Source organism: Lepisosteus oculatus, unplaced genomic scaffold, assembly GCF_040954835.1.
Source record: "Lepisosteus oculatus isolate fLepOcu1 unplaced genomic scaffold, fLepOcu1.hap2 HAP2_SCAFFOLD_63, whole genome shotgun sequence".
NCBI classification, from domain to species: domain Eukaryota; kingdom Metazoa; phylum Chordata; class Actinopteri; order Semionotiformes; family Lepisosteidae; genus Lepisosteus; species Lepisosteus oculatus.
In genome coordinates, this window is record NW_027168182.1 from 1205282 (window position 1) to 1270524 (window position 65243).

General features: G+C 45.0%; 12 non-coding genes across 12 annotated transcripts; 5 read left to right on the top strand and 7 right to left on the bottom strand.

Moving 5' to 3' along the window:
- The first annotated feature begins 453 nt into the window (after nt 1-453).
- trnas-cga (transfer RNA serine (anticodon CGA)) lies at nt 454-535 on the top strand. Its single transcript has one exon. It is a non-coding gene; the product is annotated as a tRNA-Ser (tRNA).
- Nucleotides 536-6749: 6214 nt separating this feature from the next.
- Nucleotides 6750-6891, bottom strand: LOC138232406 (U4 spliceosomal RNA). Its single transcript, XR_011187137.1, has one exon. It is a non-coding gene; the product is annotated as a U4 spliceosomal RNA (small nuclear RNA).
- A 3566-nt stretch (nt 6892-10457) lies between these two features.
- Nucleotides 10458-10530, top strand: trnar-ccu (transfer RNA arginine (anticodon CCU)). The gene has a single exon. It is a non-coding gene; the product is annotated as a tRNA-Arg (tRNA).
- A 5122-nt stretch (nt 10531-15652) lies between these two features.
- On the top strand, nt 15653-15725 carry trnar-ucg (transfer RNA arginine (anticodon UCG)). The gene has a single exon. It is a non-coding gene; the product is annotated as a tRNA-Arg (tRNA).
- Nucleotides 15726-17283: 1558 nt separating this feature from the next.
- Nucleotides 17284-17365, bottom strand: trnas-uga (transfer RNA serine (anticodon UGA)). The gene has a single exon. It is a non-coding gene; the product is annotated as a tRNA-Ser (tRNA).
- Nucleotides 17366-29050: 11685 nt separating this feature from the next.
- On the bottom strand, nt 29051-29123 carry trnar-ucg (transfer RNA arginine (anticodon UCG)). Its single transcript has one exon. It is a non-coding gene; the product is annotated as a tRNA-Arg (tRNA).
- A 5108-nt stretch (nt 29124-34231) lies between these two features.
- On the bottom strand, nt 34232-34304 carry trnar-ccu (transfer RNA arginine (anticodon CCU)). The gene has a single exon. It is a non-coding gene; the product is annotated as a tRNA-Arg (tRNA).
- Nucleotides 34305-36993: 2689 nt separating this feature from the next.
- On the bottom strand, nt 36994-37066 carry trnar-acg (transfer RNA arginine (anticodon ACG)). The gene has a single exon. It is a non-coding gene; the product is annotated as a tRNA-Arg (tRNA).
- A 1623-nt stretch (nt 37067-38689) lies between these two features.
- trnas-gcu (transfer RNA serine (anticodon GCU)) lies at nt 38690-38771 on the top strand. The gene has a single exon. It is a non-coding gene; the product is annotated as a tRNA-Ser (tRNA).
- Nucleotides 38772-47408: 8637 nt separating this feature from the next.
- LOC138232369 (U4 spliceosomal RNA) lies at nt 47409-47550 on the bottom strand. Its single transcript, XR_011187101.1, has one exon. It is a non-coding gene; the product is annotated as a U4 spliceosomal RNA (small nuclear RNA).
- Nucleotides 47551-48836: 1286 nt separating this feature from the next.
- Nucleotides 48837-48955, top strand: LOC138232469 (5S ribosomal RNA). Its single transcript, XR_011187197.1, has one exon. It is a non-coding gene; the product is annotated as a 5S ribosomal RNA (ribosomal RNA).
- Nucleotides 48956-49590: 635 nt separating this feature from the next.
- On the bottom strand, nt 49591-49754 carry LOC138232479 (U1 spliceosomal RNA). Its single transcript, XR_011187203.1, has one exon. It is a non-coding gene; the product is annotated as a U1 spliceosomal RNA (small nuclear RNA).
- Between the last annotated feature and the right edge of the window lie 15489 nt (nt 49755-65243).

The window sequence follows — 65243 nt, forward strand, 5'->3', positions numbered from 1 at the left end:
TATCTCACCTTGTGCTCATTTCCCTCTATTCCCCGTGTTGCAGTGGTGGGATGACGTAAATTACTGCTTCGACACGTAACGGCATTATAATCAAGTGCAAGAGCTGAGGGCTTTAGTTTTGTTTCGTTTTCCATGGCGTTCGTAAGCGCGCAAATCAAAGGCAATTCCTGCGTCTAACACGAATGTAAATGCTTTTGAAAGTGCAGTGTGGTGCATTTGTGGTTTGTTGATGTTTTTTCTGTCTGCCAAAGTTGCATTTTGACATCCGGACGGGGAGACTTTATCATTTGAACGTGAAGCCAGCCTTAAACCCTCTGAGGCGTGTCTGTCTGCCGGCACGTATTTTGTGAAAGGTATTTTTTTTTTAACGGAGAGCGACTTTGAAAACGTTTCCGCAGCCACCTCGCACTCCGTGTTAGATTATAGGAGGAATGCGGCAGCGGCGAGCTCGCTGTAGTCGTGGCCGAGTGGTTAAGGCGATGGACTCGAAATCCATTGGGGACTCCCCGCGCAGGTTCGAATCCTGCCGACTACGGCGTCTGCCGCACGTCGCTTTGTGCCTGCGCTGAAAAGGTGTAGTGCCGCTTCTCCTTTCCTCGTGCTATAAAAACGCTAAATCGCTTGTCCCCGCTGCCATGGAAATCAATTCTTCAGGTAACCACACACTTTGTGTTCGCACCTCTGGTGCTCTACTTATGCCTTTGAAAACCTAATGAATAAAGCTGAAAGAATCGACACAATATGTAGGTGCTCGTAAAGCACGCAGTAAAGAACTGTTAACAGCAAGGGTTTCAGTGGGTTAACTGAGGAGAAGGCGTGATCGCTAATTGTTGACTTTGTATTTGGTGTTAGAAACACTCTTACTGTGCATGACGTGCAACAAATGTAGCCACAGAAATTGCATCACGCTTTCATGTATGCTATTGCAGACACCAACGTTGCCTAGATAGAAAACCGAAATAGCCGTGGGTTTGCTTGCTGGTCTGAAGGATCTCTCTTCGAATCTCTATCATTTGTCAATGGAAGTAAAAGGCGCTGCAATCTCATACGTTCAGAATCAAACTCGCAGCTGTTGTTCGACTTTATTTCTTGACTAATTACAACTGAGTGTTGCATGAGCAGTTACGTAAACTTGTCTGGTATATTTGAACACAGATGCCGTTCTTCAATTAAAACTAACAGTACATTGTCAGGGACATTCAGTTCTATAAAAACAAGAGACAGACAAGAGAATATTTCTACCTTTCATGTGGAGTACGTGTTGACTTACTGATCGGAATAATTGAAAAGTTCGGGTCATAGCCGATGCAGTGCGTGCTAATTAGAACAACAGCAACGCTGAGCTCTCAGCACCGTACTGAGCCCAGGTGTTTTTCTAAAGCTGTCAGGTGCAGTTCATTTACAGTACGCCCCGTGTCTCAACGGTAGGACGGAGTCAAATACTGCCTCGACACGCAACAGCATTATAATAAACCGCAGGACTTGAGGGCTGTTCTCTTTGAATGTTCCAAGGCATTCGTAAGAGCGTAGGTCAAGGGCCATTCGTGCATCTCCTGTAACTCGAGTAAAAATGCTATTCAAAGTGCAGTGACTGAAATCGTCGTCCACATGTCTCCGTTGTTGATTTATTTCTGTCTAAGAAAGTTCTATTTTCATGTCCGAACGGGGAGACTTTATCATTCCAACTTGAAGCCACCCTTAAGTACTCTGAGGTGTGTGTCTGCTTACACGTATGGCGTAAAAGGTTTCTTAAACGGAGAGCGAACTTGAAAAAAGTTGCCGCCGCCGCCGCCTCGCACTCCCTGTTCGATTGTAGCAAGAAGCCAACAGCTGGCGTATTTACTGTAATCGTGGCCGAGTGGTTAAGGCAACAAATTTGAAATCTGTTTGGGTCTCCCTGCGCAGGTTCAAATTCTGCCGACTACGGTGCTCTCGTGCGTGCATGAAAAAGGACCAGCGCTGTTTTGTTTTCGCTGGGACCTTTAACACTCTAAATCGCCTAGACCCACTGCCTTGGAAATCGATTCTTCAGCACCCACGAGTGACGCTTTGCAGCTGGACGCAGATAACGATGCTTTTCTGCAACGAGCTTTCCAGCTGAATTTTCTCGGCAGCTCCATACTGAACCTGTTCTCCATTGCAACATAGCGGAGGCTCGTCACGTCTATAGCAAGGCTGTGTAGGACCGCATACGCCACAGTGACTTGTACACAGACCACATGAAAGGCAAGCAAAATACACTTTTAAAATTCCAAAGACTCACAAGGTCAGAGGAACAGCGATGACCTGAACAGATCTGTTACAGAAGTCTAGGTTGACCTTTTTAGAGCTGTAATTGCATTTTTGTTTAATAGAAGATCACATCTACTCGCATGTACCAGCACCTTACAGTTTATTGATGTTAATTCTATTTAAGTAATAAGATTGCTAACGATGTTTGACTTTAGCCGGTGTTTTTTAGAACAAATTGCTTACTCTTCTGTAAGGAATACGCAGTACGTGCCTTTGTCAGTCATTGCTCACCATACCTGTAACTTTCTTATCTAACTCACTTCCTCAAATGGTGAAGGTCCACAAACATAAATGAAAAAAAGCCTTGTTGTAGATGAGGTGCACAAAAAAGCAGCCCCTGATAGTGTATAACACATTTGTACTATTGCAGAGACACATGTAACATATATATATATTGTATATATATATGAAACAGAAATAGAAACAGAAACAGGAATCGCTTACTCACCTGGAGAATCTCTGTAGGAATATCTAGCATTTATCAATGGAAATAAAAGCTGCTTTAATACAGTGCATGTTCAAACTCAAACCCTCAGCTGCTGTTCTTGTTTGTTTTGGGACAAATTGCAACTGAGCATCGCATGAGCCGTTACGTACCCTTATCTGTTAGGGAATTTCAAGGGAGGAGTTAGGTCAGAATGGGTAGGCTGCAAAACAACAAGTAAAGATTTATTCCAAGATGAAACGTTGTGGCGATTTTCTTATCTTTTCAGCATGGACTAAACTTTTACGTGTTCCTTATATGCTATATATGTATATATTAGCACCAATGTCGTTCTTAAAAACTAACATGAAATTGTCAGGGACATTCAGCTATATACAAAGACGAGACAGACAAAGTAATAATTCTGTATTAACGTGGCCTACATATTGACGCAATGATCGAACTAACTGACATGTTCTGATTCAGATCTCCTGCAGTTCATGCCAATTAGAACAATAGCAATGCTGAGTCCTCCCCACCCTACTGAGCACAAATTCAGCTGCTCTCCAGTTCTGTTCTGCATGTTTTTTCATTGCAATTGAGCTTGGAGCTGGAGATGATCTCCATACAGTTCTGTGTTAACTAGCCCGCACTTGCGTGCTAATTTACGGGTTGTGGCAAATGCTTTTCTATAGTTCATATACATGACGGCAACCTGTTACCGAGGAACCTGAGAGGTTTAAAAGCCTCACGAGCCAGGCAGGACTCAGACCTACAATCTTCTGATCCAAAGTCAGGCGCGTTATCCATTACGCCACTGGCCCATAGAACATGCGCTTGCACTCCACCACAGAGAGCTCTACACTGCTACTAGTAGTACACTTCCCCATCTAAATTTTCACAGCAAGAAACTTGTGTTTCCTACTATTTTTATCAGGTTTAAAATGTCATCTCCTTAAAACAAAAAAAGTGTTGATGTGTCGTGCTGAAATTCCGATTGATTTTGAATTCAAAGAAAAAAGGTTTTCTTCCAAAACACCATGAAATTGTCACATCATGCAGACAATAGGTGTATTCCATGTTGAAAAGAGAAGAAAGAAAACCATGGAGCCTTTTACAGGTGTGAGGCTTCTTCAGGTGTGAGAAGACCTCACAGCTGAAACGCTGTGTTTCCGTTCTTCTCTTTTCAGCATGCAATAAACCTATTACTTGTTCCTTTGCAGCCGAGGCATGCTGACGTAGCTACCCAGCTGAACATCTTGCAGACTCTACAGTACTTCTCTCCTGTAGAAGTAAAGCAGGGCTTGCTGGGTGAGCTTTTGCTCCGGTAAATTAGGTCACGTGTCATGTTAAATCACTTCTTCTAAACACAACATTTGCTGGTGCTAGCTTTCCCCATGAAAAGAGACATTTCCCTTACAGTACATGACATATCGTTTTTATTCTATCAATAAATATAGAAATTAAACAAAAGAAAAAATGGTGTCGCCAAAGAATGCACAGCTCTGTCGCCTTGGGGAGGTGTCAAGGGCATTGAGCTCCTTGGACATGAAAAGTGCCCAATAAATGCCATTTCTCATCATTTCTCTTGGCGTCAGTTCTGCTATTAAATGGGAAAGAGGCAACGGGCTCAGAGATTATGTTAAGTGCACACCGAGCGCAGATGTGTCCAAGTGTCTGTAAAAGTGCGGTGCTCCCTAGTGGCTTAAAGTGCCTGCCTAGTAAGCAGGCGATCCTGGGTCTGAATACCAGCTGTGCCTCTCTCCGTGTCTTGTTGTGCCAAATGTATCATTTCAGACAAACATGTACAGCTTTGTTCAGTTTAATGCAAGAATTCATTTCCTTTCTGGAATAACTTGTTTTTGAAGAAATCCATACATTTTGTGAAAGATGAAATCCATTTCTTGGTTGTCAGTGAAAAATTATTGCTGGCTACGAGAAGCGCAAACGATTGTTTTCTTTGACCATAAACCTGCAAATGTAGGGAGCACAAAAGACCGTCAGACTCTGTGGTGCAATCGGTTAGTGCATTTGGCTGTTAACTGAACAGTTGGTGGTTCAAGCCCCTCCAGTATGCGTGTCTCAGTTTTTCCAATGTAAACATCATCACCATCGCTAAAGAAGATGGCGCAGAAGGCTCCACAGCCGAAACGTTGTGCTTCTTTTCTTCTCTTTTCAGCATGGAGTAAACCTTTGCTTTATCCTTTGCAGCCTAAGCATGCTGACGCAGCTACCTTTCTCTTAACGCGCCTCAATCATTATTCACCAAAACGATCAGCAGAATAAGTCGCCTTTGTGGTGATGTCACTCCTCTGCTTCACAAATGTCCTTAGTGACGGGCCATTTCTTTCTGCCATTTTTCCGGAGCGGTTATTGATTGCTCCATCATTTCCCTCTTACTTTCCATCACTAGATTGAAAAAAAAAACAGAAAGAGGCTGACAGGACGACAATCAAATTGCAAAAACTCATCAAAGCACTCGATAGAGTATTTGAATCCACAAGTAGCTACGAGCAACTTTGTCCTGGCTTGCATGAAAGTCGGAAAATGTCAAAAAGAAAAAGATGGTGGCTTTTTCATATTCGTTCTTTTATTTTTAGTTCGTTGCTTCTTCTGTCCATTGTCCTCCTGCCTGGCTCTTGACCTGTTTGAACGCACACAGTAGACTTTCATGCAGGGGATTTGTCCTGAGCCTCTGTGAAAGACCCACCCACCCCCATAAATAACTGCTCTAGAAACACATGAATGCAAAACTAAACCACAGCTTAAAGAGGAGCTTGTCATGACCGCCAGGCAGTTAAGACCAACTCTTAAGCGATCTAATCAGCACCAGCAGTGGGTGATTATTAACAAACGCCGCCGCACGAGTTAACCCACCTGCACACACTCCACCGTGCGGTACGCAGTGCTATTTTTACCATCTTTACCTGCTTCCCGCTGGTATTGAGTCTACTCCTTGAGAGCTCTACCTGGCGTTTTTTCCATTACCTCGTTTATTCTGGATATTGGACTCCCCTTCTGCCTTTTTGACTTTGGACCTCGCCTCTCACCTCGGACTGTTTGCCACCAGTGTTCTCCCTGGATTACGACTTACCTTACGCCTCTTGACAACGAAACAAAGCAAAGCAGAGCAAAACAAAACGAACAAACGAAAACCCTCACGTCCCGCACTTGCATATAACGCCGTTACGTGCCCAAGCGGTATTGTACGTCATCCTAGCACTGCACCCCGGGGCGTATGGTATATGGGAACGAGCACACACCACGAATCGTCTCGAATCACTCCCTACAGCTGTAAGGCACCTTGAAGCGTGCGCCCCCAACATTCTTCTTTGCGCATCTGTGAAAGGTAAACTCTTGAGCAAACTCTGAACCAGCTCTAAGGAAACTAATCCGATTAGACGTTACTTTGACTCATCCTTTAAGGGACCCTTGTTAATTGGAGAATCCAATGATTTCGAATGAATTCTGTATGCGTTAAAAGACAGCTATACACAGAAAACATGCAGGACACTTCTCATGATGTTTCCCGAGCCGAAACACAGTGCGTTTTTCCAAGCCATCTGACAAAGCCCGCCCACTGAAAACTGCAGCAGATCGTGTAAAGACGTTCAACTTTGTAACTACTGCACGCACGCACAGGAAGCAGAATAAATTCCTCTTTTCAAACTGTCAAAGGTTTGCTTTGCGAACACTGCAGGACATCGCACAATCGCTTTTGAACGGGGATAAACGATTTCTTATGGGGCGCAGTAAGTACAGACGTTTAAAAAGCTCCACTCATGCCGACGATGCAGCATGAAGAAGCGCAACCCAACGTTTGACAGACAAAAGCCGGGCGCCGCTACGAGCAATATGAAATCAAACTGACAGCACACGGCGTTTCGCGCTGACACAAAAGTAATCTCGACAGACGCTGTTCTCTGCATAACGCTGAAAGAGCTAAAGAGCGTTTCTGTTGAGACGTAACAAGCTCGTTTCTTTCTACCATGATGTCACCATGACAAAATCTGTCTTTAAACACCTTGCTCAGTTTCTGACGAGACTGTCAAAAATTGCTTTCGCCGATTCTATTGCAAACCGGTGGAAGCGGGGTATTGGGAAAAGTTTTCAACTAGCAATAATCGCGCCTCGGCTAAACCTCACAGGCTCCGATACTGCCACTGCGCAAAGCTGACGGTTGCCAGGCAACCGCGGGGATCCTATGGAAATCGTTATCAATCGTCTCATGGCATGTCGTTGCTGTAACGCTTCATATTTGTCGTCTTCTTCTTCTAGCTTGAGGTTTTGAAGAATTTCATGACAGACAAGGGCTCCGTCGGGAACAAAGGGCGTTGTGAGAAAACCGTTGCTTATTTTCAGCAGCAGAAATACAACCCTTTAAATACAAGATGAGAGAACAATGACGAAGGGCATGCCGGGAGGAACTCATGCACTACAGAGGAAAGGGGGCGGGCATGTACAGTTCACATTCAAGCCACAAGTACTCTTCTCGGATGTTGCACAAACAAATCCTACCGTCTTGAAAGCATTGCAGCATGTTTGTGTCCCACTTCCCGTGGCTGCAGGACGACTGACACGAACGGACAAAGACAATCTGTGGCGTTTAGCGTGACATAGTCTTGCAGGCATCGTGCTGTCTCACTGCAATACTATACCGCTGGAGGAAACAGTCCATCTGACCATGAAACTCATTTGAACGTCTAGCTACAGCAACTAACAATATCATGATTTATTCAGGATGTGTGGAATCAGCACGTCCCGGAGACAGCTTCCGAAATCGTGAGCATTCTCTGGTGTCGAACTGTGTGTCGAACTGGAGCCTCACTATTTGCATATGTGAGGCTCCAGTTATACATCGAGTGTTACATTAAATGACAAAAATGAAGAGAGTTAAAGCAGCTGGAGAGGTTTTCTTACAACTTTTGAGCTGACACAGTTTTGGAAAATGTTTCCTTCACGCTGCACTGTACCACATAGGCAGCCAAGAGTCTCCAAAACAAAACAGAATGGACAGATAGGAGAAAATTCCCAGTCGTCCTGAAGCTCCCAAAATCCAGCACTGAGCGTAAACAAAGTGTCTAAGTAGCATTGGAATGCTAACCCTAACCCTAGCTGGAGTTTGAGCAATCCAGCACTGAACGTAAAAAGATGAGTCAAAGTAAAGTCTAATCGGATTAGTTTCCTTAGAGCTGGTTCAAAGTTTGCTCAAGAGTTTACCTTTCACAGATGCGCAAAGAAGAATGTTGGGGGTGCACGCTTCAAGGCACCTTACAGCTGTAGGGAGTGATTCGAGACGATTCGTGGCGTGTGCTCTTTCCCATATACCGTACGCCCCGGGGTGCAGTGCTAGGATGACGTACAATACCGCTTGGGCACGTAACGGCGTTATATGCAAGTGCGGGACGTGAGGGTTTTCGTTTGTTCGTTTTGTTTTGCTCTGTTCTGCTTTGCTTTGTTTTGCTTTCCATCGCGTTGGTAAGAGCGTAAATAAAAAGGCGATTCCTGCGTCTACCACTAATGTAAGAGCTATTTCAAGTGCGGCGTGGTGCGGCTTTTCAAATGCTCAACAGGATGACTTCGCATGCACGCGTGCTTTCATGCAGTCGTGTGTGCAACCATGTCCTCTTACGTGCAAACGGGCGTGGTTTCATGTATGCAAAAAACTTTCCTGGGCTCTTCTGAAGCACATAAAATTATTTGGAGATATACCTTTGTCTTGTTTTCCTCTTAGGCTCTAGAATTGATAACTTTTTTTTCATTTTTGGCATTTTTCATCATTTTCCAGAAAGTGGTTGCAAGCCCGATATCATGCAAAGAAACTTCAGGATTCAGGGACCAGTCAATGGATTTTTTTCAAAGTTGGATTTTTGCACTCTGTGGACCAAGAGATGTTGTTCTATAATGTTTTTTTTTTCAAATTTAAAAATATCATTTTTTCATGGAGCTTTGAAGGGGATGGATTCACCCTCCTTTAGCCAGGAAAGAGCTCCAGGAGCCTGGGTAGGATTCTAGCTTTCTCCCCTTTCAGGCACCTGGCACAGAAGACATCATTTTTTTCCTTAAAATCTTTTTTTTTGTGTTTCTTGTTGTTCCAAACTTAATTTTAATCACTTTTAATTAGAGATTTTATTAAAAATAGTGCAAAAAATGACTAATTTCACAAAAAATAATGTAATATAAAACGGATGTTTTTAACTTTATTGTAGTGTTTTAGAAACTAATATGTCTTCAAAAATGGTTGTTTTTCACTCCTAGGAATGAAAGCTGTTGTTATATGATGTTTATTTTCAAATTTAGAAAAATCAAAGGATTCTAGCTTTCTCCCCTTGCAGGCTTCGGACACAGAGAACCTCATGGTTTTCCTAAAAATCATTTTTTTTATGTTCCCTGGTGTTCCAAACTTAGTTTTAATCAATTTTAATTTGTTATTATGTTAAAAACAGGGTAATAAATTTCTAATTGGACTATAAATAATGTCATATTGTGTGCTATAAAACTGATGTTTTCAACTCTATTCTAGAATCAACTAATAGAGAATTGAAATTATAAAAGGGCATAAGAAGACATTACCAACAACGACCACAAGATGGAGATATTGTCTAGAGATTACCAACAACGACCACAAGATGGAGATATTGTCCAAAGAGACAAGAAGGGCAAAGCCGCGATAAGGTAAAATCATTTTTGAAAGAGATTGCTGTCAGAATGCACATCCGTATCCCAGACAGAATCTCTAGTAAAATATGATCATTTGTGAAACAGGCAAATGAGTGTCTGCTACAATATGATTGCTACATATCTGCATTTGTTGGTTTTTAAGGAGTAAGAGTCCAGGGGGTTTAAACCTGCGATCCAGTGTGTTGAAGTATTTCACAAAACTACCCCTAGCACATCAGGAAATAAATCCTCATAATGATTATTGCCCTGGGCATGTACCAAAAAATTAGTGAGCATATATATATATATCACTGTGTTGAAGCTAGAGAGACAGAATACCTGCAAACACATCCTAAATACAGTGTTCCTGCACCTTTGATCTCATCCAGAATGTATCGTTTTTTGAAAGGGATTGCTGTCAGAATGCACAACTGAATCCCAAACAGAATCTCTAGTCAAATATGATCATTTGTGAAACAGGCAAATGAGACTCTCAGGTGCCCATTGCTCATTTTCAGAAACATTTATGCAATACTTTCACCATGCGTTGAGCAATAGGGATTAAAGATACCAGAGGTAAGGTTTAAAAGTGATTCTGAGGTGCAACACATCAGCGATACAGCTAGACATCTGAAATGCGGGGTTTGAGAGCCCTTCAGGGAACACCGTACCCTAAAGTCAGGGAGCTCAGAGGTGACTTGTTCGGCTTTCAAATCATCTCTCCGTGGAAGCGCTGAGATGCAGCTGTTTAAGGCTTAGAAGCAGCTGACTGTTTCACTACCTAGCTGATCACTGTCAGTCAGGGAGCTCAGAGGTGAAAAGCCTGTCTGAGAGACAATTCGCCATCGATCAGTTCAATATGTTCCGTACCAGCTCGGCGCACCTGAGATCATCCTGAGATAGCCGTGTAGCTCAGATGAGTGAGAGCGTGTGTGTGTGTACCACCGTGATTGGATGCCGGTCCTTCTCAGGTCACAGTAAACCTTCTGCTGCCTAACTTCCCTAATTTTGGGGATCCCTTTGAAAAAGCAAAGGAAAACAAAACTGGCTCTTCATCAGCGTGATCGACCTCATCTAGTGTGCCCCAGTGGCCTAATGGATAAGGCACTGGCCTCCTAAGCCAGGGATTGTGGGTTCAAGTCCCATCTGGGGTGCTCCTGTCCCATTTTGAGCATACAAATGTCCTTGCAATTTGCAAAGCTGCAACCCCACCTTACTCAGTGAGCGTCTCTGCTTTTCTCTCACATAGAGTTGGGAGAAAAACTTTTGTAAACAGCCCTTCGGAATGATGTGGATTTCTGCATGAATGGCTCCTAACATGTGATCTTATCTTTATCTAAGTCATAATAATTAATAAAGAGAGTCTGATTTAACAAACAACACACGCCCAACATTTGACATTGCTGTTTCTTTATTGACCAAATGGTTTAAACAATCAAGGTCATTGATGGAAAAAGTACGTGAACCCTTATATTAAGGAGCTAGTGGAACCTCCTTTATGACAAAAACCTCAACCCCCACTTTCTGTAGCGGCTGGTCAGACCTGAGCAGCGGTTAGGAGGTATTTTGGCCTATTCGTCTATGCAAAACTGTTTCAGTTCATGTATATTTTTGGGATGTCTTGCGCTGAACGGCCTGCTTCAGATCACGCCACAGCACTGCAATGGGATTGGGGTCAGGACTCTTACTTGGCCATCCCAAAATACGGAATTTCTTCTGTTTCAGCCACTCTGTTGTTGATGTACTCCTTTGTTTTTGTCATGTTGCATGACCCAGCGTCTTTCGAGTTTTAGATCACAGGCAGACACCCTGACATTCTGCTGTAGAATTTCCTGATACATCTTGGAATTCATCGGTCCCTCAATGATTGCAAGCCGTACAGCTTCCGCCATGCTTCCCAGGTGGGATGAGGTTTTGGAGTTGGTATGCAGTGTTTTGTTATCTCCAAACATAACGCTGTGCACATTTACCAACAAGTTCAACTTTTGTCACATCTGTCCACAGAACATTGTTCCAGGAGTTGCTGTGGGACATCCATGTGGTCTTTAGCAAACTTGAGAGGGGCAGTGGTGGTTTTTTTTGGGGGGAGAGCAGTGGTTTCCTCCGTGGTGACCTCGCATGATCACCACTCCTGTTCAGATTTCTTCTTATGGTGGACTCATGAACACAGACGTAAGACAAAGTCAACCACCTGTTCGCTAGATCCCATCCCCACTCAGCTAGTCAAAGATTCCCCTCAAAGGACTGGCAGGACCTATAATTAGTATGATGAATGCATCGCTTGCGTCAGGTGTTGTACCTGATCAATTTAAGGTAGCGGTTGTTAGACCGCTCCTTAAGAAGTCAAATTTGGATCCACAAGTTCTTAACAACTACAGGCCTGTCTCAAAGGTCCCATTTCAATCTAAAAGTCTTGAGAGAATAGTTGTTGCCCAACGTCAATCGTATCTGGATTCAAATAATATACTTGAGAAATTTCAGTCTGGTTTCTGAAACTGCATTAACAAGAGTCGTAAATGATATTCTCTTAGCTACTGATGCGGGGAATGCAACAGTGCTTGTGCTTCTAGATCTTAGAGCTGCCTTTGACACGGTTGACCTCTCTGTTTTGTTACACAGGCTTGAGTTTGAGGTTGGCTTATCTAGAACCGTCCTTCAGTGGTTTACATCACATTTTACTCATCGTTTTCATTATGTTCAAATATCTAATAATTGTACTGCTTCATCAATGTCACCAGTTCAATTTGGGGTACCAGAAGATCAGTGCTGGGACCAATATTGCTCTCTCTCTCTACATGCTGCTGCTAGGTAGGATAATATGAAAAAATAATATGAACTTTCATTCATATGCTGATGACACTCAAATAAACATTTTGTTTACACCAAACGACAACTCTTCTATTATCAGTTTAGTTAAATGCATTAAGGAAGGAAATACTTGGATGTGTGAAAACGTTTTGTTACTCAACTCTGAGAAAACTGAGGATCTGTTGATCGGAGGCAACAATACTGATAGGACTACTATAACTTCAGCACTTAACTCAGAGGATTTAAACATTTGCCTCATAAGAGACAGCACGTTACCTAGGCGGCATATTAGACACAAGGCTCTTAACAACTTGCATTGTTAAGTGCCTTGGGAAGCCCTTGTTGTGAAAGGCGCTATATAGAAATACATTGATTTGAACTGAATTGACAATGTAAAATGTTGTGTGTGTTGTTTGTTAAACAAGACTGTCTTTATTTATAAAAAAATAAAAGGAATTTGCTAGGAATGCAAACGTTAGGTTGCGCTTCTTCATGCTGCATCGTCGGCATGAGTGGAGCTTTTTAAACGTCTGTACTTACTGCGCCCCATAAGAAATCGTTTGTCCCCGTTCAAAAGCGATTGTGCGATGTCCTGCAGTGTTCGCAAAGCAAACCTTTGACAGTTTGAAAAGAGGAATTTATTCTGCTTCCTGTGCGTGCGTGCAGTAGTTACAAAGTTGAACGTCTTTACACGATCTGCTGCAGTTTTCAGTGGGCGGGCTTTGTCAGATGGCTTGGAAAAACGCACTGTGTTTCGGCTCGGGAAACATCATGAGAAGTGTCCTGCATGTTTTCTGTGTATAGCTGTCTTTTAACGCATACAGAATTCATTCGAAATCATTGGATTCTCCAATTAACAAGGGTCCCTTAAAGGATGAGTCAAAGTAACGTCTAATCAGATTAGTTTCCTTAGAGCTGGTTCAGAGTTTGCTCAAGAGTTTACCTTTCACAGATGCGCAAAGAAGAATGTTGGGGGCGCACGCTTCAAGGTGCCTTACAGCTGTAGGGAGTGATTCGAGACGATTCGTGGCGTGTGCTCGTTCCCATATACCATACGCCCCGGGGTGCAGTGCTAGGATGACGTACAATACCGCTTGGGCACGTAACGGCGTTATATGCAAGTGCGGGACGTGAGGGTTTTCGTTTGTTCATTTGGTTTTGCTCTGCTTTGCTTTGTTTCGTGGTCAAGAGGCGTAAGGTAAGTCGTAATCCAGGGAGAACACTGGTGGCAAACAGTCCGAGGTGAGAGGCGAGGTCCAAAGTCGAAAAGGCAGAAGGGGAGTCCAATATCCAGAATAAACGAGGTAATGGAAAAAACGCCAGGTAGAGCTCTCAAGGAGTAGACTCAATACCAGCGGGAAGCAGGTAAAGATGGTAAAAATAGCACTGCGTACCGCACGGTGGAGTGTGTGCAGGTGGGTTAACTCGTGCGGCGGCGTTTATTAATAATCACCCACTGCTGGTGCTGATTAGATCGCTTAAGAGTTGGTCTTAACTGCCTGGCGGTCATGACAAGCTCCTCTTTAAGCTGTGGTTTAGTTTTGCATTCATGTGTTTCTAGAGCAGTTATTTATGGGGGTGGGTGGGTCTTTCACAGAGGCTCAGGACAAATCCCCTGCATGAAAGTCTACTGTGTGCGTACAAACAGGTCAAGAGCCAGGCAGGAGGACAATGGACAGAAGAAGCAACGAACTAAAAATAAAAGAACGAATATGAAAAAGCCACCATCTTTTTCTTTTTGACATTTTCCGACTTTCATGCAAGCCAGGACAAAGTTGCTCGTAGCTACTTGTGGATTCAAATACTCTATCGAGTGCTTTGATGAGTTTTTGCAATTTGATTGTCGTCCTGTCAGCCTGTTTCTGTTTTTTTTTTCAACCTAGTGATGGAAAGTTAGAGGGAAATGATGGAGCAATCAATAACCGCTCCGGAAAAATGGCAGAAAGAAATGGCCCGTCACTAAGGACATTTGTGAAGCAGAGGAGTGACATCACCACAAAGGCGACTTATTCTGCTGATCGTTTTGGTGAATAATGATTGAGGCGCGTTAAGAGAAAGGTAGCTGCGTCAGCATGCTTAGGCTGCAAAGGATAAAGCAAAGGTTTACTCCATGCTGAAAAGAGAAGAAAAGAAGCACAACGTTTCGGCTGTGGAGCCTTCTGCGCCATCTTCTTTAGCGATGGTGATGATGTTTACATTGGAAAAACTGAGACATGCATACTGGAGGGGCTTGAACCACCAACTGTTCAGTTAACAGCCAAATGCACTAACCGATTGCATCACAGAGTCTGACGGTCTTTTGTGCTCCCTACATTTGCAGGTTTATGGTCAAAGAAAACAATCGTTTGCGCTTCTTGTAGCCAGCAATATTTTTTCACTGACAACCAAGAAATGGATTTCATCTTTCACAAAATGTATGGATTTCTTCAAAAACACGTTATTCCAGAAAGGAAATGAATTCTTGCATTAAACTGAACAAAGCTGTACATGTTTGTCTGAAATGATACATTTGGCACAACAAGACACGGAGAGAGGCACAGCTGGTATTCAGACCCAGGATCGCCTGCTTACTAGGCAGGCACTTTAAGCCACTAGGGAGCACCGCACTTTTACAGACACTTGGACACATCTGCGCTCGGTGTGCACTTAACATAATCTCTGAGCCTGTTGCCTCTTTCCCGTTTAATAGCAGAACTGACGCCAAGAGAAATGATGAGAAATGGCATTTAACGGGCACTTTTCATGTCCAAGGAGCTCAATGCCCTTGACACCTCCCCAAGGCGACAGAGCTGTGCATTCTTTGGCGACACCATTTTTTCTTTTGTTTAATTTCTATACTTATTGATAGAATAAAAACGATATGTCATGTACTGTAAGGGAAATGTCTCTTTTCATGGGGAAAGCTAGCACCAGCAAATGTTGTGTTTAGAAGAAGTGATTTAACATGACACGTGACCTAATTTACCGGAGCAAAAGCTCACCCAGCAAGCCCTGCTTTACTTCTACAGGAGAGAAGTACTGTAGAGTCTGCAAGATGTTCAGCTGGGTAGCTACGTCAGCATGCCTCGGCTGCAAAGGAACAAGTAATAGGTTTATTGCATGCTGAAAAGAGAAGAACGGAAACACAGCGTTTCGACTGTGAGGTCTTCTCACACCTGAAGAAGCCTCACACCTGTAAAAGGCTCCATGGTTTTCTTTCTTCTCTTTTCAACATGGAATACACCTATTGTCTGCAAGATGTGACAATTTCATGGTGTTTTGGAAGAAAACCTTTTTTCTTTGAATTCAAAATCAATCGGAATTTCAGCACGACACATCAACACTTTTTCTGTTTTAAGGAGATGATATTTTAAACCTGATAAAAATAGTAGGAAACACAAGTTTCTTGCTGTGAAAATTTAGATGGGGAAGTGTACTACTAGTAGCAGTGTAGAGCTCTCTGTGGTGGAGTGCAAGTGCGTGTTCTATGGGCCAGTGGCGTAATGGATAACGCGTCTGACTTCGGATCAGAAGATTGTAGGTTCGAGTCATGCCTGGCTCGTGAGGCTTTTAAACCTCTCAGGTTCCTCGGTAACAGGTTGCCGTCATGTATATGAACTATAGAAAAGCATTTGCCACAACCTGTAAATTAGCACGCAAGTGTGGGCTAGTGAACACAGAACTGTATGGAGATCATCTCCAGCTCCGAGCTCAATTGCAATGAAAAAACATGCAGAACAGAACTGGAGAGCAGCTGAATTTGTGCTCAGTAGGGTGGGGAGGACTCAGCATTGCTATTGTTCTAATTGGCATGAACTGCAGGGGATCTGAATCAGAACATGTCAGTTAGTTCGATCATTGCGTCAATATGTAGGCCACGTTAATACAGAATTATTACTTTGTCTGTCTCGTCTTTGTATATAGCTGAATGTCCCTGACAATTTCATGTTAGTTTTTAAGAACGACATTGGTGCTAATATATACATATATAGCATATAAGGAACACGTAAAAGTTGAGTCCATGCTGAAAAGATAAGAAAACCGCCACAACGTTTCATCTTGGAATAAATCTTTACTTGTTGTTTTGCAGCCTACCCATTCTGACCTAACTCCTCCCTTGAAATTCCCTAACAGATAAGGGTACGTAACGGCTCATGCGATGCTCAGTTGCAATTTGTCCCAAAACAAACAAGAACAGCAGCTGAGGGTTTGAGTTTGAACATGCACTGTATTAAAGCAGCTTTTATTTCCATTGATAAATGCTAGATATTCCTACAGAGATTCTCCAGGTGAGTAAGCGATTCCTGTTTCTGTTTCTATTTCTGTTTCATATATATATACAGTATATATATATATGTTACATGTGTCTCTGCAATAGTATAAATGTGTTATACACTATCAGGGGCTGCTTTTTTGTGCACCTCATCTACAACAAGGGTTTTTTTTTCATTTATGTTTGTGGACCTTCACCATTTGAGGAAGTGAGTTAGATAAGAAAGTTACAGGTATGGTGAGCAATGACTGACAAAGGCACGTACTGCGTATTCCTTACAGAAGTGTAAGCAATTTGTTCTAAAAAACACCGGCTAAAGTCCAACATCGTTAGCAATCTTATTACTTAAAAAGAATTAACATCAATAAACTGTAAGGTGCTGGTACATGCGAGTAGATTTGATCTTCTATTAAACAAAAATGCAATTACAGCTCTAAAAAGGTCAACCTAGACTTCTGTAACAGATCTGTTCAGGTCATCGCTGTTTCTCTGACCTTGTGAGTCTTTGGAATTTTAAAAGTGTATTTTGCTTGCCTTTCGTGTGGTCTGTGTACAAGTCACTGTGGCGTATGCGGTCCTACACAGCCTTGCTATAGACGTGACGAGCCTCCGCTATGTTGCAATGGAGAACAGGTTCAGTACGGAGCTGCCGAGAAAATTCAGCTGGAAAGCTCGTTGCAGAAAAGCATCGTTATCTGTGTCCAGCGGCAAAGCGTCCTTCGTGGGTGCCGAAGAATCGATTTCACAGGCTGCGGGTCCAGGCGATTTAGAGTGCTAAAGGTCCCAGCGAAAACGAAACGGCGCTAGTCCTTTTACACGCACGCACGCAACCAAATGCAAAGGACGCCGTAGTCGGCAGGATTTGAACCTGCGCGGGGAGACCCCAACGGATTTCAAGTCCGTCACCTTAACCACTCGGCCACGACTACAGCGAGCGCCGCGGCCGCTGCCTTCTTGCTACAATCGAACAGGGAGTGCGAGGCGGCCGCGGCAGCGGAGGCAACTTTTTTCAAGTTCGCTCTCCGTTTAAGAAACCTTTTACGCCATACGTGCAAGCACACACACACACGGCGTTAAGTCAGAGGACTTAAGGGTGGCTTCAAGTTGGAATGATAAAGTCTCCCCGTTCGGACATGAAAACAGAACGTTCTTAGACAGAAAGCAATCAACAACGGAGACATGTGGACGACGATTTTAGTCACTGCACTTTGAATAGCATTTTTACTCCAGTTACAGGAGATGCACCAATGGCCCTTGACCTACGCTCTTACCAATGCCTTGAACATTCAAACAAAACAGCCCTCAAGTCCTGCGGTTTAATATAACGCTGTTACGTGTCGAGGCAGTATTTGACTCTGTCCTACCGTTGAGACACGGGGCGTATATGGAAACGAACACATGCTACGGATCGTCTCTAATCGGTCCCTACAGCTGGAAGGCTCCTTGAAGCGTGCACCCCCATCATTCATCTTTCCGCATCTGTGAAAGGTAGACTCTTGAGCAATGTTTGAGCCAGCTCTAAGGCAACTAGTGCTATTGGACAGACGCCTCTGGAAGATCCTAAGAGTCTCTTAACACCACTTCCAGCAGCAAGCTTAATTGTTCGCTGGAGGTCTCCCACCCAGGTACTGACCAGGCAAAGAATCACCAGTACATTGAATGAGGAAGTTAATCCTGAAATCCAATTACATATCTCAAGGTAAGACAAATCCATAAGAACATGTCTTAGTATTACTTCGTTTACATTAGTATGGCACTGAGTTGGAGCTCCTCTTTAAGCTGTGGTTTAGTTTTGCATTCATGTGTTTCTAGAGCAGTTATTTATGGGGGTGGGTGGGTCTTTCACAGAGGCTCAGGACAAATCCCCTGCATGAAAGTCTACTGTGTGCGTTCAAACAGGTCAAGAGCCAGGCAGGAGGACAATGGACAGAAGAAGCAACGAACTAAAAATAAAAGAACGAATATGAAAAAGCCACCATCTTTTTCTTTTTGACATTTTCCGACTTTCATGCAAGCCAGGACAAAGTTGCTCGTAGCTACTTGTGGATTCAAATACTCTATCGAGTGCTTTGATGAGTTTTTGCAATTTGATTGTCGTCCTGTCAGCCTGTTTCTGTTTTTTTTTTTTCAATCTAGTGATGGAAAGTAAGAGGGAAATGATGGAGCAATCAATAACCGCTCTGGAAAAATGGCAGAAAGAAATGGTCCGTCACTAAGGACATTTGTGAAGCAGAGGAGTGACATCACCACAAAGGCGACACATTCTGCTGATGGTTTTGGTGAATAATGATTGAGGCGCGTTAAAAGAAAGGTAGCTGTGTCAGCATGCGTAGGCTGCAAAGGATCAAGCAAAGGTTTACTCCATGCTGAAAAGAGAAGAAAAGAAGCACAACGTTTCGACTGTGGAGCCTTCTGCGCCATCTTCTTTAGCGGTGATGATGTTTACATTGGAAAAACGGAGACATGCATCCCTGGGTGGGCTTGAACCACCAACCTTTCGGTTAACAGCCGAACGCGCTAACCGATTGCCACAGAGACTGACGGCCGCTTGTGCTCCCTACATTTGCAGGTTTATGGTCAAAGAAAACAATCACTTGCGCTTCTTGCAGCCGGCAATCTTTTTCCACTGACAACCAAGAAATGGATTTCATCTTTCACAAGCTGTATGGATTTCTTCAAAAACAAGTTATTCCAGAAAGGAAATGAATTCTTGCATTAAACTGAACCAAGCTGTACATGTTTGTCTGAAATGATACATTCGGCACAACAAGACACGGAGAGAGGCACCGCTGGTATTCAGACCCAGGATCGCCTGCTTACTAGGCGGGAAAAGGCGAAGTGCTGCTTCTCCTTTCCTGGTGCTATAAATACGCTAAATCACTTGGCCCTGCTGCCATGGAAATGAGTTCTTCAGATAACCACACATCTTGCGTTCACGCCTCTTGTGCTCTACTTATGCCTTTGAAAACCTAATGAATAAAGCTGAAAGAACCGACACGATATGTAGGTGCTCTTAAAGCACGCAGTAAAGAACTGTTAACAGCAAGGGTTTCAGTGGGTTAACTGAGGAGAAGGCGTGATCGCTAATTGTTGACTTTTTATTTGGTGTTAGAAACACTCTTACTGTGCATGACGTGCAACAAATGTAGCCACAGAAATTGCATCACGCTTTCATGTATGCTATTGCAGACACCAACGTTGCCTAGATAGAAAACCGAAATAGCCGTGGGTTTGCTTGCTGGTCTGAAGGATCTCTCTTCGAATCGCTATCATTTGTCAATGGAAGTAAAAGGCGCTGCACAGAGAGGACCACTGTCGTGAGGCCGGTTAGCTCAGTTGGTTAGAGCATTGTGCTAATAACGCCAAAGTTGCGGGTTCGAGCCCCTTACTGGCCAGGTCCTTTTCTCCTCTCTTACCAAAGCTGTTAGGTTCCTTTCCGTGGTGAGATGGGTTGTCATGCAACGCTGCCACATAGTGCCGACAGACAATTAAATGACAAAAATGAAGAGAGTTAAAGCAGCTGGAGAGGTTATCTTACAACTTTTGAGCTGACACAGTTTTGGAACTGCACTGTACCTATATGGTACGCTGCACTGTACCATATAGGCAGCCAAGAGTCTCCAAAACAAAACAGAATTGACAGTCATATAATGTCCATTAACCCCGGTTTTAAACGCAGCATCATGTCTGCCATCATAAGAATATGAGTCCAATATTTTAGAATATAGTCAGAATGACTTCTAACCTTACCTGTGGTGTCTTTAATCCCTATTGCTCAATGCATGGTGTACGTACTGCATACATGTGTCTTGAGAATGAGGAATGGGCCCCTGAGACAGTCATTTGCCTGTTTCACAAATGATCGTATTTTACTAGAGATTCTGTTTGGGATTCAGATGTGCATTTGGACAGCAATCCCTTTCAAGAAATGATACGTTCTGGATGAGGACAAAGGTGCTGGAACACTGTATTTAGGATGTGTTTGCAGTGATTGTGTGTCTCCTGCTTCAACGCAGTGATATATAGATGTGCTCCTGTAATTTATTGGTACAAGCCCAGGGCAGTAAGCAGTCTGAGGATTTATTTCCAGACGGCATAGAACAGTGAAGCAGTGAAGTAGTGCAACACACTGGATCATTATATTATTAGAATCTATTCTACTTAAATTATTACATTATACACAACTTGAGTTCATTTTAAAAATTAAAAGGTAATGAAAGGAATGCATTTTCATGAGAAAGATAATACCGATATGCATGTGATAATCTTCCTTATATCATGTCGTGCATCATTTGGACACTTTGTGGGCTTGAAATACAAAGAAAATCATGTTCTATGGTACAAGACAAATACAAAACTTAAGCTTTTATTTTAATTAGATTTGTTTATTAAGCATAAGCAATCATTTATTACATTAATATATGTGAAAATGACATTTTAGCACCATAATATTACATACAGGTCTCTAGCTTCAACAGTGATATATATATATATGCTCAGTGATTTATTGGTACATGCCCAGGGCAATAATCAGAATTAGTATTTATTTCCATACGGGCTACAGGTAGTGTTGTGAAATACTTCAACACACTGGATCGCAGATTTAGACCCCCTGCACTCTTACTCCTTAAAAACCAAAGAAATGAAGATATGTAGCAATCACATTGTAACAGGGGTGACAGTGACTTAATGCTTATACTAGTGGACTTCTGGTACCTTTAGGGTACGGTGTTCCCTGAAGGGCTCTCAAACCCCGCATTTCAGATGCCTAGCTGTATCGCTGATGTGTTGCACCTCAGAATCACTTTTAAACCTTACCTCTGGTATCTTTAATCCCTATTGCTCAACGCATGGTGAAAGTATTGCATAAATGTGTCTGAAAATGAGCAATGGGCACCTGAGAGACTCATTTGCCTGTTTCACAAATGATCATATTTGACTAGAGATTCTGTTTGGGATTCAGTTGTGCATTCTGACAGCAATCTCTTTCAAAAAATGATTTTACCTTATCGCGGCTTTGCCCTTCTTGCCTCTTTGGACAATATCTCCATCTTGTGGTCGTTGTTGGTAATGTCTAGACAATATCTCCATCTTGTGGTCGTTGTTGTAAATGTTTTCTTATGCCCTTTTTTTATTTCAATTCTCTATTAGTTGATTCTAGAATCTCTACAATAGAGTTGAAAACATCAGTTTTATAGCAGACAATATGACATTATTTATAGTCCAATTAGAAATTTATTACCCTGTTTTTAACATTATAACAAATTAAAATTGATTAAAACTAAGTTTGGAACACCAGGGAACATAAAAAATGATTTTTAGGAAAACCATGAGGTTCTCTGTGTCCGATGCCTGCAAGGGGAGAAAGCTAGAATCCTTTGATTTTTCAAAATTTGAAAATAAACATTATATAACAACAGCTTTCATTCCTAGGAGTGAAAAACAACCATTTTTGAAGACATATTAGTTTCTAAACATTTTTGCAATTTACGTTGCATTGTCCAATGTGATGTTGTAATACAGTTTAGAATACAGTAAGTCTAAACTGTATCAGCTTTATTTATGGGTTGCAATTTAGAAAAAGTCAAAAACCGCACTCAAAATGCAATTTAGAGCTTTCTGGCAAGAGGAGACACCCAAATTATAATGTAACATGCCACTGTTTGTGCATGAACAAAGTTATACTGCAATTTTCCTTAGATACGCAATTAAAAAAAATAATTTTTTTGAATCCCCGGCCGAACACATTCCATAAGAATCAGCGCTTTTATACAGTATATCGCCTTTAAACACATATATTTAAACACGCGTTTACGATTTAAATCAAAACGCGATTCAAATCAATATAAATGTTTATTTTGTAACGCATAGGTGACTATTCATTGTTATTAAAAAGACGTAAATTCGATCATGTTGTGATATTTAGAAATATAAATTTGTTTTGATGCGAGTGAGGTTTTATTTAATCTCTGACCAAGGGAAATGTTTCATTTTTTCAAAGAAATGTTTGTTAAAAATTAAAGTCATAGTTCCATGAGATTCAACCATAGACCATGTGACATAGGAGTCAGGAACCTAACCCACAGCACCACCAGCGCAGACACATGCTGAGGGCTGAAAAAGCACTACAGAAACATTATCGACTATAAAATAATGTAATTAGGCACAGAAGAAGTTTACAGCACAGTACAATAATAAATGCTGACCATGACTTTAGAAGCATAAATTACCTTACACTCAATTTAAACACAAGCTGTCTTTAGCCCTCTAAGCTGGTTCATACAGAAATGTAGAGAACCAGGCTCAGAACACACAGCTTCATTAGCGAATACATATGCAGAACAACTAGAGAAGATGTTTTACAGAGGATGGATTTTTAGAAACATCCCATCAGTGACATCACTGAAGTCAACTCCTAGGTAACTGTCGTGTGGATAGTTTCACAAGAATCAGACAAAGGTTTAAGCATCGCTTATTTTAGATAAAACTGCAAAAAAAAAAAAACAACCCATAATGTACTTCTTTGCGGCTCTGTTTGCCCAAATCATATATTCACAACGTGAAATTAGAAAATAATATTACGTAACCAAAAACCGCAATATGGAAACAGAACCTGTGTAATTGTTGACAGATGATGTACTCGTACCATTTTTACAAGACGAACTACAACATTTAAAAAATGACTTGTATGTACTTGATATCTCTAATCAATCCACTGCACTGCATTAAAACAAAACAAAAACTAAAACGCCCTGGGCATACCGTTTCGCGCTTCTTATCAGTTGCTCAAAAGCAATTTGACCGTATGAAATGCATAATATAAACCTAGAAACATATACGTGAGGAGTATTTACATAGTATCGGTGTCAAGACATACCTCTCAAATACTGTAAATCAAGTTAAAAATATCTCAAGACCGATTCTGGTCATAATGAAACCATGTTTCGTGTATGTTTTCTTTAAAGTACCGAGACCAGCCATATACTGTATGTTTATGTTCCAAAATTAATATCGTTTATGGCCTTCACACGCGTTGCAGCATGCTCCTATTCTTTTTATGCTCAGGCACTAAGATTTCCCTTCAGTGGTAAAATTCCATATAAATATTCAATACTTAAACGGGCACAATTAAGACATTAAATATACATATACATATACAAACTGTATACAGTACAGTTTGCATACGGTAATATGTTTATGTTCCTAAATCAACCTCTTTTATGAGCATGTGAAAGGCATGGTGAATCGATTCTCAAAAATTACTGTACTTTGCATGATTGGAAAAAAATGCGTGATTGCGAAATGCTGTGGTGTTACTTTTACAAAGACGGTCAATGAAAAAAATAATGTGGACCAGGGCAATACTTTGAGTTTACAGCTTGTCCAAGGTCATTTATGATTAATACTATTAGTAATATCTTCATTAAAGACTTTGATGGCTACAGCTCAAACATGAGAAGTTGAGCTTTATTAGCTCCACCTTGCGGAAATTCCAGATACTATTATTTTGCTAGCGGTATTTACCGGTAACTCGTGGTATTTACCGGTAACTTGTGGTAGACTGCGTACAGCGTACGCCCGCGCATTTTGAATGGCTGCATCTGTAGCAATCATATTGTAGCAGACACTCATTTGCCTGTTTCACAAATTATCATATTTTGCTAGAGATTCTGTTTGGGATACGGATGTGCATTCTGACAGCAATCTCTTACAAAAAATGATTTTACCTTATGCCCTTCTTGCCTCTTTGGACAATATCGCCATCTTGTGGTCGTTGTTGGTAATGTCTAGACAATATCTCCATCTTGTGGTCTTTGTTGGTAATGTTTTCTTATGCCCTTTTTTATTTCAATTCTCTATTAGTTGATTCTAGAATCTCTACAATAGAGTTGAAAACATCAGTTTTATAGCAGACAATATGACATTATTTATAGTCCAATTAGAAATTTATTACCCTGTTTTTAACATAATAACAAATTAAAATTGATTAAAACTAAGTTTGGAACACCAGGGAACATAAAAAATGATTTTTAGGAAAACCATGAGGTTCTCTGTGTCCGATGCCTGCAAGGGGAGAAAGCTAGAATCCTTTGATTTTTCAAAATTTGAAAATAAACATTATATAACAACAGCTTTCATTCCTAGGAGTGAAAAACAACCATTTTTGAAGACATATTAGTTTCTAAAACACTACAATAAAGTTAAAAACATCCATTTTATATTACATTATTTTTTGTGAAATAATTAAATTGGCTTATTTCTCTCGCATTAAATTGGCTACAAATGCAAGAATTCAACCAGATATTCTTGTAAAATGTATACTGTTGCATTGCAGTTAGTTAATGTAGTTAGTCCATAGTCAGCAATCTAAACTTTATTGTTAAGCTTTAATGATTGATGTTGTACCAGTAACCTTTAGAAATACTATAGTACTTCACAAATGCTTTGTGTGTTTGGAAATCTTTTGAGTAAAAGCCTTATAAAAATAGGTTTAGTTTTTACAGGACATCACAAAGAAATAGGATGGTATAATTCTTATAATTGCTTAGTGATTGTATTTGGAAGATTATGCACTAAACAGACTTCAGGGATGCCAGTGGATCATTGTGCTATTTGGAATTATTCCAAAAATCAAGTGACCTCTTTGCTGTAGTATTTTTAGTATTATTTATTTAGTATTAATAAAGAATAGATTTATTAAAGTCATGCGATGTGCAAGCAGGATATGTAAAATAATTTAAAATAAAGTTTTTTATTATTGTTATAGAGAAACATGATCAGATTTTCCCTGGTTCAGAAAAAAGACGATTAAAATCTGTAATCTTTCCACTTGTATGTCATCAGACATTAACGAGTACAACCCCCCTCTCTGCCGGAGTGCTGGCTGTGATGAATTAAACCAATTTCACAGGTATTTTCAAAGTAGGAAGTACAGTGTTAACTAGTAGATGGCCTCCTCAATGAAATCACTTCAACATGCTAATGCGTTGGTGTAACAGTCCCGGCGTGGCAAGCTTCCAATGTCAACTCGACTCGATTGGAAGACAATGAACGTATTTTAGCCCTAAATGAATTAACAGCAAACATGGTTTACATAAAAGACATTTTTCCAAGAAAGTTTATAATAATACGATCTATAGTTGAAATCTGAGCCTAAATATAAAGAAAAAAGCATTTTCAGAGAGCAATCACGCTGTGTTTATGTAGAAAAAGCGATTAGGCTTATGAGCAATCTAATTACCTATTCGCTTAAAACGCTATATAAAATAAAGTTTATTTAAAGATGAATGATAAGTGTCGCAGTTTAAATAATTTTCGTAGTAGGGCTTGGACAGATTCCAAGTGCATTTTTGCAATTTAAGTTGCATTGTCCAATGTGATGTTGTAATACAGTTTAGAATACAGTAAGTCTAAACTGTATCAGCTTTATTTATGGGTTGCAATTTAGAAAAAGTCAAAAACCGCACTCAAAATGCAATTTAGAGCTTTCTGGCAAGAGGAGACACCCAAATTATAATGTAACATGCCACTGTTTGTGCATGAACAAAGTTATACTGCAATTTTCCTTAGATACGCAATTAAAAAAAATAATTTTTTTGAATCCCCGGCCGAACACATTCCATAAGAATCAGCGCTTTTATACAGTATATCGCCTTTAAACACATATATTTAAACACGCGTTTACGATTTAAATCAAAACGCGATTCAAATCAATATAAATGTTTATTTTGTAACGCATAGGTGACTATTCATTGTTATTAAAAAAACGTAAATTCGATCATGTTGTGATATTTAGAAATATAAATTTGTTTTGATGCGAGTGAGGTTTTATTTAATCTCTGACCAAGGGAAATGTTTCATTTTTTCAAAGAAATGTTTGTTAAAAATTAAAGTCATAGTTCCATGAGATTCAACCACAAACCATGTGACATAGGAGTCAGGAACCTAACCCACAGCACCACCAGCGCAGACACATGCTGAGGGCTGAAAAAGCACTACAGAAACATTATCGACTATAAAATAATGTAATTAGGCACAGAAGAAGTTTACAGCACAGTACAATAATAAATGCTGACCATGACTTTAGAAGCATAAATTACCTTACACTCAATTTAAACACAAGCTGTCTTTAGCCCTCTAAGCTGGTTCATACAGAAATGTAGAGAACCAGGCTCAGAACACACAGCTTCATTAGCGAATACATATGCAGAACAACTAGAGAAGATGTTTTACAGAGGATGGATTTTTAGAAACATCCCATCAATGACATCACTGAAGTCAACTCCTAGGTAACTGTCGTGTGGATAGTTTCACAAGAATCAGACAAAGGTTTAAGCATCGCTTATTTTAGATAAAACTGCAAAAAAACAACAACAACCCATAATGTACTTCTTTGCGGCTCTGTTTGCCCAAATCATATATTCACAACGTGAATTAGAAAATAATATTACGTAACCAAAAACCGCAATATGGAAACAGAACCTGTGTAATTGTTGACAGATGATGTACTCGTACCATTTTTACAAGACGAACTACAACATTTAAAAAATGACTTGTATGTACTTGATATCTCTAATCAATCCACTGCACTGCATTAAAACAAAACGAAAACTAAAACGCCCTGGGCATACCGTTTCGCGCTTCTTATCAGTTGCTCAAAAGCAATTTGACCGTATGAAATGCATAATATAAACCTAGAAACATATACGTGAGGAGTATTTACGTAGTATCGGTGTCAAGACATACCTCTCAAATACTGTAAATCAAGTTAAAAATATCTCAAGACCGATTCTGGTCATAATGAAACCATGTTTCGTGTATGTTTTCTTTAAAGTACCGAGACCAGCCATATACTGTATGTTTATGTTCCAAAATTAATATCGTTTATGGCCTTCACACGCGTTGCAGCATGCTCCTATTCTTTTTATGCTCAGGCACTAAGATTTCCCTTCAGTGGTAAAATTCCATATAAATATTCAATACTTAAACGGGCACAGTTAAGACATTAAATATACATATACATATACATATACAAACTGTATACAGTACAGTTTGCATACGGTAATATGTTTATGTTCCTAAATCAACCTCTTTTATGAGCATGTGAAAGGCATGGTGAATCGATTCTCAAAAATTACTGTACTTTGCATGATTGGAAAAAAATGCGTGATTGCGAAATGCTGTGGTGTTACTTTTACAAAGACGGTCAATGAAAAAAATAATGTGGACCAGGGCAATACTTTGAGTTTACAGCTTGTCCAAGGTCATTTATTATTAATACTATTAGTAATATCTTCATTAAAGACTTTGATGGCTACAGCTCAAACATGAGAAGTTGAGCTTTATTAGCTCCACCTTGCGGAAATTCCGGATACTATTATTTTGCTAGCGGTATTTACCGATAACTCGCGGTATATACCGGTAACTTGTGGTAGACTGCGTACAGCGTACGCCTGCGCATTTTGAATGGCTGCATCTGTAGCAATCATATTGTAGTAGACACTCATTTGCCTGTTTCACAAATGATCATATTTTACTAGAGATTCTGTTTGGGATACGGATGTGCATTCTGACAGCAATCTCTTACAAAAAATGATTTTACCTTATCGCGGCTTTGCCCTTCTTGCCTCTTTGGACAATATCTCCATCTTGTGGTCGTTGTTGGTAATGTCTAGACAATATCTCCATCTTGTGGTCGTTGTTGGTAATGTCTTCTTATAGATAGATACTTTATTGATCCCGTGAGGGAAATTGCAGTGCAACAGCAGCTTAACACACACAACACAGCCACAGTGTAACAAATTATATAATAATAGTACAATACTGTATATATACTGTATATATATATGAAACAGAAATAGAAACAGAAACAGGAATCGCTTACTACCTGGAGAATCTCTGTAGGAATATCTAGCATTTATCAATGGAAATAAAAGCTGCTTTAATACAGTGCATGTTCAAACTCAAACCCTCAGCTGCTGTTCTTGTTTGTTTTGGGACAAATTGCAACTGAGCATCGCATGAGCCGTTACGTACCCTTATCTGTTAGGGAATTTCAAGGGAGGAGTTAGGTCAGAATGGGTAGGCTGCAAAACAACAAGTAAAGATTTATTCCAAGATGAAACGTTGTGGCGGTTTTCTTATCTTTTCAGCATGGACTAAACTTTTACGTGTTCCTTATATGCTATATATGTATATATTAGCACCAATGTCGTTCTTAAAAACTAACATGAAATTGTCAGGGACATTCAGCTATATACAAAGACGAGACAGACAAAGTAATAATTCTATATTAACGTGGCCTACATATTGACGCAATGATCGAACTAAGTGACGTGTTCTGATTCAGATCCCCTGCAGTTCATGCCAATTAGAACAATAGCAATGCTGATTCCTACCCACCCTACTGAGCACAAATTCAGCTGCTCTCCAGTTCTGTTCTGCATGTTTTTTCATTGCAATTGAGCTCGGAGCTGGAGATGATCTCCATACAGTTCTGTGTTAACTAGCCCGCACTTGTGTGCTAATTTACGGGTTGTGGCAGATGCTTTTCTATAGTTCATATACATGACGGCAACCTGTTACCGAGGAACCTGAGAGGTTTAAAAGCCTCACGAGCCAGGCAGGACTCGAACCTACAATCTTCTGATCCGAAGTCAGACGCGTTATCCATTACGCCACTGGCCCATAGAACATGCGCTTGCACTCCACCACAGAGAGCTCTACACTGCTACTAGTAGTACACTTCCCCATCTAAATTTTCACAGCAAGAAACTTGTGTTTCCTACTATTTTTATCAGGTTTAAAATATCATCTCCTTAAAACAGAAAAAGTGTTGGTGTGTCGTGCTGAAATTCTGATTGATTTTGAATTCAAAGAAAAAAGGTTTTCTTCCAAAACACCGTGAAATTGTCACATCTTGCAGACAATAGGTGTATTCCATGTTGAAAAGAGAAGAAAGAAAACCATGGAGCCTTTTACAGGTGTGAGGCTTCTTCAGGTGTGAGAAGATCTCACGGCCGAAATGCTGTGTTTCCGTTCTTCTCTTTTCAGCATGCAATAAACCAATTACTTGTTCCTTTGCAGCCGAGGCATGCTGACGTAGCTACCCAGCTGAACATCTTGCAGACTCTACAGTACTTCTCTCCTGTAGAAGTAAAGCAGGGCTTGCTGGGTGAGCTTTTGCTCCGGTAAATTAGGTCACGTGTCATGTTAAATCACTTCTTCTAAACACAACATTTGCTGGTGCTAGCTTTCCCCATGAAAAGAGACATTTCCCTTACAGTACATGACATATCGTTTTTATTCTATCAATAAGTATAGAAATAAAACAAAAGAAAAAATGTTGTCGCCAAAGAATGCACAGCTCTGTCGCCTTGGGGAGGTGTCAAGGGCATTGAGCTCCTTGGACATGAGAAGTGCCAGATAAATGCCATTTCTCATCATTTCTCTTGGCGTCAGTTCTGCTATTAAATGGGACGGAGGCAACGGGCTCAGAGAGCAGGTTAAGTGCACACCGAACGCAGATGTGTCCAAGTGTCTGTAAAAGCGCGGTGCTCTGCTGGCGCTGTTCCCTAGTGGCTTAAAGTGCCTGCCTAGTAAGCAGGCGATCCTGGGTCTGAATACCAGCGGTGCCTCTCTCCGTGTCTTGTTGTGCCGCATGTCTCATTTCAGACAAACATGTACAGCTTGGTTCAGTTTAATGCAAGAATTCATTTCCTTTCTGGAATAACTTGTTTTTGAAGAAATCCATACAGCTTGTGAAAGATGAAATCCATTTCTTGGTTGTCAGTGGAAAAAGATTGCCGGCTGCAAGAAGCGCAAGTGATTGTTTTCTTTGACCATAAACCTGCAAATGTAGGGCGCACAAAAGACTGTCAGACTCTGTGGTGCTGAAAAGTTGGTGGTTCAAGCCCCTCCAGTATGCGTGTCTCAGTTTTTCCAATGTAAACATCATCACCATCGCTAAAGAAGATGGCGCAGAAGGCTCCACAGCCGAAACGTTGTGCTTCTTTTCTTCTCTTTTCAGCATGGAGTAAACCTTTGCTTTATCCTTTGCAGCCTAAGCATGCTGACGCAGCTACCTTTCTCTTAACACGCCTCAATCATTATTCACCAAAACGATCAGCAGAATAAGTCGCCTTTGTGGTGATGTCACTCCTCTGCTTCACAAATGTCCTTAGTGACGGGCCATTTCTTTCTGCCATTTTTCCGGAGCGGTTATTGATTGCTCCATCATTTCCCTCTTACTTTCCATCACTAGATTGAAAAAAAAAACAGAAACAGGCTGACAGGACGACAATCAAATTGCAAAAACTCATCAAAGCACTCGATAGAGTATTTGAATCCACAAGTAGCTACGAGCAACTTTGTCCTGGCTTGCATGAAAGTCGGAAAATGTCAAAAAGAAAAAGATGGTGGCTTTTTCATATTCGTTCTTTTATTTTTAGTTCGTTGCTTCTTCTGTCCATTGTCCTCCTGCCTGGCTCTTGACCTGTGACTGCTTGAACGCACACAGTAGACTTTCATGCAGGGGATTTGTCCTGAGCCTCTGTGAAAGACCCACCCACCCCCATAAATAACTGCTCTAGAAACACATGAATGCAAAACTAAACCACAGCTTAAAGAGGAGCTTGTCATGACCGCCAGGCAGTTAAGACCAACTCTTAAGCAATCTAAACAGCACCAGCAGCGGGTGATTATTAACAAACGCCGCCGCACGAGTTAACCCACCTGCACACACTCCACCGTGCGGTACGCAGTGCTATTTTTACCATCTTTACCTGCTTCCCACTGGTATTGAGTCTACTCCTTGAGAGCTCTTCCTGGCGTTTTTTCCATTACCTCGTTTATTCTGGATATTGGACTCCCCTTCTGCCTTTTCGACTTTGGACCTCGCCTCTCACCTCGGACTGTTTGCCACCAGTGTTCTCCCTGGATAACGACTTACCTTACGCCTCTTGACCACGAAACAAAGCAAAGCAGAGCAAAACAAAATGAACAAACGAAAACCCTCACGTCCCGCACTTGCATATAACGCCGTTACTTGCCCAAGCGGTATTATACGTCATCCTAGAACTGCACCCCGGGGCGTACGGTATATGGGAACGAGCACACGCCACGAATCGTCTCGAATCACTCCCTACAGCTGTAAGGCGCTTTGAAGCGTGCACCCCCAACATTCTTCTTTGCGCATCTGTGAAAGGTAAACTCTTGAGCAAACTCTGAACCAGCTCTAAGGAAACTAATCCGATTAGACGTTACTTTGACTCATCTTTTAAGGGACCCTTGTTAATTGGAGAAATCAATGATTTCGAATGAATTCTGTATGCGTTAAAAGACAGCTATACACAGAAAACATGCAGGACACTTCTCATGATGTTTCCCGAGCCGAAACACAGTGCGTTTTTCCAAGCCATCTGACAAAGCCCGCCCACTGAAAACTGCAGCAAATCGTGTAAAGACGTTCAACTTTGTAACTACTGCACGCACAGGAAGCAGAATAAATTCCTCTTTTCAAACTGTCAAAGGTTTGCTTTGCGAACACTGCAGGACATCGCACAATCTCTTTTGAACGGGGACAAACGATTTCTTATGGGGCACAGTAAGTACAGACGTTTAAAAAGCTCAACTCATGCCGACGATGCAGCATGAAGAAGCGCAACCTAACGTTTGCATTCCTAGCAAATTCCTTTATTTTTTGATAAATAAAGACAGTCTTGTTTAACAAACAACACACACAACATTTTACATTGTCAATTCAATTCAAATCAATGTATTTCTATATAGCGCCTTTCACAACAAGGTTGTCCCAAGGCACTTAACAATGCAAGTTTTTAAGAGCCTTGTGTCTAATATGCCGCCTAGGTTACGTGCTGTCTTTTTGAGGCAAATGTTTAAATCCTCTGAGTTAAGTGCTGAAGTTATAGTAGTCCTATCAGTATTGTTGCCTCCGATCAACTGATCCTCATTTTTCTCAGAGTTGAGTAACAAAAAGTTTTCACACATCCAAGTATTTCCTTCCTTAATGCATTTAACTAAACTGATAATAGAAGAGTTGTCGTTTGGTGTAAACAAAATGTTTATTTGAGTGTCATCAGCATATGAATGAAAGTTCATATTATTTTTTCATATTATCCTACCTAGCAGCAGCATGTAGAGAGAGAGAGCAATATTGGTCCCAGCACTGATCTTCTGGTACCCCAAATTGAACTCGTGACATTGATGAAGCAGTACAATTATTAGATATTTGAACATAATGAAAACGATGAGTAAAATGTGAAGTAAACCACTGAAGGACGGTTCCAGATAAGCCAACCTCAAACTCAAGCCTGTGTAACAAAACAGAGAGGTCAACCGTGTCAAAGTCAGCTCTAAGATCTAGAAGCACAAGCACTGTTGCATTCCCCGCATCAGTAGCTAAGAGAATATCATTTATGACTCTTGTTAATGCAGTTTCAGAAACCAGACTGAAATTTCTCAAGTATATTATTTGAATCCAGATACGATTGACGTTGGGCAACAACTATTCTCCCAAGACTTTTAGATTGAAATGGGACCTTTGAGACAGGCCTGTAGTTGTTAAGAACTTGTGGATCCAAATTTGACTTCTTAAGGAGCGGTCTAACAACCGCTACCTTAAATTGATCAGGTACAATGCCTGACGCAAGCGATGCATTCATCATACTAATTATAGGTCCTGCCAGTCCCTCGAGGGAATCTTTGACTAGCTGAGTGGGGATGGGATCTAGCGAACAGGTGGTTGACTTTGTCTTACGTCTGTGTTCATGAGTCCACCATAAGAAGAAATCTGAACAGGAGTGGTGATCATGCGAGGTCACCATGGAGGAAACCACTGCTCTCCCCCCCAAAAAAACCACCACTGCCCCTCTCAAGATTGCTAAAGACCACATGGATGTTCCACAGCAACTCCTGGAACAATGTTCTGTGGACAGACGTGACAAAAGTTGAACTTGTTGGTAAATGTGCACAGCGTTATGTTTGGAGATAACAAAACACTGCATACCAACTCCAAAACCTCATCCCACCTGGGAAGCATAGCGGAGGCTGTACGGCTTGCAATCATCGAGGGACCGATGAATTCCAAGATGTATCAGGAAAATCTACAGCAGAATGTCAGGGTGTCTGCCTGTGATCTAAAACTCGAAAGACGCTGGGTCATGCAGCATGACAAAAACAAAGGAGTACATCAACAACAGAGTGGCTGAAACAGAAGAAATTCCGTATTTTGGGATGGCCAAGTAAGAGTCCTGACCCCAATCCCATTGAAGTGCTGTGGCGTGATCTGAAGCAGGCCGTTCAGCGCAAGACATCCCAAAAATATACATGAACTGAAATAGTTTTGCATAGAGGAATAGGCCAAAATACCTCCTAACCGCTGCTCAGGTCTGACCAACCGCTACAGAAAGTGGGGGTTGAGGTTTTTGTCATAAAGGAGGTTCCACTAGCTCCTTAATATAAGGGTTCACATACTTTTTCCATCAATGACCTTGATTGTTTAAACCATTTGGTCAATAAAGAAACAGCAATGTCAAATGTTGGGCGTGTGTTGTTTGTTAAATCAGACTCTCTTTATTAATTATTATGACTTAGATAAAGATAAGATCACATGTTAGGAGCCATTCATGCAGAAATCCACATCATTCCGAAGGGCTGTTTACAAAAGTTTTTCTCCCAACTGTATGTGAGAGAAAAGCAGAGACGCTCACTGAGTAAGGTGGGGTTGCAGCTTTGCAAATCACAAGGACATTTGTACGCTCAAAATGGGACAGGAGCACCCCAGATGGGACTCAAACCCACAATCCCTGGCTTAGGAGGCCAGTGCCTTATCCATTAGGCCACTGGGACACACTGGGTTGGGTCGATCACGCTGATGAGAGCCAGTTTTTTTTTCCTTTGCTTTTTCAAAGGGATCCCCAAAATTAGGAAAGTTAGGCAGCAGAAGGTTTACTGTGACCTGAGACGGACCAGCATCCAATCACGGTGGTACACACACACACGCTCTCACTCATCTGAGCTACACGGCTACCAAGATGATCTCAGGTGCGCCGAGCTGGTACGGAACATATTGAACTGATCGACGGCGAATTGTCTCTCAGACAGGCTTTTCACTTCTGAGCTCCCTGACTGACAGTAATCAGCTAGGTAGTGAAACAGTCAGCTGCTTCTAAGCCTTAAACAGCTGCATCTCGGCGCTTCCACAGAGAGATGATTTGAAAGCCAAACATCGCCCATTGGGAACACCTTACTATCACTAGTTTAAGAGACTCTTAAGGTCTTGCAGAGGTGCCTGTCTAATAGCATGCGCTTTGCAAGCTATAGGTGTTTAGGCTGAGGCAGAATGCCTGTTAACAAAATGTTTTTCTAAAGGGGCCTCGCACTCTTTTCCAAGCAATGGTCACCATCCCAACCGAGTGTCACAATGTAGTCATGTCCTAGGACATCACCTGTTAGTCTCCATTTGTCTGCCACCAACACTTTAGGTTACGGGGTCACAACCGCACCCCGGAGACCAGAGGAGCCGTTGGCGTTCTGGCGGCGCAGATTGGGCTGAAGGTGGGGCGCTTGAATCTCGCTGTTGGAGGCCGTCTGAAACTGACCCAAGCCTTTCCCTTGAATTAAATGTAAATAAGAAATGAACCCCAGATGCTCATGGAATCAATCACGTGTTTCCTTTGAGCCGTTTCAGAGACTGCTCCAGAGTTTACCTTGCACAGATGCGCAAAGATTAATGATGGGGGTGCACGCTTCCAAGCGTCTTACAACTGTAGGGACTGATTAGAGACAATTCGTAGCTTGTGCTCATTTCCCTCTGTAACGCTTACGGCCGACAGGCACTGTGTAAGAGCCGGCGTACAAGAGCGGGTGACGTCACCGCCCTTCCCTGTGATAGCAGGACCACAGCTACCGGGCTGTGGAGAGATCTCTCTTTAGCTCACGGGGCTAGGTCGCTGCAGAGAGACGCGGAAGTCCCGGGTTTGAGCCTCCAGTCGGGATGGGGCCGACCAGATGCGGCAAGGGCGCCCGCCTGAGCCCCCGTTGCGTTACATCTCTATTCCCCGTGTTGCAGTGGTAAGATGACGTAAATTCCTGCTTCGACACGTAACGGGATTATAATCAAGTGCAGGAGCTGAGGGCTTTAGTTTTGTTTCGTTTTCCATGGCGTTCGTAAGCGCGCAAATCAAAGGCAATTCCTGCGTCTAACACGAATGTAAATGCTTTTGAAAGTGCAGTGTGGTGCAGCTTGTAAAATCCTTGTCCACATTTTTGGTTTGTTGATGTTTTTTCTGTCTGCCAAAGTTGCATTTTGACATCCGGACTGGGGGACTTTATCATTTGAACGTGAAGCCAGCCTTAAACCCTCTGAGGCGTGTCTGTCTGCCGGCACAAATCTTGTGAAAGGTATTTTTTTTAACGGAGAGCAACTTTAAAAAGGTTTCCGCAGCCACCTCGCAGTCCGTGTTAGATTATAGGAGGAATGCGGCGGTGGCGGGCTCGCTTTTGTCGTGGTCGAGTGGTTAAGGCGATGGGCTCGAAATGCGTTGGGGCTTCCCCGCGTAGGTTCGAAACCTGCCGACTCCGGCGTCTGCCGCACGTCGCCTTGTGCCTGCGCGGCAGAAGTGAAGTGCTGCTTCTCCTTTCCTGGTACTATAACAACGCGAAATCACTTGGACCCGCCGCCATGGGAAGCAATTCTTCAGATAACCACACATTTTGCGTTCGCACCTCTGGTGCTCTACTTATGCCTTTGAAAACCTAATGAATAAAGCTGAAAGAACCGACACGATATGTAGGTGCTGGTAAAGCACGCAGTAAAGAACTGTTAACAGCAAGGGTTTCAGTGGGTTAACTGAGGAGAAGGCGTGATCGCTAATTGTTGACTTTTTATTTGGTGTTAGAAACACTCTTACTGTGCATGACGTGCAACAAATGTAGCCACAGAAATTGCATCACGCTTTCATGTATGCTATTGCAGACACCAACGTTGCCTAGATAGAAAACCGAAAAAGCCGTGGGTTTGCTTGCTGGTCTGAAGGATCTCTCTTCGAATCTCTATCATTTGTCAATGGAAGTAAAAGGCGCTGCAATCTCATACGTTCAGAATCAAACCCGCAGCTGTTGTTCGACTTTTTTTTCTTGACTAATTACAACTGAGTGTCGCATGAGCAGTTACATAAACTTGTCTGGTATATTTGAACACAAATGCCGTTCTTCAATTAAAACTAACAGTACATTGTCAGGGACATTCAGTTCTATACAAACAAGAGACAGACAAGAGAATATTTCTACCGTTCATGTGGACTACGTGTTGACTTACTGATCGGAATAATTGAAAAGTTCGGGCTCATAGCCGATGCAGTGCGTGCTAATTAGAACAGCAACGCTAAGCTCTCAGCACCGTACTGAGCCCAGGTGTTTTTCTAAAGCTGTCAGGTGCAGTTCATTTACATGAAGGAAATATCTTACTGGGTACGATTACAACGCAGTAAGTAGCACAGACTACTTAGGGAGTAGCCCGATGTGTTTAAAAACAACCCGAGCCAGGCAGGAGTCGAACCTGCAATCTCCTGATCCGTAGTCAGACGCGTTATCCATTGCGCCACTGGCCCTGCTGTGACACTACAGGACTGTAACCCAGTGAGATGAGCACTGCACCTAGTAAAATATTACCCCCGGTCCATTCTTTTCCAAAAGTGAGAAACACCTGTTTTCTACATTTTGTCTGTTTTAAAACCATATCTCTTTAAACCAAACCAAGAGTTTGTCTTTTGCACTGATATTCTGATTCATTTCGATTTCAAAGAAAAAAAAACATTATCTTCCAAAACATCATAAAATTGTCCATTCTTCCAGACTCTACTTCTCTCTTGTAGTAGTACAGCAGACCTTTCCAGGTGAGCAGATCACAGAGTCCGAAATATGCTTCCTCCATCAAGCAAAGTACCTGAACATGACTCTGTCTTCATAAAAGCGCCCCTGTAATAAAGAAATTAAATCCGAAATCAAGAGGGCAGTTGCCTACTGAAGTTCAAGAAGTCATCAATTTTAACCTAGCAACACATTAAAGGCTGCATCTATACAAGTACGATTCTAGAAATGCTCACCAGATTACGTTTTAAGAAGGAACTGCGCCTCAGGTTCCGCCGAGATCTTAACTTGGATGGCAGGATTCAGAGTCCGGAGTGCGGACTGATGGCGCACGGAGGGTCCACATACTGTGGATCCCTCAGTTTTCTTCCGCGTGTTTAAACCGCCAGCGTGTGACTCCCCTGTCCCCGTGACCTCATTGCTCTGCTCTCGCCTCTGTGCAGCTGAGCCCGACTCATGGTAAAGTGGAAAAAAATATGCCCTCATTGTGGGATTTACTCTGGATCGAGGATAGATGTCACCTTTTTATCAATGAACAGGATGTATGTGATGTGGCGACTAGGTTCAATTTTGTATCCTTTTAAAAGATTAAGGACTGGGGTGAGCGTGATTTACCACCCTTTCAGCTAAGAACCCGACATGAGCACCGTTTAAGCTGCATAGACTCGGTCGTTTAACTCTTCTCCATTAGCAGGGTTAAGGTTAAAGAAAAAAAACATTGCTGACTTCTTTTTTTTTGCCAGCCGCTAGCGCTGATTAGCAATGTTTGTATTTCATGTTTTGCAAGTTCCATCCATTTTAAGAAAAACAAGTCGCGTTAAAGACAGGAAATGAATACTTGCATTTAATTAAGTCTAGCCGTAGGCGGTTGTCTGTAAGGACCAGTTCTGTTCGAGAAAACAGAACAAAGAAGGCACCACTGGGATTCGGACTCAGGATCTCCTGTTTAAGAGACAAGCGCTTTAACCAACTAAGCCACGGCGCCCCGGGAGTGTTGTCCTTTTGCAGCCACTTGGACACACCACTCAGACACATCTGCATTCGGTGTGTGCTCCGCCTGCTCGTTGAGCAAGTTGCCACCTTTACATACAATAGCAACATCGACACCAAGAGAAAGGATGACAAATGGCTTTTATCTGGAACTTTTCATGTCCAAGGAGCTCAATGTGCTTTCTGTGTACAACAGGGCCACTGAACTCCACACTGGCCACTGAACCACAGCAGTGGCTTGCTGGCTTGACATCTCGCAAGGAAAATGTTGAAATCGCATGTGGAACAGGAAAATGACCCTCGAGTACGAGGGAAAAAAAAGAAAAAGATCATCTGGAGCGCGCCAACCCATGTCTGGACAGCCCAGTTTCATCGACGAGGTGGCCGAGTGGTTAAGGCGATGGACTGCTAATCCATTGTGCTCTGCATGCATGGGTTTGAATCCCATCCTCGTCGCTCTCTACGTTTGACGTTGGCTCTCCTTTTGTTTGCTCCAGTACTAGAGCCTTACATTTTCTAGCGGTGGCTGAACATGGTATAGTAGGCTAACGTTGGTATCGAGCAGTGGTAGTAACAGTATTTACGTGCCGCTGCTGCCAAGTGGCTCTGGGTTGAGACCGCGTTTTCACTTACTTGCAGCACAAACGGAGAAAGCGATTTTTGACAGTCTCTCGAGAGACTGCGCTAGGTGTTTAGGGATAGACTTTGTCAGTTCCCCCTGGGATGATGGCCTCTCAAATAGTTTGTGATTCCTCTAGACGTTTATACAGTAGAAGCCTGCTTCGTGGCTTAAATCCAAGCTAAGGAAACGAGTTAGAGGTCTGATGCAGAACTGCGAATTCAATGAACAGGAACACTACAGTACATTGCACTGTATGTGTGAGGAAAGCTGCCCCCTTCTGTTCCTTGTCGACCGAACAGAGGACTGTAAAAGATACCGCCAAGAAACTTTAGGATGCTGGTTGGAATCCAGCTCCAAAGAAGCCCCTTTGGGTGTTATGTAATCAAAAAGTTAGAACAGAGAATCTCCCTTTGATCAAAAGCGCAACAGAACTGTTTTCCGTGGAGCAGGTTTCAGACCCGTAGACCTGTTTTATTTGTAGGGCAGGGCGCATTCCCAAACGCGAATCTTCTGTTTTAGAAATGCTTTGGGCGGCGTGAAGTGAAAATAAGAAGTGGGCTCCAGATGCACATGGAAACAATCAAGTGTTTCATCCGAGCTGTTTCAAAGACTGCTCAACAGCTTTCCTTTTACAGAGGCCCAACGATTAATGATGGGGGTGCACCCTTCAATGTGCCTTACGACTCTAGGGAGTGATTGAGACGATTCGTAGCGTGTGTTCATTTCCCTCTATTCCCCATGTTGCAGTGGTAAGATGACGTAAATTCCTGCTTCGACACGTAACGGCATTATAATCAAGTACAGGAGCTGAGGGCTTTTGTTTTGTTTCGTTTTCTATGGCGTTCGTAAGCGCGCAAAACAAAGACAATTCCTGCGTCTAACACGAATGTAAATGCTTTTGAAAGTGCAGTGTGGTGCAGCTTGTAAAATCCTTGTCCACATTTGTGGTTTGTTGATGTTTTTTCTGTCTGCCAAAGTTGCATTTTGACATCCGGACGGGGAGACTTTATCATTTGAACGTGAAGCCAGCTTTAAACCCTCTGAGGCGTGTCTGTCTGCCGGCATGTATCTTGTGAAAGGTATTTTTTTTTTAACGGAGAGCGACTTTAATAAAGTTTCCGCAGCCACCTCGCACTCCGTGTTAGATTATAGGAGGAATGCGGCGGCGGCGAGCTCGCTGTAGTCGTGGCCGAGTAGTTAAGGCGATGGATTTGAAATCCATTGGGGACTCCCCACTCAGATTCGAATCCTGCCGACTACGGTGTCTGCCGCACATCACCTTGTGCCTGTGCAGCAAAGGCGAAGTGCCGCTTCTCCTTTCCTGGTACTATAAAAATGCTACATCGCTTGGTCCTGCTTCCATGGAAAGCAGTTCTTCAGGTAATTCTACTCTCTTACCAAAGCTGTTAGGTTCCTTTCCGTGGTGAGATGGGTTGTCATGCAACGCTGCCACATAGTGCCGACAGACAAGTGTGTTGCGAGAGAAGAGAAAAGTGTTTGAAGATTTAAGAGTGTCTTAGGTGGAGCCAAAATCAAGTGTCACAAATGCAAGTGGGAAGATTTCCAATGTTTAATATGGTCAAAATAAGCGGAAGTTACCAGCTGGTCCGGCACAGTCTGCCATGCTTTTGTCATATACTGTAAAGTGGTGTGGAACTGGGTGTCGAACTGGAGCCTCACCATTTGCATAAGTGAGGCTCCAGTTATACATCGAGTGTCACATTAAATGACAAAAATGAAGAGAGTTAAAGCACCTGGAGAGGTTTTCTTACAACTTTTGAGCTGACACAGTTTTGGAAAATGTTTCCTTCACGCTGCACTGAACAACATAGGCAGCCAAGAGTCTCCAAAACAAAACAGAATGGACAGATAGGAGAAAATTCCCACTCGTCCTGAAGTTCCCAAAATCCAGCACTGAGCGTAAACAAAGTGTCTAAGTAGCGTGGGAATGCTAACCCTAACCCTAGCTGGAGTTTGAGCAATCCGGCACTGAGCGTAAGAAGATGAGTCAAAGTAACGTCTAATCGGATTAGTTTCCTTAGAGCTGGTTCAGAGTTTGCTCAAGAGTTTACCTTTCACAGATGCGCAAAGAAGAATGTTGGGGGTGCACGCTTCAAGGCGCCTTACAGCTGTAGGGAATGATTCGAGACGATTCGTGGCGTGTGCTCGTTCCCATATACCGTACGACCCGGGGTGCAGTGCTAGGATGACGTACAATACTGCTTGGGCACGTAACGGCGTTATATGCAAGTGCAGGACGTGAGGGTTTTCGTTTGTTCGTTTTGTTTTGCTCTGCTTTGCTTTGTTTTGCTTTCCATCGCGTTGGTAAGAGCGTAAATAAAAAGGCGATTCCTGTGTCTACCACTAATGTAAGAGCTATTTCAAGTGCGACGTGGTGCGGCTTTTCAAATGCTTGTGGGCATTTCTCTGTTGTTGATTCTTTTTTTGTGTGTAACAAAGTGGCATTTTCATGTCCAGACGGGGAGACTTTATCATTCCGACATGAAGCCACCCTTAAGTCCTCTGAGGCGTGTCTGTCTGCAAGGCTTGTATTTTGGAAATGTTTTTTTGAAACGGAGAACGACTTTGAAATAGGCTTCCGCCGGCGCCTCGCGATCCAGGTAAGATTGTAGCAAGAACGCAGCGGCGGTGGGGCTTGCTGTAGTCGTGGCTGAGTGGTTAAGGCGATGGACTAGAAATCCATTGGGGTCTCCCCGCACAGGTTCCAATCCTGCCGACTACGTTGTCCGCCTTCAGTCGGTGTGTTTCGGCACAAGCAAAGAAGCGCGCCTCTTTGCTGTTCCTGGTGGTTTTAAAACGCCCAATCGCTTGTACCCGCTGCCTTGGAAATAAGTTCTTCAGCGTCCGCAAATGGCATTTTGCAGCTGGAAGCAGATGTCGACGCGTTTTGCACAGAGCACCAAAAAAGCGTCTTTTTTGAAGGCTCAGGCAGTGAGCATTGGTGGTTCAGTGGTAGAATTCTCACCTGCCACGCGGGAGGCTCGGGTTCGATTCCCGGCCAATGCAGTGGCTTTTGCAGCGAGCGGCTCCATCACTTGCATCCCCTTGCAACTCGCAACTGAAAACCCACTGAAGCTAAGCAGGTGTGAGCCAGGTCAGTACCTGGATGAGGATGAGCTACAGGGAAAAACAAAGCTTCCAGCTGGAAGCGGTGTTAATGGTGCCGGCGGGGGGGGCGCTCACCCTGAGGTCTGTGCGGGTCCCAATGCCCCAATATAGTGACGGAGATGCTGTGTTGTAAAAGGGTGCTGTCTTTTGGATGAGATGTAAAACCGAGGTCACAGCGCTCTGTGGTCATTCAAAATGACCACCAAAACCTTTGACAAAAGCTCTTGGTAATTGATGGTCTTCAATAATGCTTCTCCTTTAGGTACATTTTAAATCAGCTGAAAAATGCTGTGAAATGGGGGGGCACTTCAGGCCAGTGTAGGATTTGGGTTACAAGAACCATGAAACTGCACGAGAAAGCCCGTACACTGAATTACACAGCTTTCTATTCAAAGGAGGACAAAATTCCCTGAGTTTGATTTTTTGCAACACAGAGAGGAGCACTGTCGTGAGGCTGGTTAGCTCAGTTGGTTAGAGTGTGGTGCTAATAACGCCAAGGTCGCGGGTTTGAGCCCCGTACGGGCCAGGTCTAGGTCCAGGTCCCTGTTTGTGAAACAGGCAAATGACTGTCTCAGGGGCCCATTCCTCATTCTCAAGACACATGTATGCAGTATGTACACCGTGCATTCAGCAATAGGGACTGAATACACCACAGGTAAGGTTAGAAGTCATTCTGAGGTGCCACATATGAGGGATACAGCTAGGCATCCAAAATGTAGGGTTTGAGACCCTTCAGGAGTACTGCATCCTTTGAGACAGACCTGTGCATGTTAAACAAATGATCATTTCTTTTGGCATTAGGGACTAAATATACTAAACATATGATGCTAAAATGTTATTTTCACATATATTAATGTAATAAATGATTGCTTATGCTTTATAAACAAATCTAATTAAAATAAAAGCTTAAGTTTTGTATTTATCTTGTACCATAGAACAAGATTTTCTTTGTATTTCAAGCCCACAAAGTGTCCAAATGACGCACTACATGATATAAGGAAGATTATCACATGCATATCGGTATTATCTTTCTTATGAAAATGCATTCCTTTCATTACCTTTTACTTTTTAAAATGAACTCAAATTGAGTATAATGTAATAATTTAAGTAGAATAGATTCTAATAATATAATGATCCAGTGTTTTGCACTACTTCACTGCTTCACTGCTCTATGCCATCTGGAAATAAATCCTCAGACTGCTTACTGCCCTGGGCATGTACCAATAAATTAAAGGAGCACATCTGTTTATCACTGCGTTGAAGCAGGAGACACACAGTCTCTGCAAACACATCCTAGATACAGTGTTCCAGCACCTTTGACCTCATCCAGAACGTATCATTTCTTGAAAGGGATTGCTGTCCGAATGCACATCTGAATCCCAAACAGAATCTCTAGTAAAATACGATCATTTGTGAAACAGGCAAATGACTGTCTCAGGGGCCCATTCCTCATTGTCAGACACATGTATGGAATGCTTTCACCGTGCATTGAGCAATAGGGATTAAAAACACCGCAGGTAAGGTTAGATGTCATGTTCTATGATCATTTCTTTCAGCATTAGGGACTAAATATACTAAACGTATGATGCTAAAATGTTATTTTCACATATATTAATGTAATAAATGATTGCTTATGCTTTATAAACAAATCTAATTAAAATAAAAGCTTACGTTTTGTATTTATCTTGTACCATAGAACATGATTTGCTTTGTATTTCAAGCCCACAAAGTGTCCAAATGTTCTATGATCATTTCTTTCAGCATTAGGGACTAAATATACCAAACGTATGATGCTAAAATCCTGAAAAAAGGATGTGCTCCATCTCGTCAGTAGATTGGATTCCAAAACTGATTTGGGTCAATATACATTACCTTTGAAATTAAAGTACAGTCTACTGTAGGGAACCATCAACTTAGAAAGCATTGGCCTTCCCTGGGGGTCAGGTAGGTGCAAAAGATAAACCTTTATCCTATCTTTATCTTAAGATAAGTGGCCAAGCAGTATTTTTCCAAGTTTCACCAAGCACATCATGTTGCCATAGTAGACAAAGTTCTATAAAATGTTAAATAACTTTTAAAAAAAGCATCTTGGTCTTACAGTACTGTACAAGGTGAATTAAACTGTCCCTGGTAATAAAAAGTAATTAGAAGCATCTCAGAAACTTTATCTCTAGAAACATTAGCTGTTTTATATCATGTAATTTAGTGTGATGTTGTCAGAATTCAAGGACATTATCACACACAGAAATTGGTTCAGTTAAATCTAAAAAACACAGCTAAACATGGGTTTAAATGTAACAGAAGTCTTACCTCTTGTCAAAAGATTTAATTCAAGAAGCGATGTAATAAATTATTGCTTATGCTTTATAAAGAAATCTAATTAAAATAAAAGCTTAAGTTTTGTATTTATCTTGTACCATAGAACATGATTTTCTTTGTATTTGAAGCCCACAAAGTGTCCAAATGATGCACTACATGATATAAGGAAGATTATCACATGCATATCGGTATTATCTTTCTTATGAAAATGCATTCCTTTCATTACCTTTAACTTTTTAAAATGAACTCAAATTGTGTATAATGTAATAATTTAAGTAGAATAGATTCAGGTAGGAAATATAGAGTCATGATGTTTATGGCTGACATCATTTCACATGGGTGAATTTTAAGCTAAGAAATAAAAACATTTACAATGAAGATACCATTGCTTAATTTTAAATGCCTTTAAAAAATAAATACCTCCTGAGAATAATTTGCCACTCCCAGATCCTTGGTAAGGTACTGTTTGAATCCAATCAGGAGAGGAGCATCCAGGGAGTGCTTTCTATAGAGTCCAGCTTGGGCCACTCTCTTCCGGCCTGCTGATACTTTTTAACTACTCAGGGCCTGTAAGGATATAAAACACCGGTTTAAACATTTTATACCTATAAGACAAATTAGAATTTTAGTAAAAAATTGATACATCTGAAAAATAAAAAGTCTTACTGCTGATAGAGTTCTTCAGAGCTCACATCTTCCCCTTCCTTATCCGCTTCTGTTTCAGTTTCTAGAGCAGCCTCTGGCATCTCTTCCTCCTGGACAGCGGCCTCTTGCTCAGGGCCGCTGGAATGCAGGTAGATTCTTTTCAACATGCTTTTACATAATATGTTGTAACAATGATTTCAAAAAGAAACTACAGAAGCCTTACAGATTAAAAATATCTCACCTTGCCAATGTGTCTTCAGGCTTCCCATGTACAAAAAGGCCCAAGGACTCTAGCAGTCTTACAACCACTATCCTGTTTGCCTCACCAGACACGATCTCTATTCTGTGGTAATCCACGATGACCCCGTTCTTCAGGTGATTCATCATGTCCTCCCTCGCCTGTTGAGAGGCCATCCTGATCTTTTCTGCCGTGGCGTGCTTCATACACGCCCTCTTCAAGTGAGCAGGAAGCTGATCAAGAGTATTCAGGCACATCTTGCACACCAGGGGAATCCTCGCGGGTTTCCTTTGAAAATAAATAATACCATCTGTGTATAGAAACAAGCTAAGACTGATTTCTTAAATTATCCTTAATTTTCTCTCTCATAGTTTGAGCATAATGATTTTATTGCATTTATATAAGAATTGCTCATTGCTCCTAAATAAATAATGGTTTCATAAAAAAGTGAACACTTACTTGGTCTCAGTCACAGACTTTCCAATAGAAGCCATTGTGGAGTTCAGCAACTGCAGGTCCTAGAAGTGGGGAAGGAATTTTAAAAAAGAAATTGAATTACAATACAGAAGGAATGGCTGAGGGATCACTGAAATATATATATACAAATTCCAAAGACTGAGTCCATATAGAAACAACTACCTTTCATTTTCAGTATAAGAAAAAAAAACATTATCTTCCAAAGCATCATAAAATTGTCCCTTCTTCCAGACTCTACTTCTCTCTTGTAGTAGTATAGCAGACCTTTCCAGGTGAGCAGATCACAGAGTCTGAAATGAGCTTCCTCCATCAAGCAAAGTACCTGAACATGACTCTGTCTTCATAAAAGCGCTCCTGTAATAAAGAAATTAAATCCGAAATCAAGAGGGCAGTTGCCTACTGAAATACAAGAAGTCATCAATTTTAACCTAGCAACACATTAAAGGCTGCATCTATACAAGTACGATTCTAGAAATGCTCACCAGATTACGTTTTAAGAAGGAACTGCGCCTCAGGTTTCGCCGAGATCTTAACTCGGATGGCAGGATTCAGAGTCCGGAGTGTGGACTGATGGCGCACGGAGGGTCCATATACTGTGGATCCCTCAGTGATCTTCCGCGTATTCAAACCGCTAGCGTGTGACTCCCCTGTCCCCGTGACCTCATTGCTCTGCTCTCTCCTCTGTGCAGCTGAGCCCGACTCACGGTAAAATGGAAAAAAATATGCCCTCGACGTGAGATTTATTCTGGAGCGAGCCAGTGTTGCGCATAGCTGCCTTCAAAGCAGTTAACCCAGGTTCGATTCCCGGCCAACGCAGTTGCGAATGTTTTTAAATGCTGTCATGAGCCTTGGATTGTGACTAGCAAAGCGAAGCCTTTTGAAAGAGCTAAAGCACTGCAAAACGGAATTGAAGGAGAACCTTACAGGGGATTCTGAGCAGTGTCTGCATACATGCAGTCAGATAAAGGTGCCGAAAGCTTGAGCTACTCTCAATGTCATGCTGCCCTTCCCCGGAGTAAATCTGTTACATTGAAAGAATGCTTCTGGCAGGTTCAAAAAGGGACCCTTGTTAATTGGAGAAATCAATGATTTCGAATGAATTCTGTATGCGTTAAAAGACAGCTATACACAGAAAACACGCAGGACACTGCTCATGATGTTTCCCGAGCCGAAACACAGTGCGTTTTTCCAAGCCATTTGACAAAGCCCACCCACTGAAAACTGCAGCAGATCGTGTAAAGACGTTCAACTTTGTAACTACTGCACGCACAGGAAGCAGAATAAATTCCTCTTTTCAAACTGTCAAAGGTTTGCTTTGCGAACGCTGCAGGACATCGCACAATCTCTTTTGAATGGGGACAAACGATTTCTTATGGGGCGCAGTAAGTACAGACGTTTAAAATGCTCCACTCATGCCGACGATGCAGCATGAAGAAGCGCAACCTAACGTTTGACAGACAAAAGCCAGGCGCCGCTACGAGCAATATGAAACCAAACTGACAGCACACGGCGTTTCGCGCTGACACAAAAGTAATCTCGACAGACGCCGTTCTCTGCATAAAGCTGAAAGAGCTAAAGAGCGTTTCTGTTGAGACGTAACAAGCTCGTTTCTTTCTACCATGATATCACCGTGACCAAATCTGTCTTTAAACACCTTGCTCAGTCTCTGACGAGACTGTCAAAAATTGCTCTCGCCGATTGTATTGCAAACCGGCGGAAGCGGGGTATTGGGAAAAGTTTTCAACTAGCAATAATCGCGCCTCGGCTAAACCTCACAGGCTACGATACTGCCACTGCGCAAAGCTGACGGTTGCCAGGCAACCGCGGGGATCCTATGGAAATCGTTATCGATCGTCTCATGGCATGTCGTTGCTATAACGCTTCATATTTGTCGTCTTCTTCTTCTTCTAGCTTGAGGTTTTGAAGAATTTCATGACAGACAAGGGCTCCGTTGGGAACAAAGGGCGTTGTGAGAAAACCGTTGCTTATTTTCAGCAGCAGAAATACAACCCTTTAAATACAAGATGACAGAACAATGACGAAGGGCATGCCGGGAGGAACTCATGCACTACAGAGGAAAGGGGGCGGGCACGTACAGTTCACATTCAAGCCACAAGTACTCTTCTTGGATGTTGCACAAACAAATCCTAACGTCTTGAAAGCATTGCAGCATGTTTGTGTCCCACTTCCCGTGGCTGCGGGACGACTGACACAAACGGACAAACACAATCTGTGGCGTTTAGCGTGACATAGTCTTGCAGGCATAGTGCTGTCTCACTGCAATATTATACCGCTGGAGGAAACAGTCCATCTGGCCATGAAACTCATTTGAACGTCTAGCTACAGCAACTAACAATATCATGATTTATTCAGGATGTGTGGAATCAGCACGTCCCGGAGACAGCTTCCGAAATCATGAGCATTCTCTGGTGGTAGGGGCGTTCAAGATGGCGCTCAGGTGGGAGGTAAAGTTTAGTGGTTGGGGAGTTTTTTTGAGTTTTTCATGACCTGAATGTTAATTTTTGCTTTTTTTGACTACAGAAAAATAAGGACTTAACACTAGTTGTTTAAACTTCAGTTATAATTGAAAGAAAAAAAACCTTTTTAGGTTTAAAAAGTCCGATATGAGTAACACTGGGAAAAGAAAAGAGAGTGCTGGGTCTTCGAAGGAGAACTCTAAGATACCTCAATCGTATATGTATAGCACTACAAAAAAATCGATGGCAACTAAAGGGAAAAGTGAAGCAGCTGCAGGGGCAGCAAGAGGGCGGAGGCGCCGCGCGCCCGGCCGACGTGTTGGACCGGTGCGCTTTACGTGCTGAAATAAACACGCGACAGCCCCGAAATGTTTCCAGAGTGCTGTGCACTGAAGACTTGCCTGGTGCTCCTCCGTGCAGATTGTTTGTCCTCCTCCAGTGCGGGATGAGCCAACACAAGGGAGCGCATTCGCCAACATCCAGGCACGCAATGCGATTTGGAAAGCAGCTCCTTTCCAAAGAGTTGCACACGAACGATCCTTCAGTCCCGCTCGGGGGGCACGGAACCCCCGCCACACACAGCTTCAAGTAGCGAGTCAGGCGCCGGGGCTTTCGCTTATGGCCACACCACCCTGAACATGCCCGATCTCGTCTGATCTTGGAAGCTAAGCAGCGTCGGGCCTGGTTAGTACTTGGATGGGAGACTGCCTGGGAATACCAGGTGCTGTAAGCTTTTGCTCTCCCGGCCAGCAGGGGTCGCCGTTGGTGCCGTAGGCTTTGGGAGGAAAACCTGCAGGATGGAAAGGTGATCTATAGCCTCATCTCTAGAGATGTTTTGTTGCTGTGGCATGTGTGTGACCCATATTCAAAAAAAAAAACCCGTCTGTAAAACGAATATCGAAGCTGCCTCTAAATCTGCAAATGAAGATGAGTCGATAAACCACTCGTTTTTCGTATAACTAGACATATATTCATTTGTTACCGATTTCATTCATTGAGCACGGATACAATAGAGGTACAGCCATTCACTGTTTGACATGTCTGCACTGGTACAGAACCGAGCAATCAGAAAACGGGTGAAACTGTCTTTAGACTCAGCATACAGTACCGAGGCCCCCCATGACCAAATAAAGGCTAACCTCGATAATCAGCCTAAAGAACGCAGACTACAGCAAAACGACTGACTTTGAAAAGGGAATGAACGTCCGGAAGGAGTAGTGGAACTAGCTTGAGATGCTTCTCCGGACCCCTAACTAAAAGCCAGCGAGAACCAGCAGCGGCGTCCACTCCTGTCAACCGGGATCCTTCCGCAGCCACGCAGCTCGTGGTGTCCTAACCCTCCCGTATCTGATTTTGGACCAAGCACATCAGGGGAGAGCGCGAACGCAGTCCCCCACTACCAGAAATTATGCAGTCGAGATTCCCACATTTGGGGAATTCGCAGGGGTCAGCACAGCCGGAGTGCAATGGCCGAGCCTCGCCCTGGGCGAACCTCCTTCTTGATCAAGGTATCTCCCCTGCCAGGTAAGTATGAGTTAAACAGGCCCCTGCAAGCGGCCCGCACCCACAGCACAAATCGCGCAGCCTAGGCCACCTCCTCGCCCCGCACGCCACCGCCTCCTGCTGGGCCCACTCTTTCACACACTCACACGCCACACTAACACTCAAAAGTGTGGGCAAAACGAGAAAACGAGCGCGCCGTTTCCTACACATCTGCAGTCGCCGTTGCGGATTCGCAGCATGTCCCGGGATGCAATTCGGCCTCATTTGCATAACTCCAGACCGGCAGATCGCCACGCAAGCTCGCGACGTGCGCCTGCCACACACCGAACAAACCTTTTCAGCAATTTCCAAAAAACGGGCCTGCTCGCCTGCCCACAAGGCTCCGTCTCTTACCTGCTCTCCAGAGCCTGCTGCCTTCTGTGCTTTTCTCTCGGCACCGCTGCAGTGCACACAACTCCTGCAGCGGGAGGGGGGGAGAAAGTTCCCGCGCTCCGCCGCAGGGAAGGCTCGCTCCGTGCGCACACGTCCTTTCGATGCCAGTCCAACAAGTGCTCCGCATTAGCTGCGTCGGGGCTCCGGCGTGTCGCACCTCACCTCACCTCGCACTGCCCCCTCCTTGAATGTCTGCCGCTGGGCATGCCCCGCTCTCCTCCGCCTTATCTTATCGCGTGTGAGCACCGACAATGGCCACAATGCCGGGGAATGGCACCTGTAAAGTGTTAATTGGGGCAAAGGAACAGCCCGTCTCGTCTCGGGGGGGCCGGCTTCAGAGACAATACAGCAAACACAGCGGGGCGGGGGAAGAAGACGACACCACACATGCGGGTACATTCAGCTCCGGCGGGAACAAGACATTTGTCGGTCTTTTCAAGTGCCGAGAGCCGAGCAATCCTTCACTTGTATCGTTTCTCCCCGGTGACTAGATCTGGCCCTGCGACTCTCGACTGGGCTCACCCCCGGGGCAGCCCAGCAGGTGTAAGCCTGGCCGGCACCCGGATGGGAGATTCCACCCCGGAAAAGCTCCGGTTGCTGCTGCTCCTGCAAGAGGTGTGACTGGGACCAGTAGGGAGCGCTCACCCTGCGGGCTGTGTGGCTCTCTTACGCCCCAGCCTCCTGATGGCGACACTCTGCTGCACAAACAGGTGCCGTCCTTCGCGGGAGGCGTCAAACCGAGGTCCCGACCCTCCTTGGCCATTAGGAAACCCCAGGGCGTCTCTCAAAAAGAGACGCCGGGGGTGTCCCTCTGGTGTTAGTGCTCCCCTTTACCCATCAGTCGGGGTCTCCTCCTAATCCCCGTCTCACCTGTAACAATCAATGACGAGGCCCCCCTGTCCGTGAGATTTAGTACTCGCGCAAGAGACCGGGGGCAGAGCGCGAACGCGGTCCCCCGCCCCCCACAAAGTGGGCGCTCCGGGTTCCCTCTCGGGGCCCTGCAACACAGCGGAAGGGCAGCGAGAAGGAGCCTCTTGCTCTGACGCCGCGCGCCCGGCCGACGTGTTGGACCGGTGCGCTTTACGTGCTGAAATAAACACGCGAAAGCCCCGAAATGTTTCCAGAGTGCTGTGCACTGGAGGTTTTTGTCTGGTGAAGACTTGCCTGGTGCTCCTCCGTGCAGATTGTTTGTCCTCCTCCAGTGCGGGACGAGCCAACACAAGGGAGCGCATTCGCCAACATCCAGGCACCTGACTCGCTACTTGAAGCTGTGTGTGGCGGGGGTTCCGTGCCCCCCGAGCGGGACTGAAGGATCGTTCGTGTGCAACTCTTTGGAAAGGAGCTGCTTTCCAAATCGCATTGCGTGCCTGGATGTTGGCGAATGCGCTCCCTTGTGTTGGCTCGTCCCGCACTGGAGGAGGACAAACAATCTGCACGGAGGAGCACCAGGCAAGTCTTCAGTGCACAGCACTCTGGAAACATTTCGGGGCTGTCGCGTGTTTATTTCAGCACGTAAAGCGCACCGGTCCAACACGTCGGCCGGGCGCGCGGCGCCTCCGCCCTCTTGCTGCCCCTGCAGCTGCTTCACTTTTCCCTTTAGTTGCCATCGATTTTTTTGTAGTGCTATACATATACGATTGAGGTATCTTAGAGTTCTCCTTCGAAGACCCAGCACTCTCTTTTCTTTTCCCAGTGTTACTCATATCGGACTTTTTAAACCTAAAAAAAAATCGTTTTTTTTTCTTTCAATTATAACTGAAGTTTAAACAACTAGTGTTAAGTCCTTATTTTTCTGTAGTCAAAAAAAGCAAAAATTAACATTCAGGTCATGAAAAACTCAAAAAAACTCCCCAACCACTAAACTTTACCTCCCACCTGAGCGCCATCTTGAACGCCCCTACCACCAGAGAATGCTCACGATTTCGGAAGCTGTCTCCGGGACGTGCTGATTCCACACATCCTGAATAAATCATGATATTGTTAGTTGCTGTAGCTAGACGTTCAAATGAGTTTCATGGCCAGATGGACTGTTTCCTCCAGCGGTATAATATTGCAGTGAGACAGCACTATGCCTGCAAGACTATGTCACGCTAAACGCCACAGATTGTGTTTGTCCGTTCGTGTCAGTCGTCCCGCAGCCACGGGAAGTGGGACACAAACATGCTGCAATGCTTTCAAGACGTTAGGATTTGTTTGTGCAACATCCAAGAAGAGTACTTGTGGCTTGAATGTGAACTGTACGTGCCCGCCCCCTTTCCTCTGTAGTGCATGAGTTCCTCCCGGCATGCCCTTCGTCATTGTTCTGTCATCTTGTATTTAAAGGGTTGTATTTCTGCTGCTGAAAATAAGCAACGGTTTTCTCACAACGCCCTTTGTTCCCGACGGAGCCCTTGTCTGTCATGAAATTCTTCAAAACCTCAAGCTAGAAGAAGAAGAAGAAGACGACAAATATGAAGCGTTTCCGCAACGACATGCCATGAGACAATCGATAACAATTTCCATAGGATCCCCGCGGTTGCCTGGCAACCGTCAGCTTTGCGCAGTGGCAGTATCGTAGTGTGAGCCTTTGTGAGCCTGTGAGGCTGGTATCGCTCTAGGTTGAGCCTAGGGGGTTAAGGCCAAGCAGCAGCTGAGCTGGGTGGGATCCGGCAGCAACGTTCTCTCTCTCTGCTCTCTCCTCTCCTCTCCCCTCTCCCTTTCTCTTGCTCTGCCTCCTTGGCCTCTTGGCTGGAAGTGGGTACACGTGGCCTGCCCGCGGTGCTTGCTTTCTTCCTCGAGACTCGGAAGCGCTATCCACTCCCTCTCTCTCTCGCTCTCTCTCTCTCCCTCTTTCTCCGCCTCCTTGGCCTCTTGGCTGGGAGTAGGTACACGTGGCCTGCCCGCGGTGCTTGCTTCCCACCTCGAGACTCAGAAGCACTATCCGCTCCCTCTCTCTCTCGCTCTCTCTGCCTCCTTGGCCTCTTGGCTGGGAGCAGGTACACGTGGCCTGCCCGCGGTGCTTGCTTTCTTCCTTGAGACCCGGAAGCACTTTCCGCTCTCCTCTCTCTCTCTCCTCCTGCGCCTCCACCTAGCTGGGCTTTGCCCACAAGGACAAAGGCCAGGGCTCCCTCGCTGCTCCTTTAGCTCTTTTTTGCTCTCTCTCTTTCCCTCCTTTTTTTTTCCCTCTTTCTCCCTCAGAGATGGCAGACAAGAGGACACTGATCCGGTTCCACTGGACAAAGAAGACAGAGCCGATGCCGACTGCAAAGGCCTTCTTTATGACCTTCCTGCGAGGGATCTTGCAGTTGGTGGCCGGAGATCTCTACTGCCTCCAGGACAACAACGCAGAGAGATACATGGAGGCCTACATGGCTACGGACGCATCGTACGAAAAGGCAACGAGACTGATCAGGGAGAAAGGTAAGCACCCTGGTTTCTCTGATTTCAGGCCGGAGCCTATGAGGAAGACGAATCAGAGGACCATTACGGTTTGCACATACAATCCCTACGTACCAGCGGAACGGGTAACAGCGTACCTAAGGAGGTATGTAACCGTGGTGGGAAAACCGACAGAGGTCAGGGACGAAGGCGTCTGGTACGGCAAACGCCAGTACCGAGTCCTCCTGAAAGAGGACCCAGAAGGCGTCGACGGCTTCCAGCACCCCCCGGCTCGCTTCAACATCGGAGCCGACAGGGGGTACCTCTACTACCCCAGGATGCCGGATTTTTGCAGCAAGTGCAGACAGTCCGGCCACAAGACAAACACATGCGACATCGTCAGATGTCACAACTGCAATGAGGACTGGCACCTGGCAAAAACCTGCCGGGCAGCCAAAAAGTGCGACGGATGCGGCGCCGAGGGACACCTCCTTCGCCAATGCAAGGTAAGCAAACCTTCGTTTGCGCAGGTGGTGGAAGCCGGCAGGCAGAAACCGGTCTCCAGACAAAGGGAGAGGGCTGAGAACAAAGAACCCGCACCTCCCCCGCTGAGAACCGAAACTGCCGAGGCCACACCCCCAGCCGCATCGGTGCCACAAGATGGCCGCCAGGAAGAGGGACAAGATGGCCGACCGGAGGAAGGGCCCTGCATAACTCCCAGCAAAAAGGGAAAGCGAAAGCGGGAGAAGAGACCCAGGGCGGATCCACCTTCGGAAGGACATAAAAAGAGAGTGGTAAGGGAAAACCGTTTCCTCGTCCTAGAGGAAACGGAACTTTCTTCCCTCGAGGCCCAGGAACAACCGGAGGAGGCGCTTCAGGAAATGGAAACCCTCCCCCCCGAGGCCCAGGAAACGGAACCCCCCTCCCCCGAGTCCCACGGACAAAAGGAGGAGGCAGCCCAGGAAGAGGTAACCCCCTCCCCCGAGGCCCAGGGACAACAGGAAGGGGCAGCACAGGAAGTCGGAACCCCCTCCCCCGAGGCCCAGGAACAACAGGTAGAGGCAGCCCAGGAATTGGAGCCCCCCTCCCCCGAGGCCCAGGAGAAATTGGAGGCCCCCGAAACTCCCGGAAAAAGGGAAGAAAGGAGCCTTCCCGAAGCGGTGGCGGAGAGTATCCTCGAGGACGACGAGGATTATTTCGAAGCCGCCCTGGAGCCCGGACTAATGGTAGGGCTGGACCTGTCCAGCATGTTTACTTTTCAGTCCCCAGCGAAACCTGGAGGGAGCCCAGCATATTCCCCCCAGGACCCGAATGAGAGGAGTTACATCTAGGCTAAACAGTGCCAAGATGTAGACTCCCAAGTTTCTACTGTAAGTACAGAGAGGAGGTTTAACTTTCACTAGTTTTAATCATGACTGTGAAACTAACCTTCCTAACAACCAACGTGAGAGGGCTGAGAGACCCGGTGAAAAGACGGGGAGTCTTTCATGATCTGGCCTCAAAGTCTTTCTCAGTTTGTTTCTTACAGGAGGTCCACCTGAAGGATGAAAGCGACAAGCTGACATTCACCAGGGAATGGACGAAGGGAGAATCATGCTGGAGCGTAGGAGGGGTCCACTCTTCCGGAGTGGGAATCCTCCTCCTCAAAAACTGGAGGCCGATCACGATGCTCTGCGTGGACGTAAAGATCCTGTCCAAGCTCCTGACCGGCAGACTGAGAACCGCCCTCCCCCACATCATCCACAGCGACCAGACGTGTGGGGTGGAGGGGCGATCCGTCAGCTGGAACTTCCAGCTGACCAGAGACGCCATCGCCTGGGCCGAGGACCGGAACGTGCCCATGATGGTGGTCAGCCTGGACCAGGAGAAAGCCTTCGACAGAGTGAACCACAGCTATCTGTTCAGGGTGCTGGAACGCTTCGGTTTCGGAGAGAGTTTCAGCCGCTGGATTCAGATTCTGTACTCTGACGTGGGCAGCAGAGTGAACGTGAACGGAAACCTGGGGGATTTCATTCCCCAGGAATCCGGAGTACGACAGGGCTGCCCCCTTTCACCCCTTCTCTATGTTCTCTTCACAGAGACCTAAGCAGAGGTGGTGAGACGGGACCCCGTCATCGACGGCCTGGAGATACCGGGAGGCGCGGGGGAAACCCTGAAGATCTCCCAGTACGCCGACGACACAACGCTGTTCCTGAGGTCGGACAGGGGGTTGAGGAGGGCCCTGCAGGTCATGGAGCAATACTCCAGAGCCTCGGGGTCGAAGCTCAACCACCGAAAGAGCAAACTGAAGTTCTTTGGGCCCTGGAAGCACAGGACGACGGCGCCGGAGGGTCTCGAGCTCTGCACGGAGCCCCTCAGAATACTTGGGGTTTCCTTCCAGAGCCGGGACAACGAGACCAACAACTGGACTGAGAGGATCGCCAAGATGAACACGAAGCTGGGTCTATGGAAAACGCGGTCGCTGTCCTACACGGGGAAAGTGATGGTGTTGAAAGCAGACGTCCTGCCGGCTTTGGTTTACCTGGAGGTGGTGTACCCGCTGCCGGCCAGACTCAGACGAGCGCTGCAAGGGATGATCTTCGGCTTCGTCTGGGGCGGCAGGTACGAGTGCATCACGAGGAACCGGATGTGTCAGCCGGTCGAGGAAGGGGGTCGAGATGTCCCACATTTCCCCCTGAAACTCGACTGCATCTTCTTCTGCAACCTCTGTCGGGCGCTGCGGGAGCCCATCGGCCACAAGTACCAGTACTTTGTCAGGCTGTGGCTCTCCATCCCGATGAGGCACTTGGTCCAGTGGTCAAACACTTGGCCCAAGGCAGAGAGGCGACCAGAGCTCTACACCCACGCTGTCAAGTGGAGCAGGAGGTACGAGGCCACGAGACAGCCAGAGCTCTGCACCAACCACAGAGCTCTGTACAAAGAGGTGAGGGGGCATCTGGTCGAAAGAACTGGACAACGAACTGAAGGACCTCAACTGGATGGCCGTACACAAGAGACTGGCTACCAGAGAGGTCCTCTACAGACACTCGATCTCCAGGAATCCGCATTGCCCCCGGGACACGTGTTTCGTCGAGGAGACTCAGGAGCACGTTTTCTGGAGCTGCCCCTTCTCCAAGGCGGTGTGGGGCAGAATGGACAACATAATGCAACTCCTGGAAACGAATGCGGTGCTCAGCTACCAGTACATTCTGCTGGGGCTGGCACCTACCGGACTGGACAGGGGGACGCAGTTCCTGATGTGGCTGCTGCTGTCCCTCACAAAGAAAGGCCTGTGGGACGCGAGGAACAATCTCATCCGGCACAACAACAAGTGGGGAGCGAGGGACCTGGAAGAGAGGATCCTGGCGGACCTCAGGAGGAGGATGAAGCACGACGTTGCTAAATGGGGTTTCTCCACGGCAAAGGAGCGCTGGAAAGGCCTATGGACCCTGTACAGGGATTAATGGTTTACAGCAAGCGGTAGGGTTTGGAGGGACTCTCATAATAGCGCAAATCCGCCCACCCTTGCAAGGATTGATAACGGACAATCACCGCCGTTCCGCCGATGTTTTAATTTTGTGGAGTGTTATCGTGTGAGATGTTTCCTTTTGAGATGTGTTTTTTTTCGGAATAAAGTATATTTTATAAGAAAAAAAAAAAGATTGTACCATAAAGATTTCCATGGAGAGGACTATGGTTTCCTGCAGGACTATGCCGGTAGGAGGACCAGGTTCCACAACTTCAAGGGGCTGTGTCGAGGTGATCCACAGTACTGTCAGGACCAGCCGTGGCAGTTTTAGGATTCCCATTCTGGAACATAGATGAGGCACATGGTACAGTTCCACTATAATTTTGAATATATTTTCCTAGCATACTAACCACCGTTCGGTTTGCCCTTTCTGCCTGGCCCGAGGATTGAGGGTGGTAGGAGATATGCAACTGGATCTTGACCCCAAGCATATTCCACAGGGTTGCCATTACTGTAGCTGTGAAATGGGTTCCCCGATCCGAGTCCACGGTCAGGGGGAATCCCCATCGACTGAACACATGGTTCACCAACAGCACTGCAGTTGTCTCTGCCGTGTCGTTGGGTGCTGGGAGGCACTCAATCCATTTTGTGAATGCACACGTAACAGTGAGGAAATATTTGTTCCCTCTGGATGACCTCACCAGTGGCCCCACCCAATCCATTTGAAGATTGGACCAGGTGAATGTCATGCCCTTTTTCTGGAGTGGTGCACGGTGCAAGGGCCGTGATGGTTGGAACTGGCTACACGTCAGACACCCCTTTACATACGCGGCGATGTCTTGGCCCATGTGAGGCCAGAATGCCACCTGCTGGATAGTGTCGTATGTAGCCTTGATTCCCCGGTGACCCCAACAGGGTTCGTCATGAGCGTGTTGGATCATGACCCCCCGATGACAGTGGGGAACTACCCACTTTGGGACACCTTGTGCAACTGGTACACAAACCAACAACCCCTTTATAATTTTTAGGTTGTCTTTCACCTCTGCCAGCTCCTTCAGCTCCAGAGACTGGCTCAGCACCTGCTCCGAAAGAGGTTGACGCACTGGGTCAGCGATATGCTGATACATTTGCCCAATTGCTGGGTCCTGTTTCTGCATTTCCGCAAGATCGGTGTTAAAACCCTGTGACCCAAGCACTACAGATTGAGGGTCAGCTCCGACATCCTGTCTAGCCCTGCTTCGGGTGACCGTCTTGACCTCAGCCACGAATTCTGGGGGTAGCCATTCCTGCTGGAACTGCCAGGGTTCACCCTCTAAGGCGCCAGATTTGGCCAACCGGTCGGCCTCATCATTCCCGTCTTTGTCGGGTCCCTTCACCTGGAAGTGTCCCTTCACCTTCCTCCAGTAAACCATCATTCCAGCCTCGGTCGTGAGCTTGTCACTGGCCAGGAACAACTCTTTGTTCTTTACTTCCTTGCCCCGGGCATTTTTCATGCCGTTACCCTTCCAATACGGAACGTGAGACACGAAGCTATGTCGGGCGTAGTTCGAGTCACTACAGATGACAAACTGTTTAAGGCCATGTGTCAGGGCCTGCTGGAGGGTGATCAGCACCCCAGCTACTTCCGCATACTGACTAGTCTTTGGTCCTAGCTTATAGCGGGTCGGCCCACAGGGAGTATTGTCTTGCCAGACTACTCCTACCCCTGCTAGCACCTGCTGTTCGTGGCGAAAAGAGCAACCGTCAACATAGGCCATGGGTAAGCCCTGGCCCACGTTTTCATCGTAGTACCAATGATTGTTCGGTAGCTCAGCAGCGGGAATTGTTTCTGGAGCTTCCATGTCAGTGTCACAGCCATGACACACTTGGCCCAAAGCCAGGCCCTGTCCCAGGTACATTTTCTTGCTCTGTGCATAACGTACCTCTATCTCATAGCCTTGTAGGGCCATCATTCATGCCACAATCCTGCTATTTGACACCCTGCCCGCTTTCAGTCTCTGGCTATACAGGAATGTCACAGGTTGGTGGCAAGTTTCGATGATGATCTTTTGTCCCCCAACATAACTACGGAAGTGTTCTACCGACCAGACCGTAGACAACAGGGCCTTCTCGCAGTCCAAGAACTTTTGCTCCACTGGGCTCAGGGCTCGACTGGCATATGCCACCACCCTTCGCTCTTGGTTATATTCCTGACTCAGAGCAGCCCCAAGGCAGTGCTCTGAGAACCCTGCTTCAAGGTAGAAGACCTTATTTTTGTCAGGGTAGGCCAAGCTCGGCGCACTACCGAGTCTGCGCTTCAGCTCCATCACAGCCTGTTCTGGGGAAGGCCCCCACTCAAAGGGCACGTCTTTCTGCAACAGCTTGTGGAGGGGCCTTGCTATTTCAGCGTAATCCTCAATGAACTGCTGGGAATAATTACATACTCCCAGAAAGCTGCGCAGTTCAGACAGGTTAGTGGGCGACTTCATATTCTGGATAGCTTGGACTCTGCTGGACTGTGGCTGTATGCCTTGGGCTCCAACCAACAGTCCCACGTACTCCACTTGGGTCCTACACCACTGTCCCTTAGCCAGGGACAGTTTGGCCCCTGCACAGGAGAGCTGGGTCAACACATGCCTGATCTCGGCCATGTGTTCTTCCCAGGTCTGACTCCGCATCAGAATATTGTCCACATAGACCAGGTTGCCCCTGGCGGCTGCATCACTCATGGCTTTGTGCAGAAATATGTTGAACTCCGATGGGGAGTTGGAATACCCAAAGGGGCATCGATTCCAGGTGAACTGCCTGTTTCCAAAGGAAAAGGCCAGTTTGTACTGGTCTGTTGGTTCTACCTTAAGGGTCCAGAACGCATTGGCCACATCCACTGTGGTGAAATATTTCGCTGTTGTCACCTTGGCTAACTCTTGATCTAGGTAGATCATTGGCCATCGTGACAAAGGAACCTGTTTATTCAGCTGCCGGTAGTCAATGGTCAGACGCCATTTACCACTGGGTGTCAGCACCGGCCACAGTGGGGAGTTATAAGTGGAGTTACACTCCCTTATGATCTGACGCTCTAGTAGAGCATCCAACGTCTGCTTTATGGACTCGTATGCCGTGAGGGGAATGCGATACTGCCTGACATAGGTTGGGCGGGCACCAGGGGCCGTGGGAATGCGCACTGTGTTCAAATCCGTCACCCCGCAGTCATAGGCGTCCCGTGCAAACACTTCCCGGAAATCCTGGAAATTCTGACGCAGCTGCTGACGCTGGCTTTCCATTTCCAGGGCATCTGCCTTACCAACCTGTTCCTGTACCTGCTCTAGGAACCCCGCTTTTGACGGCATGGCGGTATCCTGGGTCGCACTCTCGGCTGAGTGGTCCATCGGAACACCTGCGTGTACTGTGTACACAACCATCTCATCCTTATCGCTAAGGTCCACCCTGCACACCTCCTGGTTGCAGAATCCCTCTATTGGCATAATTGCAATCATCCGCCGAGGGTAGGTGTAGTACACCTGCTCGGTTCCCCCCTCCCTGGCCAAGGGACCAGGGAGCTGCCCCAGTACTGGGATGGCCAGTTCGAAATCATAGAAACCATTGTCAATTACCAGTCCCATGTCAGTGCGAGCAGGGATTTTGACATCTTGTTTTGCTATGTTCTGCACCAACAGGCAGGTGGCTCGGCCATTCCGTTCCAGTCTGGGGGGTACAACAGACTGCTAGGTTCAGTCTGATAAACTGAGCTGATGGTTGGAAGAAAACCATCTCAGCGTCCATTCTCTGTCCCTTCTTTAGGCGTACCGGAAACCCTGCTGTTGACGCAGGAACGATCAGGTCCGATTCGTTTACTACCTGGTAGGCCTGAGGAATCGTCTGACCTGACCGAATGTTCTCGGGGTCGCCGCTTAGAGAGTGGGCATCTGGGTCCACCCGTGTCCACAGCACACTGTTTACTGTGTCCAGCTGGGCGCCCAGTCGAACCAATAGGTCTGCACCAATACAGACCGAATGGGTCAGCTGAGGTGCTACCTGGAAGTAGTGAGCAAACTTCCTTTTTCCGATGGAGATGGAAGCTACACAGCTTCCTTTGCTCCAAATGGACCTATGAGGTGGGGGTGCCCACCACAGAACCTGTGACTGTGTCACCAGGGTCACCTGACAGCTTCGCGACAGGTCCTCGAACAGACCTTCACTGATTATGGACTTCTCAGAGCTGAGGCTAAGAATTACATCATCAACCTGCACTTCTGCCACCTGGACCCCCTCCCACCACCATGGGGTGGTAGTCCTGGTCCCCCTGAGGTACCAGGGTGCACAGAAAGGACTCCTATTCATTACCGGACAGGGAGATCCACTCTTCTTCAGGGATGAAAAGGGGGTGTGCTTTACCTGGCGGGTCAAGCAGCTGCTTGGAGCACTGCTCCTGTAGTTGGGAGACCGTGGGAGTGCTGGCCTGGGCAGGACTTCCCTGTAGTTTTGGAAAGCAAGAAGAGACATTTATTCTCGTCCAGAGGAACCAGGAGGAACCTCCAACTCAGCTATAGTGTTCAGTGGGCACTGTGTGATCACAGCATAACCACTGAATCCCCCTTTTTGCTGTGCAACAGGCTTAGGGTTTTTGACCTGAACCCACAATTTTCCACGCTGGCAGTCCACCAGAGGCTCCAGCCTGTCAAGCAGGTCTTGGCCAATGAGTAGTGGCTCTGTTTTAAACCTAGAGATGTAAACAGGATGCACCACATTCATTGGCCCGAACCTAAGTGCCACCCACACTCGGTGTGTGATCCTGGCATGATCCTGGGTATAGCTGGAAATATCTATCTTACACGGTTCTACCTTAAGTCTGATGCCTTTTCCTTTCGCTACTCGTTTGAGCTCGCTGAGTAGATCGGCTGACATCAAACTAATTTCAGCCCCAGTGTCAATCAGTGCTTCTCTATCTAAGACGTTTTCAAGAGAAACCTTGATATCAATACGCCTTGCTTTGCCTTTCTGGCTGAGATTCCCTAAGAATTGTTGGAAGCCTGCCTTTTCTTTGACTTCAGGGGCGGGGTCAGCGCCCAACTCAGAGTCACAGCCTTCTTCCAGGCAGGAACCCTCCCACCCAATCAGATAGACTGAGGGAGGGGCTTGGGACGGATCCCCGCCTCCTCCAGTGGTCCCCCTAAGCTCATTCACACTTCCGGCATTCGGTGCGGAAGGTTTACCCTGTCCTGATCTCTCAGGCAGGGCTTGTTCAAGCCTGGCCAGGCGGGCTGCAGTCGACTCCCTTCGTCCAGTCTTATGATAGGCTCTGCCTGAGCCCTTGCCTTCCCCGTAGCGCTCACGGCGGCTCTGACGCTTAGTGCGGTCCTGCCTGCCTATTTTGCGCCGGGCTTAGCGAGCTCAGGAACCTCAGCTGCCTCGAGCTGAGGCGAGTTGTCAACCCTGCTGGCTTTAGTGGCGAACACGGCCGTTTTAGCAGGTTTTCGCTCTGAGAAAGCAGAGACTTCAGCTCCCCAGGCTTTTTGAGCCAACCTTCTAATGTCAGCCATTTTCATCACTTTTGCATCAGTGTGCATCACAATCATTTTCCTGACTGAGGGATGCAGATTAGCAATGAATAAACCTTTGAAATTCACGTTCTCTTCGCAACCCTCTTCATTCCGCCCTGCAAAATAAGTGCGCCTAAGCCTCTGATAATAGTCACGAGGGGCTTCAGCTTTTTCGTGCTTAATATGGTGCACAGCGGCCACGGCAGCTATGGGATCGATAAAAGCCGAAAATTCTCCTATCATTGCCTGACACAGCTCCTCAAAGCTATTACAGACCTCCGGTCCTTGTCTAGACATCCACTCGTGGACCGCTCGGCTGGTAGTTTTCCTTACTTACATAGCCTTTTCCTGTTCGGACGCTTCGGGCATAAACTGCAAAGTATATCTCAGCTCATCGATGTAGGTCTCCACATTATTCCCTGACACTGACGGGTCAAACCTTTCTACATCTTTGGCTAACTGCCTCAGGGAGTGGAGGTTAATTTTTACGGTTTCTCCGCGGGCAGGGAGACGGCCGTGATCAGGAGCAGGGGGTCTATGCCTGAATTGACTCGCCCTTGCGTTTCGCGCAGGACTCGGCGATCTCCCCCATGCCGATCCGACCACAGACCCTGGCCGGGAGAAACCTCCTCCCGGCGCGCTGGGTGAGCACTCCGGGCTGCTAGGTGGGCTGGCATGCAAGTGGGATCTAGTCTATTTTGCTTCCAGTACGGCAGCATCTGACTCCTTTTGCCTTTCCTGGCTGAGCTCATTTAAACTCTCAATTTCTTTTTCTTTTTCTTTCAAGCTCACTTCCAGGTCTCTCCTAGCTACCTCAGCCGCAGTTTCTCTAGCAGACAAGTCATCTAATTTACCTAAAACTTCCCTGAGTCAGTCTTCACTTTCCTCATTTTTCACTCTCTTTTCTCTGATTATATCCAACAACTCAACTCGCTCCGCCTTATATCTTTCTAGCGTTCCCTGAAGCTTTTGAAACTTTGTCAGCTCGGACAAAGACAGTTCCAGCTGTTTAGCTAGATTTAAGGTGAAACTCGATAGGACCAGAACTGCGTTCACAGACCCTCCTATGTTAAGCTGGTTCGCTACCTTAGCTACTAAATCTACTTGCAGCTTCTCAATATCATCAAAGTTCAACTTTTCGATACCACTCCAGTAACCAGGATTGTCGTCGCTAGAAATAGTACTTATAAGCGACTCCACTTCAGACATTTTAGCAGCCATTGTCATTACGTCAGAGAAACTTTAAGAGTATTACTTTTTTTTTTCTTTTTCCAAAATACAGTATGGAATCTAGACACCCGAGCAGATGGATTTCCAATCAGCACACGTTACACTAAACGCTAGAAAACAGGGGGATTTCTTTACGCAGTTATCAGCACACCCGGTATTCGCGTATAGAAGCCGCGGTGCTGTGCTGAACTTGAACTCACAGCAACATCAGTTATTCTGTGCGACTGATTCTCATTTCATTCTAAACTCGCCCACCCAGGGACGCCATTAAATGTAATGGTTTGATGGGTTTACTGAGACAATTATTAATTGTAGCAGTAATCACGAGGTTGTTCGTTGGGGCTTTTAGAAAATCAATCGTCAGAACAACTAACAACGCACACACAGGGGTTCAATACACTAGATACATTTATTAATATAAATTGTGCACTAAACATATACTAGTCTGCCTGGATACGAGTGGCAGACCTTACTGTGAGGGTTATCAATATACAAGGTATATAATCCCAAAGAGATGAAAACACAAAGAGATACACAACAGAGAATATATGTCAATATATATCGTTCGGTTACCAAATCGCTAATCAGTGTTATTACCCACTGTACTCTAAACTCGGAAGTAAATACATTACTCATGAATTAAATTGATAATAACTTGTGTTGAGGTACAATTGAATTCTCGAGACGGAATGTAGAACATGGGGTATACTTATCCACTGTGTATGGATTTGGAATTTCCCGGCACGAACACCAAACCAGCTGACAGGCTCTGTTGCAGCCTCTGTTCCAGCGGTTGTCCAATGGGCGTTGTCCCGGCGTCCTCTGGCTACCGGCCAACCAGTCAAGGTGCAGCTCGAAGTAGGACGGGCGGAGGAATCTGACTGCGGCGCGCAGGGCAGTCGTTGCTCCGAGGGGATCTACCAGCAGTCCGGCTGGCTGGTAGAAAGTCTCTATGCACAGAGTGTGACCGCGAGTCCTCACAAGTCACTCTTGTGCCTGGGAAGAAGCTGGTTCGTTCCCGGTCCAGCACTGCTTCTGAATAAGCTATTCAGGTTGTCGACGAGGGTCCAACTGTAGGGTCCAACTGTCCAACACAAACACAATCTGTGGCGTTTAGCGTGACATAGTCTTGCAGGCATCGTGCTGTCTCACTGCAATACTATACCGCTGGAGGAAACAGTCCATCTGGCCATGAAACTCATTTGAACGTCTAGCTACAGCAACTAACAATATCATGATTTATTCAGGATGTGTGGAATCAGCACGTCCCGGAGACAGCTTCCGAAATCGTGAGCATTCTCTGGTGGTGTCCTGCAGGGCGCCTGTGGGCGTGTGTTGGTGGTATAGTGGTGAGCATAGCTGTCTTCCAAGCAGTTGACCCGGGTTCGATTCCCGGCCATTGGTTTCAAATGCTGTCATGAGCCTTGGATTGTGACTAGCAAAGCGAAGCCTTTTGAAAGAGCTAAAGCACTGCAAAACGGAATTGAAGGAGAATCTTACAGGGGATTCTGAGCGGTGTCTGCATACACGCAGTC